We start from the raw sequence: 70,356 nt of genomic DNA on the forward strand, positions 1-70,356 counted from the left end.
CACAACCCTGAGATCATGACCTGAGCCGAAATCAAGAGTCATAGACGCCCAACTGACTGAGCCACCCAGGTGCCCCTAGCTTGACGTTAAACTGCAAAGTCCTGCATGCTGGGAGCCCTCTCAGAGGCAGGTGCACGGGAGAGCTGCTCATTGGGTGCCCACTTTAGTCTCTCTGTCTTCTCACCTGGGGACTGTGACCATGCAGAGATGTGGCACGCATGCGTTATCTGTTCTGGTAACCTGCCAGTCATCGGACCCCTCGGGGCTTCGCGCCCCAGGGAGACCACAAGCCGCAGAGGTGGAGGACTGAAAGACACTGTGTGTGAGGCGAGTCTGGCACACAGTGGGCGCTCAATAATTATTAGTTTCCTGTCCAAACTTCTCTAGCCACGGCTGTCTAGTACGCTCGAAGCCTATTATCCTCTCTCCCTGACCCCTTTCTCTTAGGTCTGGAAACTTTATTCACTAGTGATTAGATTAGTGGCCAATAGGTCTCGTCTGCAAATCAGAATGGCTTTCATTGAGGCCAAAGGCCACGTGTCACATGCTTCCTCACTCCCTGCAGTGCCCCGCTCCTTACAGGAACACACACAAAAAATCCATTGCTGTGGAAAGAAGCCTTCCAGATGACATGAGCTCTGCTGACAGAATAAGGAGAAATGAAAGACTGGCCGAGACGGCGTGGGTGGCTCCCCTGGGTTGCTGGTGGAGTTGCGCGGGGCCTCCTCCCGTCCTTTGCTGGAGGTGTTTCGGGAAGATGGCTGGTCGGCTGCTTCTCCAAACGGGAGTAGAAATCTCTCCCCAAGGCCTGGACGGGACCCCCTCCCCAGGCCGGATCTTTCTCCCACTGCCCAGGCACACGGGCGCCTCTCAAGTCCCTAAACTGAGAAACTGGGCTGAGCCCCTGTTTCATCATCTGTAAAATAGGACAACTGATGCTTATTTTTCCTGGGGTTGGAAAGTGAGGTGTGGTTATGCGTGCAAAGCTCAATGAACGGTGGCCATCATCTCGAACTTCTTTACCCTTGTTATATGTCTTTCCTTAAAAATGATTTTCACTGAAGAGCGTTGGGGGTGTGAGGTGGAGCCCGAAGGGACAGAGTGTCAGCCCTGAGGTTCCAGAGCCTGCTTTTCACATTTTCCTTACACACTCTCTGAGGTTCGATCTCTGGTCCTCTGTGTAAACAGTTTTCCCAAAGTTACATGAAGAAGAAGGATTGTCCTTACCAGTTTAGGCAACAAATGAGTTAAAATATATACTGTATATTTTATATGTAATAAATAATCTACGAAATACGTAATGGTGTATCATTACGTGTAAAAAGGCAAAATTCATACATATTTATTTTAGAGATCAGAAAATTCTGGAAAGGAGAAGAAGAAAATACAAATGCCCCACGAGCGCACACGGAGGGATAGTTACTGTTAGTATGTTGCGATGTTTTCCTTCCAGTCCTTTTCCTCTGCTGCTTTTCCACGTGAAGTTAGCTGTTCTCAGCCAGAGAATGGACACTGTCTGTCTTCCAAGGGGTTAGCTTACTTGCCTGAGACCCATTTCCTCTGGGCTGACGGGTAAATGGGTGAGATGTATCCAAAGGTTGTTTCTGCTCTGAATTCAAAGGTGGTATACATGCTTATTAACTAAGGTAACTAGTTTTGCTTCTCAGCTATTGCCCCTGGAGGTGTCCCCAGCAGGAAATCAGAAACTCCCCCCCTTTGGCTATTGGTGTGCCTTGAAAGTTGGGAAAACAATTTACAGTTAAATATTTTCTACCACGTCAATATTCCTTCTTCACTGCTGTGATATTAATAATTAACATTTCTTAGATATTTTGCTAAGCACGTTACAAATACTTTAGTCCTTGCAATACTCTCATGAAGTAGGTTTTCTTATTATCCCTGTAGTACAGATAGCAAACGGAGGCTTGGCAAAGGTCACACAGCTAATAAACAGTGTACTGGAATTAAATGACTTCTCTTGTGTTTGCTAGGGACATAAATAAATAAATAAGCATAGATATGCCTGTATATATAAAGTATGTGTATATAATAATCTCTTTCATCTATCTACCTATCTATCCTTGTTTGATCTGAGTTTTCTTTTTTTTTAAGATTTTATTTATTTGAGAGAGCGAGAGAGAGCGTGCACATGAGCAGGGGGAGGGGCAGAGGGAGAGGGAGAAGCAGACTTCCCGCTGAGCAGGGAGCCCCATGCGGGGCTTGATCCCAGGACCCCGGGATCATGACATGAGCTGAAGGCAGATGCTTAATCGACTGAGCCACCCAGGCGCCCCTGATCTGAGTTATTTCTGAAGAATTTTCATCTGTCCATAGGAAGCATTTGTCATTTTTGGCTACCCTGCATCCAGATGTCCTTATTTTGGTGGGCTCCCCCAGCGTTCTGAGTCTTGGTGGGAGAGGACCCCACCTCTCACATGGAAGCTGAAGGGGTGGGCTGTGCCCTCTCCAGCTCCGGGAGCAGCTAGGACAATGACGTGTGGCTTAGGGAAATCAATCAGATGCTCCAGCCCAGTACTTGGGATGTTCAAGCAAATGATACAGTTCAAGGGCAGTGTAGAAGTCACTTTTCCAGCAGTGGTAATGGCAGTGGCATCTATGGTCCAGTGACAAAGGACACAGTAGTTGTAGTGGAACCTGCAGAACATCTGCTGGGCAAAGCCACTGCTGAGTAGCTTGCTACCTGCATCCTTCCTGGGGTCTGATCGGGACTCACTTCTGTTTCCTGCCCATTGGAATGAGAGTTGCAGCCTATGCAGCATCCACTTCTTCCCTTGCTCCTCTCCTAAGAACCTCCCCTCTCCTTTAATTTTTCTCGGGGGGTTGCCCCAACCTCAGCTCCAAGGCAGCTCTAGTCCAGTCGGTGCACGGCATTCCCCTGGTGGGCGCTAACTCACGATGGACCAGTCAGACCGAGAGGAGGGTGTATATGGCATGGGGCGGGGAGAAGGTTTTCTCTTTCTTCTTTCTTCTCTGCTGTATGTGAACAAGAGGACATGCCACCCTGATTACCACTGTGGGGATCATGTGACCAGGAGACCCGCTTCTTAGGGTTGAAGCCAGAGCTGTGGGCAGCAGAGCAGGTGGAATGGAAAGGTCCAGGGTCCTTGACATCGTGTAGCTGCTGAATCAGAGAACCCTGGAGCACCCCCTTCTGGGACTTCCTTTATATGAGAGAAGAGGATTTCCTGTTCGTTTAAATCAGTTCAAACTGAGTTTTCTCTTTCCCATTGGAGAAAGTATCCTAACTGATTTGCTGCTGCTTTTTTTTTTTTTTCCCAGATGTGATTCTCAAACAACTTTTTAGTGTCAGAATGTTTTGGTTTCTTCGTCTTGATTTCCAATCTTAATAAAATTGAAGGACCTCAAAGAGCTTTTGTTATGTAGGTTATACTTACTGATATTTACTGTGTTAGAAATAAAAAAAAACATTGTTTTAAATTTATTTTATGTTAAGTAATCTCTACCCCACAATGTGGGGCTCGAACTCATGGCCCTGAGATCAAGAGTCATCTGCTCTACCGACTGAGCCAGGCAGGTGCTGCATTAGAACTTTAAAATGGAGAAAACTGCGGCGTCTGGGTGGCTTAGTCAGTTAAGCGTCTGACTCTTGGTTTTGGCTCAGGTCACGATCTCAGGGTCATGAGATTGAGCCCTGCACCGAGCTATGGGCTCATCAGGGAGTCAGCTTGAGATTTTCTCCCTCTCCCTCTGCCCCTCCCCCCTTAAAATAAATAAATAAGTCTTTAAAAAAATTAAATGGAGAAAACTTAAAAATACTTATTAATTCGTTTAAAAACAAAATTACAAATACATTAACATGTTAACATCAGTAATATTGTTATGAAAAATAACTATGTTTTCTCAAAAAAAATAGAAGAGTGGCATTGTTTAACTTTTTATTTGCAAATCTCTTTAATGTCTGGCTTAATAGAAGATAGCTGGATTTTCATATTTGCTTTTGCTTTCAGTCTGTTGCAATTTGTTGTTTTGGTTGAAGAATATGAAGAAAATCCAACCTCACCCAGATATGTGGACAGAAAAGGGAGGAGAATTTTAATAGCCATTTCAGACAGTATGGACATTCTTTGATACTACACCAGAACTTACAACTAGTAGTTTCTTTTTTTGGGAGACAGAGAGAAAGAGAGACAGACAGAAAGAGAGCAAGCAAGCAGGAGCAGGGGGAAGGGGGAGAGGGAGAGGGACAGAGAGAATCTTAAGCAGGCTCCATGCTGAGTGTGGAGACCAAGGTGGGGCTGATCTCATGACCCTGAGATCAGAACCTGAGCCAAAATCGAGTCAGATGTTTAACTGACTGAATCACCCAGGCGCCCCACAACTAGTTGCTTCTTAAAGATCAGTTGCAATGTGAAATCTAAAACCATGACTATGTTTCATCCAAATCCATTTGTTTACCTTGCACTTTGAATGGATCTGTTACCGCCACACGATTTTATAACATTGCACATTGGCCATTTAGAAAAATTGGTGTGTTGATTTATGCAGATCTTTTAAAGTCTGACATATTTCATTATATAATATCTAAATCAGAAACCTAATCAGAAAAGTCTTAAAGGATTGAGAAGCAGTCTAGCTCACTGCAGAAAGCATCCTAATTGACAAGTTTTCTCGAAATTCAAATTTTCACTGGAAGGTTTGAATTTTATCATTGGCTACAATACTGTCGTTTGTTATCCTTGAAGTGACAGGTTCATCTTGTTCCTTTTTGAGAAAATGCCTGCCCAAGACCAGGCCTGAAGTTTGTCAAGCCCTCTTTTGAGAGCAAATGGTATTCTGTGAAAAAAAGTGGCTTCTTCAGTTTGCAACTCTCAGAATTGCACCTGCACTTTTTCTTAAGACAATCATCATGCTTCAGTGTGCAGCAGAAGTGATTTGTTCATACTTCCCATTTCACCACATGTAATATTAAAATGTTCTGTCCTCAAGGGTCAAGATTTAATAATTTCATGGCTGTATCAAGGATATTCTAAAGTGAAACTGATTTTTTTTTTTAGCTATTGTGCAGGTTGTGAAGAATACATTACTATGAATATAGTTTGTCATGATACATGATAAGACACCATCAGTTTTCTTTTTAAGTTTTTATTTTGATTTTAGTTAGATGATACACAGTATTATAGGAGTTTCAGGTGTACAATGTAGAGATTCAACATTTCCCTACATCACCTGGTGCTCATCACGACAAGTGCCCTCCTTTATCTCTGTCATCTGTCCACCCCCCCCCACCCCTGGTCACCATCAGTTTGTTTTTTACAGTTAAGAGTCTGTTTCTTGAATTGTTTCTCTCTCTTTTTCTTGTTTCTTAATTTCCACATATGAGTGAAATCATATGGTATTTGTCTTTCTTGCCTGACTTATTTTGCTTAGTATAATACACCCTAGCTCCATCCATGTCCTTGAAAATGGCAAGATTTCATTCTTTTTTATGGCTGAATAATATTCCGTGGTGTATTATATACCACATCTTCTTTATCCATTCATCAGTCGATGGACACTTGGGCAGCTTCCATATCTTGGCTGTTGTAGATAACACTGCTATAAACATCGGGGTGCATGTATCCCTTTGAATGAGTATTTCTGTATTCTTTGGGTAAATAACCAATAGTGCTACTGCTGGATTGTAAGGCAGTTCTATTTTTAACTTTTTGAGGGACTTCCACACTGTTTTCCACAGTGGCTGTACCAGTTTGCATTCCCACCAACAGTGCCTGAGGGTTCCTTTTTCTCCACATCCTCACTGACACCTGTCATTTCTTGTGTTGTTGATTTTAGCCATTCTCACAGGTGTGAGGTGATCTCTCATTGTAGTTTTGATTTGCATTTCCCTGAAAAGTGATGATGAGCATCTTTTCATGTGTCTGTTGGCCATCTGGATGTCCTCTTTGGAGAAATAAGACACCATCAGTTTTCATCATCATTGCTTTTGCACCATTAGTGCAAATGTTCACTCAGTGAAAAAGTCAAATAACGTTTTAGTATTATAACAGCATTAGTTTTCACTTTGAAAATTCCTTGGAAGGGTCTCAGAGACCCCAGGAGTCCACAGACCATACTTTTAGAACTTCTGCTGTAGCTTACAGTTGATTCTAGAAGCAACCCAACATGCTTCCAGTAAACTCCCTTTTTCTGAAATCAGCCAGAGCTGGTTTCTGTTGATGTTACCAGTGTTCCATGTTAAAAATGTCACTGTTTATGGATGGTTGAATCTAAGTGTGTTAAAGAACTCTAGGGCAATTTATAAATAAGCCCTTTGTTATGATGATTTGCACAGCAAATAATCAGGAAGAATGAAAGATTCTAAAGTTTCACTTTACTAAAAAAACCCCTAACATTTGTGCTTTTTACATTCTTGGTGTTAAGTCAACATTAAATAATCAAATAAGTCTACATAGGTCCAGAATTGTGGCAAAAGAAAGATAAGGGTATTAATATTTTCTCTTCTGAGTGCTTCAAATGACCTAAATTGAGCTAAGTATTATTCTTATTTTAGGCATTAAAAAGAACTGGGATTTGATGGTTAAGGACCTTGGTCAAGGCCACTCAGTGGTCAGACCTCATCATCCCAGCTGAGAGACTCCAAAGCCCAGGACCTCTTTGCTCTACTACACAGGAATTTCTGATAAGGACACAAATATGAGCCTGTGACGTCTGAGGCTTATGCCTTTGAAGGCAGTGTTGCAAAGTCATGGGCATTAGAGATTGTTCTTTAAGGAACTTCTTTTATAAGTTCTATTGTGGTGATATGATAATGCTGACTTTCTACCAAAGCAACATTTCTGACATACCATAAAGTGGCATTTTAGAGTCGGAAGAGACTCTGTCCAAATTCATCACCACTGGGGCATGCCAGAATACTCAACACGCATTTCAAATAGCATTCCTTGGGTGATAACTTGATTATTATTCATCCCACTAAATCAAAATGAATCACATACAGTGGCAGGCATCTTCCTGGATGGCCGGAATCATCTCTGCTACCTGATATTCACACGCTTGTGTAATCCCTCACCCTGCCCCCCCGAGTGTGGACAAGAGCTGTAACTTGCCTCTAACCAAGAGAATATAGCAAGGGTGTTGGGATGTCACTTCTATGATAAGTTTCATAAGATAGCGACTTCTGCCCTGCTAGCAGACTCTCTATTGGCTTCCACACTTGTACATTTTAATGAAGCAAGCTGCCATATTGGAAGGGCCCATGTGGTGGGGAACTGAGGGCATCCTCTGGCCATCAGTCAGGGGGGAACTGAGGCTGTCAGTCCAATAGCCTGTGAAGAGTTGAATCTGGCCAACAACCACTGATTGAACTTGGAAGCAGGTCCTTCCCCAGTTGAACCTTCAGATAAGACCCCAGCACCTGCTAACAACTGAGTATAACCCTGTGAGAGATCCTAAAACAGCAGACTCAGCTAAGCTATGCCTGGATTCCTGACTCACACAAACTGTGAGATAATATAGGTGTGCTGTTTTAAACCTCAAAGTTTTGAGGTAATTTGTTAGGCAGCAACAGCTAACTGATAGATGGTAGTATCTTTATTTATCTGTCTCTTTCTCTAGCAGGATCAGGAGGGAGCTGTTTAAGGTCAGTGAGTTCTTGTAATGTGTCTTTACCTGTTCAGCCACCACTGGAGAGTTTCCTGCCAGGATCCATCCTCAAGGTGAAAGGTGGAAGGTCCTCAGTGTAGTTTCTAAAGCTCCAGGAAAGCCCTCTGTGCTCTTCATCAGTTCCCACCTTTGGGCCTCTCACTGGAACCCTCCACAATTGTGTTTCTCCACTTAAGCATCATTTAGTTTACAAACCAGAGGCAGCAAGCCAATTACTTCTGGAGTCTAATACTTTAGCCTGGGAGGGAGATTATTTTATTTATTTATTTATTTATTTATTTTTTATTATGTTATGTTAATCACCACACATTACATCATTAGTTTTTGATGTAGTGTTCCATGATTCATTGTTTGCGTATAACACCCAGTGCTCCACGCAGTACCTGCCCTCTTTAATACCCATCAGGAGGCTAACCCATCCTCCCAAGCCCCTCCCCTCTAGAACCCTCAGTTTGTTTCTGAGTCCATAGTCTCTCATGGTTCATCTCCCCCTCCAATTCCCCCCTTCATTTTTCCCTTCCTACTATCTTCTTTTTTTAAAACATATAATGTATTATTTGTTTCAGAGGTACAGGTCTGTGATTCAACAGTCTTACACAGTTCACAGCACTCACCATAGCACATACCCTCCCCAGTGTCTATCTGGAAATTGATGTCATGAGATAAACTCTTTTGAGAGAAAGAGGGAAATTGGGGAGATGCTAAAATATAATGCAATGCCTAGGCACCCTGGAGGCTTGTTTCCTCATCTGTAAAATGGGGGTTTACCTCCAGGTCCCATAGACTTTGGTTACATCTGGGCTGCTGTGAGCTGGCTCTCTGGGTCCTAAGTCAACGATTTAATAAGAATGAAGAAATACCTGTCTCCTAAGGGTTTTAGGATTAAATGAACTAAATAAAACGTCCACTCGGAAGCACAGAGCTTGCACAATAGTGAGCCTGACCATGACTGCCTTCCATGCAGGGGTTCCAGGCCCCGGTGGGGGGCGGGGGGTTGGGGCAGCCGGGGAGCGGGTCACAGCCTGCACCCGGGCCCGGTGGCCTGCTCCGCCCACGTGGGGCCGCGGCGCCGTCGAATGACTCGGTGCAACGTGTTGGTGGCGGCGGCGGCGGCGGCGGCGGCGGCGGCGGTTCGCGCTCTTCCGGGCTCCGCAGCTTCCTGCCGAGCACCGCGCAGCCGCCTCCGCCGCGGAAGCCCCGGGTGCAGCCTCGGCTGCACCGGTGCGGGCCCCGGGCTCAGCCGCGCGCTCCCGCGGGGCCCCGGCTGTCCGACCGCACGATGCGCGCCGCGCGGCCGCTCGCGCCGCTCCTGCCGCTGCTGCTGCTGCTCGCGCTCCTGGCCGCGCCTGCCGCCCGCGCCCGCAGAGCTGAGTCCGCCCCGGCGCGGCAGCCCGAGCCCGAGCGCCGACCGCGGCCGTTGCCCGGCCCGGGGCCCGGGAACGCCACCCGGACGGGGTCTGCGGCGCCGGTGGGCGGCGGCGGCAGCTCCAACAGCAGCGGCGACGCCCTGGTGACCCGTATCTCCAGCCTGCTCCGCGACCTGCCCACCCTGAAGGCGGCCGTGATAGTGGCGTGCGCCTTCACCGCGCTGCTAATCGCCTGCTTGCTGCTGCGCGTCTTCAGGTGGGTCCCGCCGCCCCCTGTCCTTCCCCCGCGGGCCGCCCTGCCCCGCAGCCTGCTGTCACCGCGCGCCCGCCACACCTGCGCGCACAGACGCTCGGGGCGCGCGGCTCCGCTGTGGGCGGGGTGGGGGGGCCGGCGGCGCTGGTGGGGGGCTCGGTGCGCGGCAGCCGGCCGAGCGGCCCGGGCCCTGCCCCGCAGCAGTGCGCTCCCCGTACACGTTTTAGAAATGTTCGCGTCCTTTAACGACAGCGATCACGAATACTGGCTTCCTTTGAACTCTCTGCTAATGTTTAACGCTAACAGTAGCGCTACCGATTCTGATAGTTCCGTATTTATTTTTACACAGAATTTATTTTATACCCATTTCACAGATGGGGGAAAAAAATCTCCGGAGAGGCAGGGCAGTTTATCCAAGTAGACCCAGTGGTGGCGGTAGAGTTTGAAACCAGGGCCTTCTGCCTTTAACCTTACCCACCTTGCTGTCCTTCCCTCCCTTGCCTCCGAGGCGCCTTTTTCTTTTTAATATTTTATTTATTTATTTGAGAACGAGAGAGCACAAGCGGGGGCGGGAGGAGCGGCAGAGGTAGAGGGAGAAGCAGACTTCCCGCTGAGCAGGGAGCCCGACGTTGGGCTCCATCCGAGGACCCTGAGATCATAACCTGAGCCGAAGGCAGACGCTTAACCCACTGAGCCACCCAGGCGCCCACCTCCGAGGCTTCTTAATGCCCCACCTGCCTTTTTCCTTTTTCTTCATTGTGGTAACAAAAAAATGATGTGTCTAGAGCTTGGGGATGTGCCCAGGACATGTGTTGGAGGTGTGCTTTGCACCGGGGATTGGAGCTGAACTCCAGGATGCTTGGCGACCCTTGGTGGTCTCAGGGCCTTTCTGTTGGGGGATGCAAATGGTTCTCCTGTTCCCCTGCCTGACAGAGCTTGTCCCAGTGAAGACTCCCAAGGGCATGAAGGGTCTTGGGGAGGCTTTTGTCAGTTGCTCAAATTCAGGGAGAAAGTGTCTGGGAAATGAGGAAGGAGGACCTGGGTCCCTGGAGTAGAGATGGGAAAAGCTACCTGGGATACAAGGAAGACATTTTCCCCAAATGCCTGGGAAATCCTGTTTTTGCAGAAAATGAACCAAATGTGTCCTGTTGCTCAGGCGGGCCGCTGGGAAATCTGGGTGTGTGTGTGTCCATTATTCACTGCCCACCACTGGCATTCCAAGTGTAGACAGTGTGCTTTGTTGTTTGATCAGCTGTTGGAGGTTTGGGGCCAGGGGCTGGCTCTCCACCCTGGGGAGCATTTTCAGCACAGGAGCGGAAACCAGACCTGGAAAGGCAGTGTGGAGAGTTATCTGTTGAGGTTTGTTGTTGTTGTTGTGTGACTGTGAGTCAAGGTGTTTCATTGTGAGTCTGTACGATTAAATGCCAGAGGTCCTGAGAAAATGGAGCGGGCTGGGGCCGGGGGGGGGGGGGCGTGTGTTTCCACATCCATCTCCCCCATCCCGTGTCCTGGCACAGCCCGTGTTGTTCCTCACTGCGCTGGCACCCTTGATGTGCTTTGGGCATTGAATCTCCCCCCACCCCAATCCTTTCCCCTGCCCTCCCTCCTCTGCTTACAAACTTCAGTGGCTCCCTGTGTAGCTATTACCTGCGTGTGGCATTCAAGGCTCTTACAGACTGGCCCCAGCCCTTCTGGCGGCCATTAGCCAGCCCTTCTGAGACTCCTCTCTGTCACTTGCTTATTTCCTTATGCTCCATGGTGTTGGCCTGTGCCTTCCTACCCCGGGGCCAGTTTCTGCTGCACACCTGCCATGACTGCCCCAAGACCTAGCTCCCAGGGTCCTTCCTCTGTGTGGTTTTCTGGACATCTGAGTGAGACCCTCACTTCCTTTTCTGGCCTGCCCCAGCCCTAGCCTTGTGCATCTTCTGTACAGCCCTTCTCACGCCATGCTTGGGTGGCTGGGTTTAGTGCCAAGCTCCCATACTCAGCAGACAGCCCTGGGCTGCAGGGATGTCCAGTCCCTCCCAGTGTCTAGGTGTCCCATGCCGGCCTGGCATTTAGTGGAGGCACCATGGTCCTTTACTGACTTCCTGATTGTTCTGCTGGAGTGAGCTTTGATGCCTAGAGCAGTTCTGAGCATGGAGGTTTGAAACATTTTGCTCAAAATAGGCCTCCGAGCCTACAAGGCAGTGTACTTTTTAGGAAGGCATTTGAACTATTTTGCCAGTCTGCTCCTTATTACCCAGGGGTGGGGGAGAAAAGCAAGCAGCATGTGGCCGGATGTGAGCTGCGTGTTTGGGTGGGGGGTGGGCAGAGCCGACACTCAGGCCTCATTGGAGGGTTTGCGCAGTTTGGGAGGGAGGTTCTGATTTCATAGAAGCTGGTTAGGTGTATGATCTGCCTCCTCTTCCGGGCACGTGTTCTTGCGGGGGTGAGTTTGCAGGTGCCCCACTGCCACCTTGGTTTCCGAGGCGGACAGGAGCTTAGAGCATTTTACAGCTGGGAAGGGCCTTCATGGCACACAGTCCCCATGCGCTCCTTTGCCGAGGAGAAAGTTACATTCCAGGGAGCAGACTGAGTTACCCAGCAGATTCTCGAACATGAGGCGGGGCCGGTGGCCCATCTTGCTGGTGGTCTGTACTGTGGCCTTTCCCCCCTCCGCAGTCCTCAGCAGGCTCAGCTCATCGGGCCTCCCGACCACCTGCTGCTGTGGGTGGGTGTCCCGCTTCCGTGTCGTCACTGGGTCCTGGCCATTCCACCCTTCGAGTGACCCGGAGGCTGGCTGTCCTGCCTGTGCCCGCATCCTTCCCCCATGGGAGCTCCCGCACCTGCCAGAGCTTCTGCCCGGCGTGGCTCCCTACCTTGTGTCCGAATCTTAGCAATAGCCTTCATGTCCACTGCTGTTCCTGCTTCCAGTCTCGTCCCTGCCCCTGTCCATCCTCCCTCTCTGGTCTCGTCGCTCCTCTGCCCACCAAAGCCCCCATGCACAAGCTCCTTAGTGTACAGACGAGGCTGGCCCTTCATACACAGGGCCCCGCCTCCCTCTTGAGCCCCTGTGTCGGCTCTGCCTACTGTTCCAGCCCCGCTGGGCTTCCAGAGCTTCTCCAGAGGGGTCGCGTGGCCTGGGACCAGCATTCTTTGCCCCACTCTGACCCTCGGCCTGGAGTCCCCTCTGCCATCATGGAGTCCCCTCTGCCATCATGACTACATGGCCAGGTCCTTGCTCTTTGCCCTCCTCTGTTCCCTCTGAGAAGCCTCTTCAGCCAGGGCCATCCAGAGCTCCCAGAGCACGCTGGGGTTTTGAAAGTCCCGCGTGGAGTCGAGACAGGAGACAGTCACTGAACGTGTCCCTTTGCTTTCCAGCCTGGGGGGCTCCCAAGAGCAGAGCTGGACCTTGATCCTTTGTGTCTCTCTGACCCCAGGTAGCCTCCAAGCACACACTGGCATCTAATGAAGATATTTTTAGCAAATGAGTGTGGAACGCCTAAGTATTTTATGTTACTGATGCTCCTTAGAAAGTCCTCTGTGACTAGATGCATGGCTGATGCCGGAAGCCTTTGAGGTAGGAATTCGTTTAGATGGTGACCCTCCATTTCCTTAACAACGAAGACCAGGGAGGAAGAGGGTAGTCAGGTTACTGCTTATAAAGCAGCAACCCTAGCCCATTTGTCTATTTTCCCTGAAGGAGCCACCCTGCCAGACAACAGAAAAAATGTGGATCCAAGGAAACCATTAAAACTGAAAGCACAGAATGTATATAGTAATGAAAAATACGTATACCTTTAACGAAGCAATTCCATCCCCAAGGTCCACACATTTTTCACTGTGATACGTCTTCTTTCTTCCAATTCTGTTAATTGGGAGAGGAAGCAAAGATGCGTGGGCAGTGAAGTTCAGAGCAGTTCTGTTTGGTAGTGAAAATATTTAAATAACCTAAGTATCTAACAATGGATCTTCGTTAAATAATTTATGGAAAGTATGGAATACACTTAAGCTGTTAAAAATGATGATGCTGGGGGTCCTGGGTGGCTCAGTGGGTTGAGCGTCTGACTCTTGATCTCAGCTCAGGTCTTGATCTCAGGGTTGTGGGTTCAAGCCCCGTGTTGGACTCTGCATTGGGCGTGGAGCCTACTTTAAAAAAAAATGATGATGTTGATCTAATACTGTATATCACTAAGTGGAATGGTTTATAAAATAGCACGTATAGTATGCTTTTATTTAAATAATAAATTATACATATAGCAAACATGCAAAGAAATCTACGTGTATGTGCACATTTGTGGAGGTGGGTGATAATTATTTTCAGGTTATGTTTTTACATGATCTGAACTTCCTGACAGTGGACATACGTTCACTGCTGTTCTCCCTGTCTGTACGGTCAGCTCCTTGCTCTGTCGTTGGGTGTATCTGAGGCCTGAAGACCTGTATGAGAGGGTCTAGGATGTAATTGACAAGTGGGATTTTTGGGTCCCAGAGCTACTCATACTTGATTTTCCTGAGTCTGTACCAGTTCACCCTCCCGCCTGCAGTGCCTGAGGGTTCTCGCATCATAGATGGGAGGTACTTAGTACCATCTGACTTTCTCATTGTTCCAGGTAGATGGGTGTAATTTGGTCTCTCATTGGTTTGTTTGGCATTTTCCCAGTTTCTACTGAGATTGAGCGGCAGCCCCCCCTTCCCATACTTATTAATCAAGCAGATCTCTCCATCTGCAGAATCACTGACACCTTTTTCATGTATTTGGATCATTAAGGAACGCTGTTTTAAGACTGGAGACAACATTGGAAGGAGGGAAAGGCAGTTTGCATGCCCAGCACCCTGTGTGTGTGCGCGTGTGCATGTGTGTGTGTGCGCTGCCCAGCTTCCCCCCCAGGTCTGTTACCTGATATGTTTCTGAGAGCTGGCAGGGAATCAACAGGGAGGCTGTGTCTAGGAAGTAGAAAACTGCAATTCCTCTAATTTTTTGATGTTTAGAAATATCTGGTGGGTTGCGTGGCGTCAGCAATAACACGACATAAGCCAGTGTTATGCCCCATGTGCTCTCTGAGCTCTCACTCGAGATCTGGGAGGAGTCTGACTTCACTCTCCAGGGTCCTGTGAACAGGGTGGAGACAAGGCAGGGAACCCACCACCTCCACCACGACTCTCCTTTCCCCGTGGGGATCCCTTCCCCATCTTGGCGATCTCTGAGCTCCGCTGCTCAGGGCACATTTCTCCCAGATCTCTGCTGGCTGCTTTCCCAGCCACTTCTTATTTCAAAAGCTTTGTAAAATCCTCTTCTGTGGAAGGAGGGTTTTGGTGCTTCCTGGGGGATGGGGAGGAAAATGAATTCCAGGTGGGCTGAAACTGCCCGCCTATCACCTTTGTATGAATGGCAGAGGTGCGTGCCGCCGTGTCCTGAGGATGTTGGGACCCCAGAAGCTCAGTTACTTTCCTAAGCCAGCTCTTTGAAAAGGAACGAAGACTTTCCTGCCTATCCCGGATTCCCCAAATTTCCCATCGTCTGTGTATTTACATTTATAATAAGAACAGTGTTATTTAAGAGAAAGCATAACAGCTTCCTACTTTTGGGATTTGGGGAAACTTACCGTTCTGACATGGTTTTAGTTTTTGCTCATTAGTAGAAGAATATTATTTTAATGAACCGAAGCCTTAGGCAGAGCATGGTTGGCAAGTTAAGTCTCTTTATATGAGTTTGAGAGAGACTGGGGAGCTTGTGTAGGGTTAGGTCATTTCTGATGGTTTGACCAAGGTTTTGAATTGGGGGAAAAGCTATAGAAGTGAAACATGTTTACCCTAATTTTTAATTTTTTAGTGCATTTTCTGTTTTCTTTCTTTTTCAGTTTCATTGAGATAAAGTGGACATATAGCCCTGTGCACGTTGAGAGTGTACCGCCTAATGGTTTGACTTACATTTATTGTGAAATGTTTAGTGTAAGTTTAGTTAACATCTGTCACCTCATAGAGATACCCACCAAAAAAAGGGAAAACAATTTTTTTTTCTGGATGATGAGAACTTTTGGGATCTACTGGTTTAAGCAGCTCCCAGGTACACCATCTGGCAGTGTTTACGATACACCCCCCATATGTATTTGTCTCATAACTGGAAGTTTGTACCCTTTGGCCACTTTTATCCAATCCCACCCCTTCATTTAATTTATATATGACAGTGAAGAAAGAATGTTAAATAAATCTAAGGCAGAAAAATTCAGATTTTTTATTTTTTTAAAAGAGGGTAGAGTGTACCTTTGATTCCTTTTTCTGTGAAGTTAAAAAAACAAAGTCAAAGGACATGGGAAACATAAGTTCCCTCAAGTCGTTCTCATCCAGGGAGGATTTTTGCCCCCTTGGGGTCATTTGGCAAGTGTCTGGATAGATTAGAGAGAGAGGGAGAGACTGCATGCAAAGTGGGGGTGGGGAGGGACAGAGGCAGAGGGAGAAGCAGACTCCCCACTGGGCAGGGAGCCCGACATGGGGCTCGATCCCAGGACCCCAGGATCATGATCTGAACCGATGGCAGATGTTCAACTAACTGAGCCACCCAGGCGCCCCTGGAGATATTTTTGGTTGTCGTGATTTGCGGAGAGGGATGCTGCGGGCATCTAGTATTGAGAGCCCAGGGATGCTGCAGAACATCCTACAGTGCACAGGATAGCCCCTTAACAAAGAACAGTTGAGCCCGAGATGTCAGAAGTGCCGGCACTCCCTGAGAGTCTGGGCTGCGAGGCTGTTAGTCGTCTGAAGTGAGCAGTGTACTGAGCCTTTCTGGGCATTCAGTGCCCAGCGCTAATTGCCATATACACCTCCAAGGCCTACGGGGATATTTAGAATGACATGGAGTCAACCGAGTCCCTGGCTCCCCTTTAAACAGCTAAGTCTTACTGTATTTTAAAATATGGTTCTGAAAACAGATGTAATTTATACCCAACGTTTTGGTCTTGCTTCTGCCTGTAGCTGAGGATGCAGCCATTTGGCCAAAATAATCAGGCATGTGCATCTGCCTCTGGGCCTCTTTCTTTCTTTCTTTTTTTTTTTTTAAGTATTTTATTTATTTATTCATGAGAGACAGAGAGAGAGATAGAGAGAGAAGCAGGCCCCCAAGGAGCAGGGAGCCTGATGCAGGACTCGATCCCAGGTCCCTGGGATCGTGACCTGAGCCGAAGGCAGACGCTTAACCATCTGAGCCACCCAGGCACCCTGCCTCTGGGCCTCTTTCAAATGTAATCGGTGACTTTTTAAACTGCGTGAGCCTCCCTAGACACATAGCACCCTGAGTGGAGGAGGTACCTCATGGCTGCTCTTATTAATGTGCCTGTGAGGACTCGGCACCTGCCACTGATTTCTTCTGTCAAATTGGGAAGGGAGAAAAATCCCTCTTTAATTTAACGCTGAGCCCTCTGCCTTACGTGGCTTTACCCGTAAACTCTCATGCCCACGATCACCTTAGTTTCAAGGGCTTTGCAAACTCAGATCCTTCTTGGCACATGAGGCGCATCTAGGGGTGGGGGTCCCCAGTGTTAGTGTCTACATAGCACGCTTCCGGATTTAAGCAGAGAAGGCTTCAGGGGCTGTGCTGGTATTTTAGTCTTATGGCTGATGCTTTGGTTCTAACTCTTTGCAGAGGGAATTTCTGGGACCATTAATTTAGAAGCATGTTGTCATGGTTTCACTTAAAAAAATCTGTGCTTAATCTAAGGGTGATCTGCCAGGAACCCGGACTTGGTATTTATTTTCTCAGGGGTGCAGGGGGGCGGGGAGGAAATCCACGCTCACTGGCAAGTGTGGAGCAGAGGAGAGGCCGTGGCATAGAGAGCTCCCCTGACCTCCTCCCTCCATCCCATTGTACAGATGAAGAAACTGAGGCCCATTGGGGGAAGGGTTTATTGAGGTCATCCAGTGAGTTTGTAGGAAAAGCAGGACTTAAGCACAGGTGTTTTGATGCTCAGCTTGGTCCTTTCTGGGCCCCCAAGCCGTGGTGGGCTGGGTTTTGGTCTGTTCCAGTTGGGTCTCCGCAGCAATCAGCCAAGGACCCAGGAGAAAACATGGTTGAAAGGATCGAGCTTTTTTCCCAGTGTGTTTCCTGAGACCCACTGTGAGCATAGGGGGCACTGTGCTGTGGGGAACACACCAGAAGCCACGGAGCTCCGCGTTCAATCTGGGAGACGGGATGGTGCCCTTGGATGGCAACTACTGGGCAGAGAAGAAAGATTCCAGTTCAACCGGGGAACTGATGTATCAAAAGTAACACTTGTAAACAAAAGTATAAATTGCAAAAGGCCGGCCGGCCCCGGGGGCTTTGGCTGGGGATAGAACAGTCTGGGAAGGAAAATGGGGGAGAAGGATTAGGGCTTGGTGCAGGGTAGGATGAAGAGATTCTTCCAGGACCAGATGGTGGAGCAGGATTTGCTGTGGTGGGGGTGGAAGTGATCATTTGGAAATTGTGATGATGATAATAATAGTTGCCACTGATATTTATTAAGCCCTGACTGTGTACCAGGCTCCGTACTAAACGTTTTCTATGTGTTTTGTCATTCCTGTGACAAGTCCCCATTTTACAGATGAGTAAATCAAGGCACAGAGTTGATGAAGTGTTGCTCAAGGCCAGGCAGCTGGGCAATGGCCGGAGTCTGACTTCGGAGCCAGCATTCCCCGCCCTTGCCTTGTCGCGGCCGGATTTTGGAAGACACGGGTTCTAGCTGGAGGGTACAGGGAATTGTGGTGGGTCAGAAGGATGGTTGGAGTAATCACAGTGCTGTTTAGTACCGCCGACCGAAGCCAGGGGCTTGATAAGTATTTGCTGGGTGAGTGGGTGAATCGTGATGTGGCCATCGCGGGGACTCAGGATGGCTGTGGAGACCTGTAGAAGGTGCTGGAAGGACAGGTAGGGAGGCCTGGAGGCCTGAGTGGATGAAGAGGAAGAGGGAGAGGAGAGTGTCAGGGGCCCCCTCAAAGGGCCTGGAGAAGGGGGGCAGGGTGAAGGGAGTGGCCGGGCAGGGGAGAAGGGGAGGAAGAAGATGATGTCCAGTGAAACTCGCTCACAGAAATGCCAGCCACACATCTGGACTTCTGGGCTTGGGTGGAGAGGTTGGGAGCTTCTGTGAGAAGTGACTCCTCCCTGGCAGTGAGGAGTGACATGCCCAGGCCTCCCCTACCATGTGGCAGGGACAGGTGGATGCTGAAAGGGCTATTCATGACATGTGTCCCAAAGCACGGTGACCTCAGAGTTTCTACGCTGCAGTTGGGTCTGCTGGGTCCACCAGAAGTGTCCCTGTTGGTCATCTTGCCACTGCCCTTGAACCAAGGGAGCTGCCCCTGAGGCTGCCTTCCTTGCTTTATGCTTCGCTTGCCTCACCTGGCACCTCATATAAAAACAAGGAGGACCCAGCCCTTTGCAAACATACCTGGGGCTGGAGGAACAGGTCTTGGTGTATTTGCCTTTGCCATATCGCATGTGACTCCTCGAACAGGTTAAAGCTGGGGTGTGCTTATTTTGTCTTGGAAGAATGAAAGTTGGATCTGTTCCTCAGGGATTGACAGAGGGAAGGAGAAACAAGTGTGGAGAGCAGATGGAGGCCAGAAGCTGTAGCGTTCTGAAGAAGAGCCCTAAGGCTTGTAATTGAGCTTTTTGGGGTTGTGTGGTCTGTGTTGTATGATCCATGTTTAGATGAACTGTAAGCACCCCCAGGGCACAATGTGCGTTGTGCGCTGGATGCAGGCTTTGGGCTGGGTCAGAAATGACATCATTCTGTTAACCCCAAAGCGGATGGTGCTCAAAGCGGGGGGATGCAGCTAGGTTGTATAAGTAATGGCTGGTACCCTTTAATCAAATGAGCTGCTGGTGAGCAGGTACGAGGAAGCGTATCGGTTGAACACGCATATCATTCCTTCTTTCTGGGCTCCTGATTTTTAGTTGAGTCGTTTGGTGTCACTCATGCTTGGCATTGCATCCATGACCACGCCCAGGAAACAGTTAGGGGTTGCAAACTGATCATCCCCAGATCTGTGTTTTGTTTTGTTCTGTTGTACACAGTGTTTTTAACAACCGAGAGGGGTTGAGAACACCTAAAAATTGGAAGTCTTTGCATAAAAAATCTAGGGCTGCTTTTCTGGGCGGATGGAAATACTTGGAAACACAGGGCCTGTGTTCCATGTGACAGTAAGGGGCGGGCATCCGCCTCGGCTGGGGTGGTGAGCACCACTCCTTGTGTCTCTGGCTTGAAGACAGAGCATTGGTCACCGTTTGCCATGCTGTTTGTTCTAATGTTTATGACACCCCAGACCTGCTTCACTGGTTTCCTCTGCCTGGGGGGGGCTCGGGGGCATTGGAGTTTTTGACCTGGTGCTTTGAGTCCTGGTGCTTGACCCGGAGCTGGGTCCTGGACCCGGAGGAGCCCTGGCATGGTGGGGAGGGTGCGGCATGAGGACAGGGCAGAGGTGTGGAGGGGCTTCCAGGTGCCTCTGGAAGGCTCTCGCTGTGTTCAGGAGGGCTGGACTGGAGCCGTGTTAGAGCGGGGCCCCTGGAGACCTTGAAGCTCGTGCTGCACGGGAGGAAAAGCTGTGTCTCCTGTCACCGTCGGTGTCCTGGAGCCCCTCTGGAGCGGCGTGGGATGAGGTTCATATCGCAGTGCTGTTTACCTCTTTCAGTGCCTTGTTTAAACTGCTCTAAAAGGAAGGTGTTGGGTGGAGCGCAGGTGGCCGGGCCCAAGGCAGGGCAGGAAGGAAGGTTGTCCTTGGGAATTGTATCCTGGGTGCCTGCCTTGGTGGGGGGCAGTGGTGGCCTCGCCGTCCAAGCTCAGGGCTAAGCCCGAGTCGTTGCCCATTCTCCAGGGACCGCACTGCTGTCCCGGCCTCTCCGGCCCCTGCTTCCCTACAGGGGTGCTGGGGGGTGAGTTTTGGAATTGGCTTCTTTCTGTCTTCAAGTGTACTTATTTTTCTAGGGAAGGCTCAGTTATGTCTTAGGCTTTGAAGACGCAGGTGCAGGGTCAGGGTCAGAGTGGAAAGTGCGAAAGGCCTCTGACCCCAGAGCAGAAGCCGCACCAGGCTTTAAGGCTGCGTGCATGGCATCTCAGCCAACTGCCGGCCACTGCTAGATGTAGTCTCCCCCTCATTTTGTTCTCGTTTTCTTTAGGAATTTTTCTAAATGTCAAAGGTGACACGGGCTCTTTGCGACAAGTAGTGTGGTTTTGGCAGCATGCTGGTCCTTGAGCTATGGAACTACTTTATTTTTTTATTTTTTACTTTTTTACAGATAGACATATATTTTTAATTTTAATTTTTTTTAAGACTTTATTATTTGTCAGAGAGAGAGAGAGGGAGCGCAAAAGCAGAGGGAGAGGGAGAAGCAGACTCCCCGTGGAGCAGGGAGCCCCATGCGGGGCTCCATTCCAGGACCCCGGGATCATGACCTGAGCCGAAGGCGGACACGTAACCGACTGAGCCACCCAGGCGCCCCCCCCTACGAAACTACTTTAATGGGATTAAAAATGAAATCAGCTAGGGTGGAGGGAAGGTTCGGCTGCTGGGTCTGGCTCCTGAAGTCAGCAGATGCTCTGCGAGGGGACAGTGCCGGCTCTGGGCGGAGCAGAGGGGCCCTGGGCCAGTTCCAGGAAAGAGCAGTCCTGACACGTGCCTGCTATATTTAAAAATGTTATCTTTTTTTTTTTTTTTAAGCCTTTATTTATTTACTTGACAGAGAGAGAGAGAGACACAGCGAGAGAGGGAATACAAGCAGAGGGAGTGGGAGAGGGAGAAGCAGGCTCCCTGCCGAGCAAGGAGCCCGACGTGGGACTCGATCCCAGGACCCCGGGACCACGACCTGAGCTGAAGGCAGATGCTTAACGACTGAGCCACCCAGGCGCCCCCACCCCAATTAATTTTAGAAGATTTTCATCACCTCAGAAAGAAATTCCTAAGCCCATCAGCAAAACCCCCATCTCCCTCCCAACCCCCAGGCTTGGGTAAACACTCAATTAGGCCCCATTTCCCTTCATATTCCTCTCTTCCAGAATTTTCCTGGCTATTCTTGTTAACTTTTTAAAAAATTTTTCCTTCTCCCAGCTTTGGGATCAACTTGTCTAGATTGCCCCACAAAAATCTGTCAGTATTTTATTCGATTTAATTAAACTGGTAGATTCATTTGCGAGCCCTGAGATCAGTATGGAGGTTGAAACTTTCTTGTCAGAAGCATGACGCGTCCTCTCTTCATTGACACGGTCTTCTGTTGGTTGCTTTTGGCAGTGGCAGGAGGTGGCCGGCCACCAAAAGCCCTCACAGCTGAACTTCTAGCTGCCTGAGAGTACCCACTCTGAGAGTATGGGGACACCGGGTGTCTCAGCTAAGTCTCCTGCTCTCTTGTTGGAGGTTCTGGGATGTGGTGGACCTAGATTTGAGTCCCACTTGCGGGTCAGGTCACTCAGTGCTTCCTGGCTTTTGTTTCCTTGACTCCATGATGCCTCGCTAGCTGGAGGCTCCAGTAAGACCACGCGTGTGATGCCTGGCACTGAGCGTGCCCATCATGGTGGCTGCCATCACTGTCACCCCAGGGGAGCGATGATAGAAGAGGGCCACACGGGTTTGAGAGTCACATGTAGATGGTGCCCCACAGTGGGGGCAGTGCTCATGAATGGAGATCACAGGGAGTCTGAAGAAGGCAGACACCTGACTTGTGTGGGGTGTTCTGGGAAGGCCTCGTTGGGGAAATGGGAAAGCTGTGGTCCCATGGGGTGGTTGGGGCAGGGAGGCACCCTGGGGACCCACCACCAGAACCCCAACTGAACCAGGCACGTGGTGGAAATGGATATGAAATTAAGATTCAGGTGAGCGAGTCGTCTAGAGGCACGTAATGAAGGAATTGCAGAACTGATGTCCGAACCCCATCTCTGGACGTGCAGTCTGTGGGTCTGACTGCTGCACCCCCAACCCTTAAGGGTTCGTTTGGTTGTGTTCCTCTTGGTGGGGAAGGGCCAGGACAGAGGCCTGCTGAGCTCCGAAGCTCAGCTCCCGGCTTTTGTGTTTGCACAGGCGGCGCAAACCCTCTTCTGACCAGCTGCTGAAAGGGCCTTTGAGTAAACAAATCCTCCGGCTTTAGGGTTACGTTTCAGACTACAAGAATCTTGAACTTCTCCTCTGTCTTGTTAGAAATGTGTGTTTTGGCTCCCGTGGAAGGATCCTTTGTTTCTTAGAACTTCTCCGGTCTTGCCTGTTCCTGTGAAGCACAATGCGAACGTTTACTTAAAACCACCATTTGCCATCCCTTCGTTGAGGCCACCTGCTTTAAAGGGACCTTGTTCCAGGAAGGAGAAACTGTGTCAAGGGGCACGGGCCAGCTCTATCTTTGCCTTTCTTTGATTTCCTGAATCTCCTTCTTTAGCCGGAAGCTCTGTGCCCCACGGTTTTGGCAAGCTGCTCTTCTGCCTGGTCCCCCCCAACCCTGTCCAGCCCCACATGTGTCTGGGTTATGAACTCAGGTCTGACTCTACACCTGGGCTCTAGAACCAGGTGTCTAGAGCTTTCTTCTCAGGCTGGTGAGTGAAGGGAGGGCCGTGTCCACAAGCTGACCCATGGTCCCCTGGAGAGACTCAGGGGACTTCAGAGTCTTTGTGGCCATGTGGACTTTGCCTTTTCCTTAGGCCGGTGTGCTTATAAACAGCCCTGTGGGAAGGAGTCACCAGGATGTTTGTCTTCTTGGGAAACCTGTTCCTCGGTGGCCCTAAGCAAAACTTTTTATGATATTGTCACTCAGGCACTTGGTACTTGGGGTCCTTTGTTTTTAGAGCAGGGATGTGTCCTGGGGCTTGAAAGGGTTTGATGAAATGAGAAAATTGTACTTACAGGTGGAAGTTTTACCATTAGAATGTCAGAGAATCCCAAGATGGCATGCATGGTCATAGACGTAGCTTCCACATCATGCTGTGCCTGCCTTCGGTCCTTTGAGACCCCGTGGCGGTTCGGATTCTCCACATTGTGTGTGCCAGAAACCCCGGCCCAGACTGGCTTTGGTAGCTGTCAAGGAGGGCTGGCTTTTCTTCCTCCCTCCCTCCCTCCCTTCGTTTTTTTTTTTTTTTTTTAAGACTTTATTTATTTACTTGAGAGAGAGAGCGCACAGAGGGAGAGGGAGAAGCAGACTCCCTGCTGAGCAAGGAGCCCAATGCGGGACTCGATCCCAGGACCCTGGGATCATGACCTGAGCTGAAGGCAGACACTTAACTGACCGAGCCACCCAGGTGCCCCCTATTTTCCATTTCTAGAAGGTGGCAAGATGGCTTACTTCATTTTGGTCTCAAGGCCAGTGGGTGGAACATTTATGTCCCCTCTTCCCAGCCTTGCTAGCAAAAGGCCATTGGCTCTGATTGGTCCCCACTCCTGTCCCTCTTGCCACGGCCTGGGGGTTGAAGCCAAATGGCTCAGGCTTCGGTTTCATGTCCCATGTCCACCCCTGGAGCTGGGGGTGTGGTCAGTGGCCCAGCGTCCTCAACCGCAGGGACCAGATGGAAAAGGGATTCAGCCAGGCCACTGAAGATACAGATGCCGAAAGGAGGGGGGAGGTGGGTGCTGGCCTGCCTCAAAAGCAGCTCATGTCCTAAGGGAGCCACGATTCAGAAGTGTGTACAGATCAGTCTGAAGTAGGAATGTGTGAGCTGTGTTAAGTGGCAAGTTCCAGAAAAGTCTGATGAGGGCAGAGAGTTTCTCGGTGTTAACGTTGAGTGGGTGTGGAGTCTGGTGGGGGCGCGGAGTGGGGTTGCAGTTGGGAGTGAGTGGGGAAGTAGCAAGAGCGAGCTGGCCCCTTGCCTCTTGGCAGGCATGGGTGGTTCAAGGTGACCACCAGGGAGCTCTGTTCTGGGGCAGCCTTTGGCCTTGGCCATGGGGATGTCAACCCCTCCGAGTCTCCTTTCCCTCAGTGGTGAGGCAGAGGCACCTCACAGAGTGATTTATGTTTCACATGTGATCCTGTGTGTAAATAGCTTATCTGGCACCCAGCAAGAGCTCAACTATGATGAACTAGTATTAATTTGAAAAGACGGGTTAGAGTGTCCACACTCAGAGAGGACAGAGAAGGACTAGGAGAGGTTATTTCAACTGGAGAGATGTCCATTTTCTGTTCTCCGGGGCAGGATGGCACTGTTCTCCAACCCAGGACGGTTAGAGTCTGCGGGAGAGGCTCATGGACTGTTCGAACAGTTCCCCACTGCTAACTTGTACACAGCTACAGAAGGAGGGGTCGCTTTCTATGGTGAGAAATATGTGGGGAGCCTCCCATCCTGTGCCCTCTGAGGGCAGTGCGTCATACGTCATGCAGTGGCTGCCCACCACCTGCCCGCCCATGAAGGCGCTTGTCCGTGGAGGCCTCTGCCAATGAGTCTGAGTCTCTTCAACTTCTCACAGGTCCCAGTTTCCCTGTTAACAAGTCCAACAGTGGACAGTGACGTGGCTCCTTGTTTGTGAAGGGTTTTTGTGTCTCAGGGAGTTGATTGTTTGAAATGTAATTTCTTCAGCTCATTAGGTCAAAACTGGCATTTAAAGCATGTATGGGGGCTCTTACTGATGGCCTTTTGCACTAGTCAGGGTTCTCTAGTGAAACAGGACCAAGAAGATAGGTAGGTAGATAGACACACACACACACACACACACACACACACACACACACACACACACGGAATGTATGTCAATATATAACATATGAATTATATTATTACTATATTAATCATTTGTATTAATATAATCAATAGATGGATACATATTTTCTGAGTAATTGGTTCACGAGATTATGGAGTCTGACAGGTTCCAAGATCTGCAGGGTGAATGTGCAAGCTTGAGGCCCAAGAGCTTATAATGGCAAAAGTTCCCATCCCAAGGCTGGCAGGCCTGAGACCCAAGAAAAGCTAATGTTTCAGTTTGAGTCTGAAGGTAAGGAAGAAGCAAACAAAATATAATGTCCCAACTCAAAGGCCATCAGGCAGGATGAACTCTCTTACTCGTGGGAGGATCAGTCTTTGTATTCTGGGCAGTCCTTCAACTGATTGGATGAGGCCCACAACACTGAGGAGGGCAGTTGGCTTTACTTAGTCTGCCAATTTGAATGTTAATCTCATCCAAAATTACCCTCACGGACACACCCAGAAATAACGTTTGATGAAATGTCTGGACATTTCATTTAACCATCATACCTTTGGTGATATCTTGGGGTTTCAAATTCTTTTGTGAGGTCATGTGGTTGGAATGGTTGGCATTAAAGCAAGTAGGCCATGACATTCTAGAGGCTGATGGTGGTTTCCAGCTTCCTTCCTTGGGTAAGTATTTAAGGATCTTATTTTAAATTAAATAGGTTAATTTTGTCATGACAAGACTCTATAAACAATCAGGAAGGAGGGAGGGGATTTTATGGGTGATAGGGATCCACTCCCATGAAGCAAAGCTAAAATCAGAGTCTCCAGAACCTTCTTCCAGGGTCAGTAGTCAGTCCTGCCCCAGGGCCAATGACTAAACTAGGTTTCAAGTTCCAACGGGGCACAACGAGGTTTTCAAATCAGATTTTGCATTTTCTAGGCTTCATGATACGTGAGAAAGAGTTAGAAACAGCAATGGGACTCCTTAGCCTGAAACCATCTTGGGGTGTCCGTCTCTTTGGGCATCCACATGGGGCTTTCTCAAGTCCTCAGATTCACAGGACACCTCCTTTTCTACCAGAGAACCCTGAGGAGCAGGTACTATAGATTGTGTAGGGTGAGTTATGCCGAAGATACAGATACACATACAGATAAATGTGTATTTTTCCTGTGTAAATGACTCTTTTCATATTTTTGGTAAATCATATTAGGTGAGACAAAAACCATTTGCTGTTGTAAAGAAATTACAAGAAACCTGAAAGCTTCTTACTTCATCATCGTACAAACTGACCAAAGAATTTCTATATGCCGGAGACCGAGAGATCTCGTGTGTGTCTTGAATGTGGTCCCCACCTGGGAACAGCTTACTGTCTGCAGGATCATAGGATTCTTCAGGGCCCCCTTTATGATTTTTGGGGGGGGAGGGGCTTGGCTGGTTTCTCATAGTATCAGATATACTCAGAAAGGAGGAGGGACACCATAGGCTACGGAGGCATTTGGGAAAATGTTCAAGATCGTGGAGAAATAAATGCAAAGAGCGTCGGTAGTCATGATAATAGTATTATTCCCAGTGGCATCATAAACTTTCAGCCATGCCCGGATGAATATTGCATCCTTCGTGCAGAGTGACTAACGCCAGAGACTGAAGGCCTTGTCTTAGCACTTTCCCTGTGGCCCACAGTGACCCTTTACCATCCTGGAGGTAAAAAGCTTAGCGTTATAACTCACTATCCTCATAAATCCTCACGATGGAAACAGTATTGACTTGTTTTTACAAGTGCTTGTCATCTGAGAGAGGCTGTAGCACTTCTGTTTGTTTATTATTATTACTAACAGTAATTTTTGCTGAGAGCCTCCTGTGTGCAGGCCCCTTCCGTGCACCATCTCACTTAATCCTCTCCTGCCTGTGAGGGACAAATAGTGCCCTTATCCTATTTTATTTAGTTGGAAACGGAGGCTTAGGGAGATGAATTGACTTGCCCGTGATCACACAGGTAGAGGGTACCCGAGCCCTGGCCCGGATCCCACCTGGGTGGCCCACAGGTGCTGATCTCAATGCCACTTCTGCTGGGAGCAGGGATGCACAGACACAGCGGGGCCGGGTTGAGGATGAGGAGCGAGGGGGCGAAGGACAGGTGTGTCATGCCCCTGCAGACGCGGCGCTGGAGCCTGTCTTCACTGAGCATTTTTTTAAAAAGATTTTATTTATTTGAGAGAGAGAGAGAGCATGAGAGGGGGGAGGGTCGGAGGGAGAAGCAGACTCCCCGCCGAGCAGGGAGCCCGATGCGGGACTCGATCCCGGGACTCCAGGATCATGACCTGAGCCGAAGGCAGTCGCTTAACCAACTGAGCCACCCAGGCGCCCTTCACTGAGCATTTTGATCTTCTGCTCATCGCAGATTTTCTTTGCATTAGTTTTGCCCTTTTAAAAATATTGCACTGGGGCATTATTTCTCTCGACGACTGGGCTTTGCAGTGCTCAGGGCAGGCATAATCATCTCCACTTTGTAGGTGAGGACCAGGAGGGCTGGCGAGGTCAGGAGTCCGTAGAGGGTCCCATGGCCGAAAGGGACGGAGCTGGGACGTTCGTCAGGGCTTCTGGGAGCCGGGCTGGAGGTGGCAGCGTGACTTACCTGTGGGGATCCTAGCGTTCTCAGGAACGTGTCTCTCTTCTTCCAGGTCGGGAAAGAGGTTGAAGAAGACCCGCAAGTATGACATCATCACTACTCCAGCTGAACGTGTGGAGATGGCCCCACTGAATGAGGACGACGACGATGATGAGGACTCCACGGTATTTGACATCAAATACAGGTATGGGGTGGGGACAGCAGCTCCCTCTGGGCTCTCGGGCGTTGGGGTGGTAGGATGTTCACCTTGGAAAACAACTGAGGCCAGGCGTGGTGTCCACGTGTCCTTGTTCTTTGGTTGCGTGTTTGACCTTGGGGCGTCCTGCTTACGGAGGGAACTGCTTTGATCCCTTCCTAGAACGCACAGCCCCCAGGGAGCCTGCAGAGAGATGCTTGCAGAGAAGCGGCTATTCCCGCTTTCCCCAGATGCGGATGCTGGAGAAATGCGCTCTGCGTGAAGGAAAGGGGGGCTGAGTGTCAGAGAGCGAGCTCGTCATGCCCTGCGGGGGGCGGGGGGTGGGGGGTGGGGTCCGAGCAGCCACGGAGGTCCCACGTGGTGCACACAGATGGACACTTCTCTTTCAGCTTCTCTAAAACTCGCGGCTGAGAGCATGAGGTGGGATGGAGGTTACTCCCTGGATAGAATTTACTGATGAGCTCCAAAGACAGGGGCGTGACCGAAAGGCAGCCCGTAGGAGAGTCCGAAGGACTGTGTGACTTCAGGGTTGTAGTTTGGTTTTTGGATCCTTTTGGAGTGTCCTTCGGATATGTGAGATGCTCACTGTAAGCATAGTTGAGAAAAAAGGGCTCAAAGCCTCAAAGAAGAGGAAGCTGTTTGCCCAATGTTCCGGTTATTACCAACAGAGGGGAGACACAGATCGGGGCTGGACCCCATCCTGAGCTTTCCCTGCCAGAGTTCTCCAGAGAAGCAGAACCAATAGAAAGATTTATTTTAAAGGTCCAAGTCTGAAGGTCTGAGAACCAGGAGAGTCAGTGGTGTGAGTCCCAGTCCAAGTGTAGGAAAAGACCAGTGTCCCAGTTTGAAAACAGTCAGCAAGGAGAGTGAATTCTCTCTTACCCACCTTTTGTACTATTCAGGCCTCCAGCTGATTGGATGAGGCCCACCCCCAGCAGAGAGGGTCATCTGCTTCACTCAGTCTACTGAAAAAATTGTTAATCTCCCCCAAAAATACCTTCACAGACACACTCAGAACAGTGTTTGACCAAATACCTGGGCACACTATGGCTCAGTCAAGGTGACGCGTGAGATTAACCAGCACACACAGCTTCTCCATACTTGAGAAGGCACGTCTTCCACACCTCTCCTGACTTGTTCTTGATCAGCACAGCCTTGGCTGTTCTTGGCCCTTCTATGTAAATCAGTTGTCAGAATCGGCAAAACGAAGTTTGGGATTTTGACTCCATGTATCAGTTTAAGGGGAATCAGCAGAACCCTTCCAATCTATGAATATGGGTTGACTTTCCATTTATTTAGGTCTTTTAAAAAAATGTCTTTCAGTACTTCCAAAAATTTCTCTGTAAATGTTTTATAGGTTTTTGTTAGCTATATTCCCAGATATATTAGATATATCCCCAAATATATATATTTGTTATATATCTCCAAGTGTAAATACATATATGTGTGTGTATGTGTATATTTTTAACCTAAAAATACTATTTTGTCATCATGTCTGAAAATGTCTGCATGATCATGTTATATCCATACCAATATTAGAAACAGTTTGTTAATGAATCACACCTAAATCTTGTTAAGAACAGGTAAACATTAAACCCTGGATTGCTTATCGTAGATAGCAGAACAAACTATTAGCTGTAATTTGCATGTTAGGTAAATAGCCCTCTTCGAGTAGAATCAAAACAATCAGTGATACTCATCCGCTTGACAACATAATATACACATAAGAAAGTTAGTGATTGTACTGGTTTTGTTGCTTAGCCATTTTATCTGTCTCACATTGAATGCACAGAAACAAAACATAATGTGAAGAAAACTATGTCTTCATTATTAGTCACAGTGAAAAGGGTCTGCTGCATCCTGCAGGCCTGGGTGTTATACACTGGGGAGCACTCGAGGGCTTACGTGGATCAATGTACTGTTTTGATTCTGAGACACCGAGTAGAATCCCATCCATATTTAGTGACTGAACCAATGGTGGAAGCCTCAGATCTCACGAAACAGGAAAAGACCCTAACAGAGAAATAGAACAGTCCATCTGTCCAGATGTTCTATCTTTAGACTCGTGCTTTGGTGTAAGGTGGAAAAGGGGGCCATTTCTTGAGTACCTGGATACACGTTTATTGTGGTCTGAAGACTGCTGGGGTGATACTGTGTCTGGGATCATGAGAAGAAGGTACATATTGAAACCACTGTCAGATTAAGAAAATTCCACAGCTCGTCTTAGTTCTTCAAATAATGAAGCAAGTGCCTTTGCTAGGCTGACAATTTGTGCTGTATCGATGCTGGTGCTTTGTTAGCAATTTTCAGATATGCATTATGTCTCCAGTACTTATTTATCTCTTAACTGGAAGTCTGTACCTTCTGGCCATCTTCACCCAAGTCCCCTACCCCCAGCCCTCTTCCTCGGATAATTACCAATGTGACCTTTTTCTACGAGTTTGGTTTTTTGAGATTCCACATATGAGTAAGATCATGTGGTATTAGTCTTTCACTGTGTGGCTTATTTCACATAGCATAATGGCCTCAAGGTCCGTCTGTGTTATTGCAAATGGCAAGATTTTCTTCTTTTGATGCCCAGTAATATTCCATTGTGTATGTGTACCATCTGTATACCATGTTTTCTTGCTCTGTTCATCTGTCGATGGACACTTTGGCTGTTTCCATGTCTTGGCTATCGACAAGCCATAATGCTGCCATGAAGGCAGGGAGGCAGAGATCTCTTCAACATAGTGATTTTGTTTCTAAAAGCAAATGATTAAATGAACCACGTGGTGGATGTTAGGGTAACAGATTCATACTTTTGTTTTTTTGGAAGTCTGAGTCTGCTCCCTGGTGTGTTGTAAGGGCAAGAGCAGGTAAGAAACCAGGTCTCTGAAGCATGCTGTGGAGCATCGTCCTTGGCCATTTAATAATGGGCGCTCCATCTCTCTCTGACACAGAAATAGCATGGAGCCCCTCAACGCATGGTATTTCTTATTTACATTTATACTTATATTTATTTTAAAGATCTTATTTATCCATTTGAGAGAGAGTGTGAGAGAGAGCATGAGCAGGGGGAGGGGCAGAGGGAGAAGCAGACGCCCTGCGGAGCTCGATCCCAGGACCCCGGGATCATGACCTGAGCTGGAGTCAGACACTTAACCCACTGAGCCACCCAGGTGCCCTGCATGGTAATTTTTAAGACAGGAATTACCTGAAGTCCCTCAGGCACCTCGATGTCTCCGGAGGTTTTAGCAGCCCTGCAGACAGTGATCGGCTCACCAGCTGAGAGGTGCTCCTGACCAAGAAGGGGCTGGAGACGAACTTTGCCCAGGTGTCCATTTTCAGGGGCTGAGGGATGGTAGGGGAGCTGCTCCAGGTGCAGAGAAGGCAGAGGGGGCCAGGGGCGCTGCCTCCCTTCCTTAGGCTTCCTTTGGGTGTGTTTCCAATGTCTTCCATTGAGTATTTAGAAAATCGAGTATTTGACTCTTATTTTTAGTTATTTTCCTGGTGTCAGCATTTTGGCTGCCTTCCACAGGCTTTCCTATCACCAGGCGCTCCCCTGCCTCCCTGTTGAACTTCAAGTAGCTCCTGGTGGAAGTTTGCATTGTTCGCGGGTTGAAATGATATCAGGATGCAAGTGAACTTGGAGCTGGGTCATGAGATACAAGACTGCTCCAGTCCTTGGGCCCAAAGGCGACTGACCATTTAGGAAGACTGAACAACAGCTTTCCTGAGTACAGGTGTAAAGTATGCTGTAGACATTACAGACAAGAGAAAGGAAAAATAAAAATTACCTGTAATCTCACCGCTTAACGGTAACCACTAGAGTGTGTATGAGTGTGTATCTGTGAATTTTCTTTTCTTTCTTTCTTTTTTTTTTTTTTATAGAAGTAGGACTGTGTTACACATGCTGTTTTGGAATCGTTTCCCACCTGAATGACACATTACAAACAACTTTATAGGTCAATAAGTTTGAAAGAACAAGAATTTTAAGACCTGTTTTATGTTCGGTTGAGTGTTTTTGAGAACTTCCTTGTCTGTACCTGATAATCTGCTCACGGGTACGTGTCTTTCCTGTTTAGACATAGCTCAACTAACTATTGGGGTTCCTCTGGGAAACAGACTACATTTCAATCAATGCAGCTGAATTGGGACCTTGGGTTAGTTTATGAGTGAGTGCAAAGAGGAAAATCGTGTTCTTGGAGCCGGGGCAGCGAGGCAGTAACTCGGTTCAGACTGTTGCACGTGCATTTCTTTGATAACACTTTGTGACTTAGAGCCTGGACACATTGGCCAGGCAGGAAATGGGGAGAAGGTGGCCAGGGCAAGGCTTCTGTGCAGAGCCCTCTTTTTGGGCTCCGATGCAACTGGGATGCTCTAATCCGTGAGGTGAGACCTCCGATGCTTAGGGCCGGATGTGGTGGGGGCCCGAGGGGGGAGGGCAACAGAATCTGCAGAAATGAATTTCCAGCTCTGTACTTAAAAAGGCTAATTAGAGGAAAGAAATGATGGCTAAACAGATTACAGAGAACCCTGGGGTTTTGAAATGATTCCATATTTCACAAGGCGTTTGAGTCCTGGCCATTCGTGCTTTGAGCTCGGTTGGCCCAGCGTGCAGCTGTGGCTGATGTTTTGGGTCTCTGTGCACCCCCGCGTTATTACTTCTGTGATCCCCTCTAGGCGTTTCCCCAACAGGAGGCAGATGCTGCCCTTCCTCCCGTTTGTCCGTGGGTGGTACCGGCGGCTGTGCCATGTGCAGCCCGAATGTAGGCTGCTGGGAGCCTGGGAGGCACACCGCTCCTACCCACCGTGCGTCTGGGCCCCGTTCCTGTGTCTCTTCGGTTTGCAAAAGATGTGGACTGTGGGAATCCAGTCATGCATTCTAGAAATGCCTGCCTCCCACCCTCTCTGGGGTAGAACTTCCTGTGGGAATCTCATTAGAAACCGATGAGATTTTTGCTGTGACGCCAGGCACTGTGCCTGGCATCTTGTCTTTGGAACAACGGGCATCGGGTGGCTGTTTACAGCAAATGGCTCCTGGAGGTAAGGCTGGGAGCAGGAGAAAACAGATTGACTCACTTGTTCTAGACTGAGGCCCAGGGCTCAGAGTCCCCAGGGACACCCTGTGGTGGATGCTAAGTTCGCTCAGCACAGTGACTTCTGGAAGGTTGGGCTCAGAAGGCCTTTTGCATATCCCGTGCTTCCTCATCTTCCGGAACGAAGGTTCTAGAGTGAGGAATGAAGCTGTTAGGAGCATCAGCCTGTGGACAGCTGTGGAGGCGATGGGTATCCTGAGCTTCTGAGGCCTGGAACGAATTGTTGACCCACAGGCCCCTCCCCGGGGATGCCCGAGTATCCTACCTGGACCTGAAACAGAAGCAGAGTCATCCCCAGAGCACTCGGAATGAAGCTCAGCCTGCCCTCTTCCTTACAGGATGCTGAGCTTGTGTGTGTAAAACGGGCATGTCATGAGACCTTTTGGTTTCCCTGAAAAGGAATATTGGCAATCTGGGTTCAGTTCTCGGTAAGGTACCATGCACCTTAAAACTCTTTTGAGTTTCATGTCTGTGAGGGGAGAACCTATGCGAACAGGAATTTGTGTGGGAATGAAAATTTACCACTAAGTGAATGTGACTTACTCAGTTTCCTGCGCGCACACACACACACACACACACACACACATACACACACACAGAGTTTATAGAGCTACGTAAGAATCAGGCAAAAACAAAAAAAAGGAAAAAAGAAACCCAGCACAAATAATCCTCACTAGCAATGCTTTTGTAAAAGCTAGCCACGTTATCCAGTGGTTTCTTTCTATGTTTGCTGTCCTGGGATGAAAGCCACAGGCCTGCTGATGGGCGGTGGTGATCCTCACATCTGTCAGCCTCACGCACGCTCCCAGATGGGGCCTTGCTACCTCCCTCGGCTTGTCCTTTATTCCTGGGGCCCCTGTGCCCTGTTCCTGAGGAGTCCTTCACCACTGCACAAAGGGGTCAACTGCCAGGGCTCCGGACAGGTGCAGAGGCAGGTGCTTTTGCGGGGAGGACTCTTTCTGCTGACAGACAAAGCATGGGACATGGACAGGTTGGGACACGTCCCTCTCCTTCTCTGCGATGGTTGTGACCCAGTGTCGTTGGACAGGACACTTGGAAATTTGAAAGGAATAAGCAGGGAGCATGACACCTAAACGCGTCTTCATGTCTCAGGGAACTTCCAAGGGGGGTTGGGGGGTGGGCTCAGCATGGAGACTCTTTCGGGTTTATCTTACTGATGAAGCAGGAATGTCATTAGCGCTTTGGCTCTTCTGGGGGGAGACAGAGAGGCTGAGAGCGTCCATTTAGAAATCTCTGCTCATGCCCCGCTCCGTGTGGCCAGCTTGTGAGCCTGCTTGTTGCAGTCACTGTGAGGATGGGTGAGCCTGGCCTGCCCTCCGGGAGCTTGTGCTGAGACGGGGACACAGCCAGGAACACTGACACAGGACAGCCCGAGAACCACAGGGGAGGAAAGAATGGGGTACTGTGGAGAGCCGGGAGGGGTGCCCCTCCTGGGCAGGAAGCTCTTCCCAAAGGAGGTGCAGCTTATGGTGGGTTTGAAAGGAAGCACCCCGGAGCAGGTGGACGGGCAGGGAGGCGTGAGGGCGTTGCAGGAAGAGTGGATAGCATGTGCGAGTTTGGGTGTGCAGAGGGAGAGCCAGGTGAGCTGCAGCTGTGAGCCTCAGCCCTCCACCCCCCAGAGCCCTCCAGAGGAGAGCCCCAAAGCTGCATGAGCTTGCGGAGGCAGCAAGATGAAGTGAGGAGACCTAGGGTCCATGTCCATGGTGCCCTGGGGCTTCCTGAGTCAGTGTCACCGGCATCTGAAGCCAGCCCCACTGCTCAGACGTGCCATGGAGCTCCCTCTTTTGGGAGAGGCTGAAGGAGCTGGTGACCCGCAAGGGTGATTGCATGTGCCCAGAGCGACTGCTCCCCCTTGGAGGTGTGTGGAAGCTCTGTTGTCTTCTCTTTTCGGGCAGTTGCCCTGCAGGTTTAGCTCTGCTGTGGAGGAACTGAGGAATTGTATCCAGTGTGGTGATTTGTGGGGGACCCCCTATGTCTGCCCTGTTCCACTCCACCCTTCATGTGCGCTTATACTATATAAGCACAGGGGTGGACACAGCTGCCTGGGGGGATGGGCGCCCATAGGGGTCCCGGCTGAGGACCTTGGGGTATGCTCTCGTAGCATCGCCAAGATGTGCCATCACTAGATCAGCAATATCGGCATGCCTGTTCTTGGTTTGGTCTTTGAGAGCTTTGAAAGCCTCAGGCCCCTGGTGCCCCCCGCCGCCATCCTCAACATTGAACCTGCAGTGGATGCAGCTTGACCGTGGGGGGCAGGCCTGGTGGGGGGATTCTGAACACTTGAGGTCCAGCAGTCTGCATCTGTAGAGTGGCGGGGGAGTGCCTGGGCTCGTGGATGTTAGTCTGGGAGGTTCGCCCCCCACTCCTCAGCCCAGGGGAGGGGGCATGTGGGCGCTGGAAGAAAGCCACCCCACGCAGGACACGGCTGTGGCGATTTGTCTTTTTCGTCTGTCGAGGAGGGTACCCTAGTGGCCAATAGGAGGATGCCCCTATCTATTTGGGTTTTTTTCTTGAAGTTTTTATTTGGATGTCATTTCCAACTTAAAAAAAGTTGCAAAAGCAAAAATAGTATACTCTTTACCCAGATTTTCCTGGTTTAACATTTTGCCTCATTTGCCTGATGATGGCTGTGTGTGTGTGCATATGGATTTTTTTTTTTTCTGAACTATTTGAGGGTAAGTTACATATATCATGTCCCTTTCCAGGAAATACTTAAGTGTTTATTTCCTACAAATAGGATGTCTGTGTCTTTTAGAAAGTAGTTACCCGATAATGATTATATTTGGGAATCATGTAACATTTTGAAAAGACGTTCATAATTTTATAACTTCTGTTAAATCCCCACTGTTTTTACATGTGTGATTTTTGTGTTGCCCGTGATCAAACATGAACAGAGGATGGTGATGGCTCTGACTTCGCAGATTTTCCCTCCTTTTCTGAGTCTCTTTGGATGATGTCTTGAATGGATTTAGTTTTCCAGCTTTCTTTCATTCACTGCACAAATGTTCCTTGTACCCACTATGTTGCCTGGTACCATGCTTGGTGCTGCGGGTTTGAAGGTGAGTGAGCTCAGACAAGGGTCTTGCCTGAAAGGAGCTCCCAGCCTAAGCAAGAGCCAGGAATGAATCAGATAATGACACAAACCAGGGATTCACAGACTTTGGCCCGTGGGTCCAATCTGGCTGTCGGCCTGTTTTTGTATGGCTCATGAGCCAAGAATGATTTACATTTTTAATGGTTGAAAAAGAATGAAGAGAAAACTAACATTTCATGATGTGGAAAAAGTGTTAGCAGATCAAATTTCGGGGTCCACAAATAAAGTTTTATTGGAACACCACCATGCTCAAGCATTTTCGTACTGTCCGTGGCTGATTTTGCTCCACAGGGACAGAGTTGAGTAGTTGCCATGGAGAATGTAGGACCCACAAAATGAAAAAAATATTTACTCTCTGGACTTTTACAGAGAAATTTTGCCAAGGCCTGGTGCAAACACTGGTAGACGTGCTAGGAAGGAGGGTTACAAGGACAAAAGAAGTTGTGTACTAGGGCGTCTGCATGGGGAGCTAGGATCTGAAGGAAAGGAAGGAGTTGCCTTCCAGACAGCATGTTCAAAGGTCCTGTGGTTGGCGAGTGTGGCCTGCAGGTTGGAGACCATTAGGGTCAGGATGGATGCAGGGTTCTGCTGAGGGCACTGACTGGTTCTTCCTTTTCTTTCAGGTAAAATCTATTTCCAGCGTGTTGGCATCCTCTGGAACATTGGTCAGCTGCAGCCTGGGGTGTGAAGGATCTGGAAGCTGTCTCGTCTGAGGTGTTGAAACCAAAACAAACATTGTTGATGAAACTTTGACACCCTTGCGTGTGTCGAACGATGGCTCCGAATGTTACTGCAGGAGAGTCGCCTCTACCACCCTTTGGATGCCCCTTTAAAATGTCACCCTTTTCTCCTCAAGAGGGCTTTTGCCTTGCTAAGGGGCAGGGGTAGAAACATTTTGACTTAAAAAAACATAATTTTAAGGTAACTGTTGATAAAAGTAAAGAGTAAAGTTCAGAAGTTAACAGGAACCTAAAAAACGCAAAAGCCTGAAGGATATTCAACTTAGAATCTCTGACATTCTGCTCTCCTGGATCTATGACATTCTAGACATCTGACCTTTTGGTGGTCTTTTGGGCTTGGTCAGATTTTGGCCTGCTTCTGGTGATGGCTGTGCGAAAGTTCAAAGTGGAAATGTTGAGAGAGCTGGCCAGCCCTAGCGAAGCGTAACTGGTGTTTCTGGCTCCTTTTCTTTCCTTTTTCAAAAAAGGGTTCAGCAGAATCAGGCATAGCTAGTTCACAAAGAATTCTGAGCATCAGGGAAAAACCTATACGTGCTCATATACAGGTGTGTACGTGTGTGTGTGTACGTACACATAGAATCATTTCTCCTTTTCTCGGGGGAAGAAGCAGTACAAGGCAGCCTTTGGTTAGGAACATCCTCCTTGTTTCTCTGCCCTGTTCTACACTGTTGCTCTTGGAAATGTAATTTTAAAAAATCACCGTGGTGATTCAGATGAATGGGGATTGGGTTGGCTGGAAAAGGCACAGTGTCAGGGACTGGGTTTGAAGTTGGGTCTAGGCCAGACTGGACTGGGAACCCTGCGGGACCCAGGAGGTTACCGCAGCAAGGCCCCTCCCACAGGGGTGGGTTGGGGGTCGTGGCTTGTTTCAGAGCTTGCATTGCCCAGACGTCTGCCAGCTTCCAGAAGCAGGGCTGACTTCTCGGGGTTGATGGAGACCTCGCATTTTGCTCTTTCCTGGGGGTTGAGATTATCTGCTACAACCAAGCTGCTTCTGCTAAAGCTGTTAGCAGTGCCTTTGGGGCCCCGGGACTCTGTTCTTTCTGGAGCGGGGTTTTGCTTTTCTTTTTCTTCTTTTTCTTTTTTTTAATCCCCTCTCTTCTTTTCTGGCATTCTGCAAGGTTTGTGCATTTGCCTGTGGATGCCTGCACCGTTGGCTTTGGATGAAAGCTCTGTAGCCTTTGCTGACTCACCTGTTCTCAGATTCTTGTTTCCTGAGAAGCGCAGTCGGTGCGGCGGGGTCTGGGCGGGGGGGTCCCCGGGTTCCCGAGGCCCCGGCTGTCGGGAAGGCACACTGGCCTCTGCAGGACGGAGGGGTGCCCAGGGAGATGGCTCGGGGAGGAGCACACCTGCACAGGCGGTTGTCCCTCCACTCCCTCCAGCTCATGGGTGGTTTCTCTTTCCCTTCTCTCCTCCGCCCTGTTTGCTCCAGGTGCGGGCCTGCTTTACCTCTCCCCTCCACCGGGGACTCATGGGCCAGAGTGGTGACTCAGTGGGACCGGCCGCCTGGTACCTGGGCGCCCTCCAAACCCTTGGAACTGGAATCCTGTGTGTGGGGGGAAAGCTCAGTGCTCCCGCCTTTCACATCAATACCGGGGCCACCTGCCGGGTGCTTTCTGCTGGGCCTGGCAGACACGGCCCGCCGCCAAGAGTGACCTTCTAAATCCCAGAGCTTCAGCACGCGGGCTCCTAAATAAAACCCTTTCGGCGTGACCCACGTGTGCCTCGGTTTGGATGTGTTCCGAGGAGGCACCAGTGAGGCGCCTTTTGGTGGTCAGGGGTGCAGGCACATGGCTGGGAGGAGGGCAGGGGTGGGGGCCCTGGGGGAGAGGCTCGGCCCTGGTGGTCTAGAGGACAGTTTAGGGCTGCGGTGGGGCCGGTGGGGAGGAGGGCATGGGAGGGATGTTTCTGCACGCAGGTGTAGGCGCACCTGCTCGTTTCCTGGAGGCTGCCGCTTTGGCGAGGAAGTCCTGAGCCTTCATCGTGTTTGGAGAATCCTGGGGTATCTCCAGAGAAGACACAACCAGTTGTGTCAGAAAGTGCTGGCTTCTTACTGCCTCCTTCCTCCCTGGCTTGGCTTCAGCTGGTGAGGAGCAGGACTCCAGGAAGGAAAGCGCGCTTTCTTCCATCCTAACGGGGTGTCCTTGGAAGTTATGGAGGTGCTGGTGGGCGTGCTCAGCCTTCCTCTTCCCAGAGAAGCGGCTCCTGCTCACTTCTCTCACAGCTGGAATTGGCAGGGTGGCTCTTTCTCCCAGCAGGGCTGGGGGTGCGGTGGGGAAGCCAGCCCCCCCGGGAAGGTCCCGTCAGCTGGGGTCTCCTGTGGGGTCGGGTCCTTCAGACACCCAGGGAGGGGCCAGGCTGCTGGGGGAGAAGAAGCTTGTCCCAGAGTCGGTGGGGGTCCCCCAGGGTTGGCCCATACTGCACCTTGCCTTTTATCGGGGGGGGTTCCGTTGGGGATCCACCCCCACCATGCCCCCCTGCGACACAAGGGATGCCTGTCTTGCCTGGTGTAGGACCATGTAGGACCTAGGAGAGCCTGAAGGGAAAGGTGATTCATAGTATCAAAGAAAGCCCTTCCCTCTACTGCCTGCACGTTATTCAGGAGATGGTTGTTCCATATGGTGTGGGGCTGGGGGACAGACTGGGCGGCTGATGCGAAGGGACTTCTTATAAGGAATTGGCACCCTGTCGCTGAAAGTTTTGTCAGTCTCCCCTCCGTGCCCCGTTCGGTGGGAGTCTTGTGTTTAAGTGAATCAGAGGGAGATGGCCAGAAGAGCAAGATCCGAGGGATGGGATACAGCAGTGCCCCAGGCCTGCCAGTGAGACTGAGGCAACCATTTCAGCGGATCGGACAGCTGCCCCTTCCTGAAGAGGGGAGCGGAGGGAGGGGTGAAGGGGAGGGAAGAGGACTCCGCACAGGAGACGCTAGTGCAGGGCTGGGAGAGGACGCCATGCTGCCTCACCGATGCAGCCCCCTGCAGCCCCTGCATCCCCTGCCCGCTGCGCACCTCTTCCCAGATCAGAGTCACGAATTTGCAGGACCCGATAGTGCTGACAGTTCTCACCATTCATGGTCTCCTGGGCTGAGGGTATTGGCATCAGGTCCTGTCTTCGGCAGTTAAGTGGTTTCGTCCTTCGAGGGCGAGGGGCGAGTAGGCTCCAGGGCCCGGGCCGTGTCTGCTGCAACCCGCCAGCGTGGGGGAAGGGTCTGCCCCAGCAAGCCCCCCAGATGGCTTCCTGAGGAGACTGGTGGGGGCCGGGGCTGGCCTTGGGCCTGGCAGTGCTGGTGTCTTGCAACATTCTTGTGGTTTGTTTTTATGAATGGACCCCAGAGCATGTGGACTCAAGCGCACATGGCACACAGCTTGTGAAAACGGTTTATTTTGCATTAATTTAATTTTTTTATTATTTTTTGAGGGGGGGAGGGGCAGAGGGAGAGAGAGAATCTTCAGCCCAGTAGACAGTCTGACGCGCAGCTCATCTCACGACCCTGAGATCATGACCTGAGCTGATTATCAAGATTCAGACGCTTAACCGACTGAGCCACCCAGGCGCCCCTATTTTGCATTGTTTTGGAGAACCAGGCAGACTCCCACGTTCCTGAGGTGGCTGTGAGCCACATCCTAGATTGCTACCCGAGTCTTTGGTCGGTCAAGTACCTGGGTGTGCATCTCCTTGGAAAATGTACTCAGAACGTGCTGAGGTGTGAGATTGTGTGTGCGGTTGGTTGGCTTATCAGCAAGCTTGGTTCTCCCAGGGATGGGTTTTCCACGAGCTACGCAGACATGATGGGAACACAGAGAGCTCTCGTGTGTTGGCAAAGCAGGGGCCGCGGGGCCTGGGCTGGAATGTCTAACCACTGACCTGTTGTGGGAGCTGCAGGCAGGTAGGAGTGTGGTGACTTTTCCTCCTCGTCTGCGGGAAAACCAGCCGGGCTGCCGAGCCCTGCGGGAAGGAGAATCGGGAGGCGGCCAGACCCGCGTGGGATTCCTGGTCTGGCTGCCAACAAGCCGACAAGCCAACGGCCATAGGGCAGGAGCAAGCCTACTTTGATGATTGCGATCATTAAAAGGAATGATCCAGCAAAGCACGAGCTGCATGTGCCTGGCACAGAGTCACTTGGGAAATTGTCACCGCTGCCCCCCGTCACCGGTAAGGTTTGAGTCCCTCCTGTGGGCCAGGTGTGTTTTCATCCAGGCTCTTGTTCAGCTCCTTGGGAGAGTCCTTTCTGTAGGCGTCCATCCTGGAGCCAACGCGGGGTGCTGCTCTCATTTCCACGGGTCCTGGGCTGTGCCCATCCAGAGCCGCACCTCCTCCCTGACTCCCCGTAAGAAAACACATCTCCTGTGGGCCCAGCACTTTCACGGCCTGGGAGTCCAGCCAACCACGTGGGGAGGCTGGTGATGGTCTTTGTTTTCTCCTTGGAGGCACGGGACCGGGATGGTTTTGCCGCTGTGCAGGGTTAGCTGGTTAAAAGGGACAGGTCTTGGGCCTCAAGTCTCCTGCCCTCTCCAGCACTTTCCCCTAAAGGAAGGAGGGAGGGGGGCGTCTCTTCAGAGACCATATAGCAGCTGACGCGCGGGATGGCATAAAACCTCTGAGCTCTGGGTCAAGGACCCTGAAGGTCATGTGTCCTGCCTGGCACCCCACCCTCTAGAGGGCCGCATTCTGGCTGTGGCCTTCTCCAGATCTCATGCTAGAATTCTCTGCCTCAGTGTACCTGGCTTCCGGGGACATCCTGTCTAGGGCCGCTTGCACCGTGCCTGCACCATGGCTGAAGAGTGGCCAGGTGTGCCTGGGACGGGGGTGTGCAGGCTGGCTGGGGTGTCCACGGACAGGTGCAGGGCCCCTCGCAGTGCAGACCAGGTGGGGATGGCAGGTGCAGGGTGCCAGGCTGCCGGCAGAGGCCTCTGCTGGAATCCTGGCCTGGGCGCTGCAAACTGGGGCAGTGGCTCTGCTCAATCCACGGGACCCGACTTGGGCTGTGCGCCAGGGAAGAGAGGGTGTTTGGCTTCATTCTAGGTCTGATCGCCTCAGCGTCATTGTACAACTTTAGAACCAGTGGCGGCGGGGAGACGACCAGACACACACATGGGATGACAAGCCCGCCCCGGAGACCTGCGGAGTGAGGACACACTGTTTGCCAGACTGGAGTCTGGTTCACGGGGATCTTCCATGTCTCCTTTTTTAAATTTTTTTTTTCCCCAATCAAAGATTTAGTAGGGACGTGTTTGAGATTGCGTTGTTTTCCTTTGTAATGATTCTCTCACATTACACGATGTGAGGCCCCTCGCGTTACATGGTCTCTCTCACATTACACGACCGCCACCCCCAGGTTCCTGCCTATTCCTTAGATGTGGGGGTCTTGCCCAGATTTGTTGGGCATCCTGATTCCAACTACTCAGTTCCATTTCTCTTATGAGCATTTGGGAACTTGTGAGATCCTGTGTCCCAGCATTGGCTCTGGAAGATGTGACCGCCGTATAAGACATCACCTAGTTCCGTCTCTTCTAGATTCACCTAAAATAGGACTTGGAAGTTATGAAAAAACATTTCAGACTGATTTAAATAGAATTTTGATAAATAGTGGATTTATTATAAAGATGATTTTTTTTAATTGGTGAAATTTTGGAAGACTGGTAACTATAAAGAAGATAAAATAAGTTACTCAGAGAATAACCACCCTCAACATTTTGGCGTGTTTCCCTCTGAACTCACCCCTACCTGCCCCTCAACTAGCCTTGACATCACCCCGCATTTTCCGATGTTCTCGCTCTCCTCCCAGTTCCCTTGAGATCCTCGTGAGCATTAGTGTACTTTTCTCTCATTTTACTTGGAGCCACTATCCATGGAAATAATTGCTGGAATTGTTCTGGAATAGAAAGTGAAGAACAACTGAGTTGTATAAGCACCACATAAAGTAACGAAGGAAATGGGATCATCTCCTTTTCATTTGAAAGCTACCCCAGGGGCATGTTGCTCACGTGCGCGTGTGCGTGTGTGCGTGTGTGAGACAGAGAGGGAGGGAGGGAGGATTGAATGAGAGAAGGTGTCCATGGTGGGTGCCTGATAAATAGGATGCCATTGTATTCCACATTCAGCAGGTGTTCAGGGAGCCACAAGGCATGATGCAGCGTCTGCTGGGTCACAGAGGTGAGCGGGACAGGCGTGCTTCTGTCTTGTAGGGCTGGTGAGGTGGAAGGAAGAGGAGGTTTGCACGCAGAGCCCCATCAGGGCCAACCTCTGCTTTGCTAAGATGTCTGTAATAGTAGAGTGCCAGCTACAGTTTGTTGTGCTTTAAACGGCTTCCAGACACCGTATTAAGAGCTTCAACTCTGAAGCCAGACTCGAGGCCTGCTTCTAGTATTTACCATGCATGGGACCTTGGGCACGGCTCTTACCCACCTGTGAGCCCCTCTGCTCACCTGTAGAAGGTGAGCGCCCTGTAAGGAGAGCGCCCACCTCATGCGGGCATTGCGGGGTGGGTATGCTGTTGTAAGCACAGGCACGTGGCTCTCACGTGTTAGTGCATGTGGCACCACTCTAGGGGAGCTTCTGTCACCATTTCTGCTCTACAAGCTAGGAAACCAGGGTACGGGAATGGACTTGCCCAGGGCCGAAGCCCTGGGTGCTGCATCGCTGCCCGGTGCTGGGTCTTGGTGCGAGCTTAGGGGCCTCAGTCTCGCTGCTGAGAGCTACACAGTGTCAGAGGCACAGACAGGGTGCCGTCCGTGGAGGGCTTTCCTGAGGTGGCTCTCTTTCCCTTCGGCAAGGCGTCTGTGGCAACAGGTGCTTGGTGCTTGGGAGAGTGGGGTCCCCAGACGTAGCCCCTGGGCAGAGAGGAGAAGGGAGGGTGGGGTGGGGACGGGAGGCTGCAGAAGGGCCTTTCTTTACCTGGACAATCCAGCTCCTTCTCTGGGATAAGGTTTATTTCCCAAAAGCAGGATGAGTTCAGCGTTGGGGAAGCTAAGTCAGGTTGGAAGAAGATCAGACCTGGGTAGGGCGTCTTTCTCCTTTAAGTCTCCCTCTTCCCATCTTTGCTGTGGGCCTTCCAGAGGGGCCAACCTCGGGGTGAAACAGGCCCGCTGTCCCAAGGGACCCCCACCCCCAGGTTCCTGCCTATTCCTTAGATGTGGGGGTCTTGCCCAGATTTGTTGGGCATCCTGATTCCAACTACTCAGTTCCATTTCTTTTATGAGCATTTGGGAACTTGTGAGATCCTGTGTCCCAGCATTGGCTCTGGAAGATGTGACCGCCATATAAGACATCACCTAGTTCCGTCTCTTCTAGATTCACCTAAAATGGGACTTGGAAGTTATGAAAAAACATTTCAGACTGACTTAAATAGAATTTTGATAGTGGATTTATTATAAAGGTGATTTTTTTATATTGGTGAAATTTTGGAAGACTGGTAACTATAAAGAAGATAAAATAAGTTACTCAGAGAATAACAACCCTCAACATTTTGGCGTGTTTCCCTCTGAACTCACCCCTACCTGCCCCTCCCCCTTTCCTCCCTCCCTCCCTCCCTCCCTCCCTTCTATCCATCCATCATTTATCCACTCATTATTTGCAGACATTTATTGAGTGCCCCCTTATGCCAGGCTCTGTGTTAGTTGAAAAGTTCGAGAAGTTGAGTCTGGGGATAGACCAGACACACGACCTCCAGGGATGACAGAGAAGAAGGGGCCGTGACAGGCACTGTAGGGTGGGGTGGGGGCTCAGAAGCCCTGACCAAGGAGGGACCAGCTCTGCTTGGATGACCAGTGATTTCTGGACTTCTATGTGGGTGACTTTCATAGTCTTCTCTACAAAATTGGGTCAATAGCTGATTTTTTCGCTGAATACTATGAGCGTTTCTGGTGTTACTATTATGAGCCTTTTTTTTTTTTTAAGATTTTATTTATTTATTTGACAGAGAGAGACAGCGAGACAGAAAGTATGGGGAGTGGGAGAGGGAGAAGCAGGCTTCCGCCGAGTGTGGAGCCCAATGCGGGGCTCGATGCGGGGCTCGATCCCATGACCTGAGCCGAAGGCAGCCACTTAACCGACTGAGCCACCCAGGCGCCCCACTATTATGAGCATTTCTGACATCCATAAATATTTAAAGCAATTCTTTAAATGAGGGGCTTAGAATTGTATTTTCTAGGACTGCCACCGAGTGACCCGGTCTCTAACCTATATTGGCAGAAGCTATGGAGGCCAGGGGCCCCGTGGCCAAGTCCAAGGAGCGAGGCCTCTGGGGTCTCACCTGGCCCCCGAGGAGAGCTCAGATAATGGTTAGTTGCCTTTCCTCCTCCTCTTTCCTCTCCTTTGTGCCCCTTTCAGTATTTCAGTGTGGAGCCTAGAGGAAGATGAAGCCTGTGTGAGCGCTTTTGGCCCATCATTACCTCCACGTGACCAGGGAGCTTTGGCTCGCGGCCAGGCCCGGGGGTCACCGCCGGGCTGTGTGCTGTCCTGACCCTCTGCTGTCCTTCCCCTGGCACAAAGCCGCTCAGTGACCCTCAGTGTGGCACAGACTGGAGCCTGTAAAGGGCCGCGGCTGCCCGGGGAGGGCTCAGTGGGCAGACTGAGCTGGAGCTCCACACCTGTCAGGGCCCCGCCATTTCTGTCCACTCCCCATAGGGGTGGCCCCCCTGAGAGCCCCCAGCGGTTCTGATGTGCAGACGGGGTTCAGAACCACTGAGCCCTCTGCCTGGCCCTGAAACAGCCATTGTATAAGGTTTGGACTCAATCTTACTGGTTCTCCTGTTGTCTCTGCACCACGGACTTGGGACACCACCTCTGTGATATGCTAGTTCTGCAGCCAAGTTTTATGTTTAAAGCTCTTGCATCTCAGCTCTGTATCTTTGGGACTCGGTCCTAGGGCCTGGGAATGTCCAGCCTGAAGTCTGTCCCGGCAGATTGAGCACTGCCCCGCAGGACGTCACGGGGGGATTTGTCGCGTGGGTATTTGGGCTGGAGGGACACTGGTGGGGGGGTCACGGAGTCCAGTGTCCTCGTGCTACACTTTAGGAAACAGGCTTACAGAATTTATGGGAATTCCCACTGTTTCCTCCACAGGGGGTAAGCTCCCTCTGGGGCCGGACCATCAGCACCCAGAGCCGAAGCAAGACTCAGCAGGTGGCTGCCGGCCTCCTCTCCCTCCAGGTCTTCCTTCTACACCTGTGCCCGTGGTTTTCCCGCCCAGTCCAGGGGAGGGTGCCGGCAGGGGGGTCGGTCGGATGGGCACGGTCCAGACTGGGGAGAGTGTGGCCACTGCACTCGGGGCAGAGAGTGGATTTGGACCCATCTATAAAAAACCCCAGATTCACAATGTGGAGCTCCCGAAGGAAAAGTACTATAAGGTGTTTCCTAAAAGCAGCTCAGCGACCAAGGGACTTAGAAGTCTGAAAGCCTGGAACTTCACCCTGAGGGGGACCAGGGAGCACTGTGGAGAGTAGCGCCCCCTGCCTCACAGGCTGTCGCCAGTGCCGGGGTGGGGGGGGGTCGGCTGCTGGGGCTTGGCTATCTATCTGTTTTCCCGTCTGGAGGCCCCACCAGCGCATGTCCAGCTGGGAGGAGGCAGTGCCAGGGCGGGGTGTTCTGTCCGGGGTGGCCAGAGCCCCCAGGGCCGGGAGATGGCAGCCAGGCCCTGGACTGCCAACAGCCAGCCTTGTAGGCCCCACAGGAGGCCCACTTGGGGACCACGGTGGGGTCCATGGAGGCCAAGGTCACACAGCATTGAAGATGCATTGAAAATGCAGGAGCCCAGGTAGGCTCAGCAGGCCTGGGGCCTGAGATTCTGCATTTCCAGCAAGCTCCCTGGAGAGGCCAGTGATGCGGGTCCAGGGAAACATGCCACGGTTTCGGTTGCATTTTTCCTCTACCCTGCCTCATGGTCCCTCCTCGGCGTGACCCGCCCCCCCACTTCTTCAACAGTCCCCAGATACCATGAAGCCTGCTGTATTAGAGTCACATGGAGGTCCTGACCAGACGGCCCCATGTGCCGACTCCACAGACCGTCCCTGAGACCCCAGGCCAGAAGGCTAGCTGGGAGGGAGCTATCCCCGGTGCCCTGGAGGGGAGCAGGGACATGAGTGGGGTGACGGTTTCCTTCCCGTGCCCAGGAGGGCCACCTTGTTTGGAGGAACAGATTTCCTGGAATGGCCGGTGAAAAGAAAAGGCTTCAAAAAACAAAATATTTGTTTCCTTTTCTATTCAGCAACCTACAAGTGAAGAAACCTCTCCCATTCAGGAGGTGAGGGTCCAGCCCTTGAGGGCCCACTAGACACTGCAGGCGGGATTGTCAAAGAGGTGATCCCGCCGTGGCGTCTCAGCACGGGGCCTGGTGCCTTCCACGTGTGCCACGGGCAGGTCTCAGGCAAAATGGGCCATGGCTGGGACCTGACGTTGTCACTGCGGCATGGACAGATCACCTTTTCCAAAAAGGTGATTGCGGGACGCTAGCATATGCGGTGCGAGAGTTCGCTTTGGGGAGAGAGAGATGGGATGCGGTGCCATTTCCCACCGCCCAGGGAAATGGTGAGCATGGAGAGGAAGAACAGAGCAAAGTATTTGGACGCCAGCCAAGCAGCGACACAAAGTGGCGCGAGGAAGACATAGATGCAGAGGAGAGAAAGAGAAAGTGCCCCCAAAAACTTCAGTTGCAATGGATAAAAAGTTACGAGTTCGAACTTTGCAAGTAGAGGTAAAGAATCATGAACCTGGCACCAGAGGATGATAACTGCGTAGTTGGGGAGATTTTCAACATTTTCAGCTTGGCAGGGAATTTCAGATGTTTGCCCCCCCCCCGGGGGTACCCCAATTACGGGCAGGGCTTCCTTTGCACGTGGGCATAAGGGAAAAGACAAAGGGGCAGCTGGGTGGCTGCAGGGCCTGTGAGTGGGGTCGGAAGGACAGCAGGGTGGTGGGCCCCTGGCCTGACCCCCAGGAGAAGGGAGCGACTGGACGGGGCAGGTGAGGCTGCCTCGCTCACCTGTTAGTGCTGTGGGCTGGGGTGTGTGCGTGGCACCCAGTAGGCATCTTGGGGTGGCACATGTCTCCATCCAGTGAGATGTGGATGCCTTTCCTAGGGCAAGGCCAGATGGCATGAAGCCTCTGTGCACTCGAGAAGATGGAGGATGAGAATGAGAGGGAGGTCGCACTTGAGAAAGGCAATGTGAGTCAGGAAGCTCTCCCCGCCTCCCTCCCTCCCCTCCGGTGTGCTCACCGGGCGCATTTCCCTGCTGGCCCTCCCCAAGCCCCACCTGCCTCTCTCCAGGATCCCCTGAGCTTCCAGACCTCTTCCAGGCATCAAGGTCGTCCACATCATCTTTGATTCAACGTCCGCCCTCCTCCCCATCTTCCCTCCCTGCCTCCAACCAGCTGGTCACCGTGGGTTCTTGCCACTTCCTTGCCTCCCCTGCGGTTGTAAGCCTCAGTCCCCCTCCTCCCCTCCAGGCCCTTCTTCCCCCAGTCTGAGCTCCTGCAGAGTGTCCTAACTGCCCTCTGGGCTCCCGCCTACCCCGGCTCCGCCCTTAGGGTCTCTCTAACACTGCCCTTGGGGTGGTCTCAAGCACTCTCTGACCAGGCGCTTCTGTGGTCAATAAACCTTCACTGGCTCCCCATTGCCAACAGATTAAAAGTCCAAACTCTTTAACTTAGCTTAGGAGGCGATCCGCAGCCTGCTCTGCCTTCTACTGTTTCCCCCCCGCCTCCAGTCTTCACACAGCCCTTGTCCCCAACGGTTCCTGGACACCCACGTGCCCTGCCCCCTTCCGGTCAAGGTCCAGTCCAGCCCCACTTTTACGTGGTGCCATGGACCACTGACACGTGGCCCTATCTCCTGAGAGCTTTACTCTCCGAGGTGGCCAGGTCCTGGTGACACTTAAGATCTAGGGAGCTCAGACACAGTGCTACCGCTATGGGCTTTCTTTGGCGGCCCGGGGGGCTTATGACTGTGGGGTCATCTTTGCCTCCTGCTTTCTGCCTTCTGTACATCTGAACTCTCTTTACCAGATCATCCTGGTGTCAGGTGCAGTCAAAACTCAATCACATAAAACACATGGGGGCAGAGTTTCGATGTTCTGGAGGACCTGGGGACGTTCCTGCACTGCAAACACATGCACACACTTTTACAAGGGTGCCTTGGACATTCCTGCCCATAAGCATTCTTTCTGCCCCCCTGCCACTGGAAGCCATGGACTCACCCTCTTCCCTGCACCTCAGGCTCTGGGGCCCTCCCCTGCTGCCACAAGCGCTGATCAAACCCTCTGCCACCCCTGCCCCCAGCAAATAGCACGCTTTCTCGAGGAAGGGCCCTTGTCGAGGCATCCGCAACATCATCAGAGTGCTCGCTGGCCCCGCCTTCCCCGTGATGCTCCAGCTTCCGGGTGCACCTGTCAGTTCTCTTTGTGGTCAGTCCGGGGTCTTGCATGTGGACAGCGAGGCTGTGACCATTTTTGATAGTGACAGTGACGGTAATATGAGGACATTGCTGGTAAATGGATTTGGGAGTGTTTTTAAAACGGAAACGAGTCGACCGGCACCTTAAGTTCTCCAAAAGCCCCTGGTGAGCCAGGCACCTGAAAAGTCTCGTACAAAAGGAGGAGACAAAAGAAGAGGAAAATGAAGGGAGGTAAGGAGAAGGACCCCCAGTATTCCTGAAGGAGGAGGAAGTCCATCACTGAAGCAAAGGCAGGGGTGGAAGCCCTGTAGCTGGCTGCCCGGGGTCTCTGGGCGTCATAGGAAATGCTGTGATTTCATTCATTCACTCAGAAAAAAAAAAAAAAGCGGCTGAGCCCTACTCTGTGCCAGGCACTGTTCTAGGAACTGGGAAGACCCTCATGGACAAAACAGAGCTGGCTTGGGTGTCCTTGGGATTTGGACTAAGCAAAAGGCAGGCATCAAGCAAATACAAGTCTCTCGTGGTGGTGAGAGCCCTAAGGGATGAAGGCGGTGGTCAGCCCTGAATCGGATCAGAAGGGAGAGGAAGGGACGGGACAAGGGAGGAGGCCCAGGAGTGAGGCTCAGGAGGAATGGCCCAGAGGTGAGATGGGTCCCAAGCCCATCATAGGGATACTTTCCTATCAAAGAGCCTGGAGCCCATTTCCCGGAGTCAGACACCCTCCCCGGGCAGGGCCACCTGATTCCCAAGCGAGCCTCACGACTCCTTGCAAAGAAAACTGTGGGAGAAGACAGTCATGGGTTTTAGTGGTTCTCATTTTTTTAAGTTTTAAAATTTCTCTCTTTGAGAAGAGGCCTCCAGCGTGGACACAGCTGATTTCACAGAGAACCTGCATCTGGGTCCAGCTTCATCCCAGAAAAGGGCACAGTGAGGGCTCATTGTAGGGTGGGGAGGGGTCAGGTTTGTTTCCTCCCCATGGGACAAGATGCTCCAGTGTCCTCGTGAGGTGACCTCCACGTCCTTTTAGAGAGCTAGCCTGCCGGGAGTGTTTGGTGAGGAGAGACTTCAGGGATGGCGGGCTCTTTCTTTATAGGAAAAATTTGAGGCCTAGGATGATGTTACTTTCTTCCAGAGAAGACTTTTCTCGGCTTCTGCCAAACGCCTGCTGGCAGGACAGGAGCAGGGCCCGCTGTCCTGCCAGGTTGCGGCCTGAGGCCTCCTGGTCAGCCAGAGGACGTGGAGCCAAGCTGCTTGCCCATGGAGATCTGGCTCAATTCTGGTTTTCCTTTGCTCTGGGGGCATAACACTTTGGGATCAGTGTAAAGGTAGTGGTGGTGAGGGGGGGCTCATTAGGGCCCCAGGCTTTGTGGTGGGTCCCCGGATGTGACTTTTGTCCCTGAGCCCGTTGGAAGCACAGCTCAGTTTCTAAGCAGATTCATCTGGACCCACTAGCGCCCTCAAGGCAAAAGCAGCTTCGAGGGCTGGGTTTACTGTTCTGGGTTCTCTTCTCTGCGACTCTGCTCAATCATCCCTCACTATCTTGTCATCTCTTTGATGCCTTTAAAAAGAGTCTTTCTTTTATGATATCCCATCTTTTTTTTTTTTTTTTAAATAATTGTTTCCTGGGGATAATTTCAATGGCCTAGTGGGCCATTTCCAGAAGCTGAGGTCTTAGTTACTTCTCTAGGCTACTCCTGGCCATGGGCTTCTCATCAGTTTCAGAGATTCCCCCCACCCCTGGGAAAATGGAGCCCAGCAGAGCTTGGGGAGGGAGTGGGGAGGGCAGAAGAGGGCTGGCTGGGCTCTGGGTTGGGGGCTGAGCCTGGCACATCTGGGCCTTCAGAGCAGGAAGAGCTCAGAGGTACAGCCTCAAGTCCAAACCTCCCAGGAAGGCTTGGAGGGTCTGGCATCTGGGCCCCCTGAGGGAGCGCCCAGAACCAGCCTCCTCGCTCACCAGCTGGCAAGTCCGTCCATGTTTCTCTAAGGGGGTTTGGGAACAGAGACAGCCCACACAGAGAGAGGAGTAGTAAGGAGTGCTGGAGGGGCAGACCTTAGAGGATCAGAGAGGAGGGATCAAATTGCCTGCAGGTATAAAGAGCTGGCATATTTCTGGGAGGCCTTTAGGTGGGGTATTCTGTGTTTTTCTGAACTTAGGCATTCGTATAGAAAAAGAGGCCCAGATAGAGCAAGATGGCGGAGGAGTAGGAGACCTGGATTTCGTCTGGTCTTAGGAATTCAGCTGGACAGGAAGTTAAACCATTCCGAACACCAACGAACTCAACAGGAGACCGAAAAAGAGAGTAGCAACAACTCTCTGAACAGAGAAGCCACCACTTTCTGGAAGGTAGGACGTGCGGAGAAGTGAATCCGAGGCGATATTCGGGAGGATAGACGGCAGGGGAGGAGGCCTCCGTCGGCCGCTTCTGGCAAGTGCTAGAGCCACGGAGCACAAAATCGGAACTGTTAGAAGTCGGCTCCGCTGAGGGACGTCACTCCAGTGGCTAAGCAGGGGGTGGAACCCTCACGGGACAGTGTGGTCTTAGGACCTTCGGGGTCACAGAAAGACCGGGGGAGCCTGAGTGCGGCAGAGCTCCCAGGTATCGGAGCGGGGAAGCCGGCTGCAGAGACGGAGCCGAGGCGCGGGCTCTCAGCTCGGGGTGGCCATAAACCGTGATCTGCGGCCCAGTCGGGCCACTGCTCCTCCAGCAGGGACCCAACAAGCGGCAGAGCCGGGGAGACTCCTCTTCCTCCCCTGGGAGGAGCGGCGCGGGAGCGCACCGCAGGGATCTGCTGGGTTTGGAGACTCCACACGGGGTTGGGTGCCAGAGATGGAAACACTCGGTCACAGGCCGGGTGAGCACGGAGTGCGGCCGGAGACTGGGGAGACCGGAGTGACTGCTTTTCTCTGGGGGCGCACTGAGGAGCAGGGCCCTGAGTTCTCAGCTCCTCCGGGTGGAGATTGGGAGGCCACCATTTTCACTCTCGTCCTCCAAAGCTGTACCGAGAGCCTGCAGGGAACAAAAGCTCCCGAGAGCAAACCCGAGCTGATTGCTTAGCCCAGACTGACAAGGGCGGGGCAATTCTGCCTCCCGCAAAGACATTTGGGAACCACGGCAACAGGCCCCTCCCCCAGAAGATCAGCATGAACAGCCAGCAAGCCAAGACCAAGTTTACCGATCAAGGAGAACGGGAGAACTCCAGCGCTAGGGGAATACTGCACATAGAATTCATGGCTTTTTTACCATGATTCATGAGTCTTTCAAAGTTAATTTTTTTTAACTGCCTTTTTCCCTTTTTCAACCAACTGGCATCAATCCCTTTTTAAAAAAAATTTTATTTTTCATTTTTAGAGTCATATTCTATTCCTTCATAGTAGTTACCCTTATTTTTGGCATATATATATAAGTTGTTCTAACTTTAAAATTTTGAGATACAGTTTCTTCTAACATAGCAAAATATACCCTAAATCTCTAGTGTATGGCTTTGTTCTAGTCTCCTGCCTGATCACATTCTCTCCCCTTTTTTTCTTTCTTTCTTTCTTTTTTTAAATCCTCTTCTTTCTTTTTTCAAACACCTTCTTATCAGTTCCTTTTTTAAAATTTTTTATAATTTCATCTTTATAGTCATATTCCATCCCTTCATCATATCAACCCTTATTTTGTACATATTTAAGTCTTTCTTTCTTTAAAATTTTAGGAGGCACTTTCTTCTCACAGATCAAAATACACCCAAAATCTAGTGTGTGGCACTGATCTATGCACTAGCCTGATCATATTTGATCATATTCTGTTTTTTTTTTTGTTTTGTTTGTTTTTATCTTTTTCTTTTTCTTTTTTCTTTCTTTCTTTCCCTTTCTTTTCCCCTGGTTTCAGGTCCTTTCTGATTTGTTTAGAGTATATTTTCTGGGCACGTTGTTAACCTGTTAGCATTTTGTTCTCTCATTCATCTATTCTCCTCTGGACAAAATGACAAGATGAAAAATACCACCTCAGCAAAAAGAACAAGAGGTAGTAGCATCTGCCAGGGACCTACTCAATACGGACATTAGTACGATGTCGGGCCTAGAGTTCAGAATCACGATTTTAAAGATACTAGCTGGGCTTGAAAAAAGCATGGAAGTTATTAGAGAAACCCTTTCTGGAGAAATAAAAGAACTAAAATCTAACCAAGTCGAAATCAAAAAGGCTATTATGAGGTGCAGTCAAAAATGGGGGCACTAACTGCTAGGATAAATGAGGCAGAAGAGAGAATTAGTGATATAGAAGACCGAATGATGGAAAATAAAGAAGCTGAGAAAAAGAGAGATAAACAGCTACTGGATCACGAGGGCAGAATTCGAGAGATAAACGATACGATAAGACAAAACAACATTAGAATAACTGGGATCCCAGAAGAAGAAGAAAGAGAGAGAGGGGCAGAAGGTACATTGGAGCAAATTATAGCAGAGAACTTCCCTAATGTGGGGAAGGAACAGGCATCAAAATCCAGGAGGCACAGAGAACCCCTCTCAAAATCAATAAAAATAGGTCAACACCCCGACATCTAATAGTAAAACTTACGAGTCTCAGAGACAAAGAGAAAATCCTGAAAGCAGCTCGGGAGAAGAGATATGTAACCTATAATGGTAGAAACATCAGATTGGCAACAGACCTATCCACAGAGACCTGGCAGGCCAGAAAGGACTGGCATGATATCTTCAGAGCACTAAACAAGAAAAATATGCAGCCAAGAATACTATATCCAGCTAGGCTGTCATTGAAAATAGAAGAACAGATAAAAAGCTTCCAGGACAAACAAAAACTAAAGGAATTTGCAAACACGAAACCAGCCCTCCAAGAAATCTTGAAAGGGGTCCTCTAAGCAAAGAGAGAGCCTAAAAGCAGCATAGATCAGAAAGGAACACAGACAATATACAGTAACAGTCACTTTACAGGCAATACAATGGCACTAAATTCATATCTTTCAGTAGTTACCCTGAATGGAAATGGGCTAAATGCCCCAATCAAAAGACACAGGCTATCAGATTGGATTAAAAAACAAGACCCATCGATATGCTGTCTGCAAGAGACTCATTTTAGACCCAAAGACACCCCCAGATTGAAAGTGAGGGGGTGGAAAACCATTTACCATGCTAATGGACACCAAAAGAAAGCCGGGGTGGCAATCCTTATATCAGACAAATTAGATTTTAAAACAAAGACTGTAATAAGAGATGAGGAAGGACACTATATCCTAATTAGAGGGTCTATCCAAGAAGAAGATCTAACAATTGTAAATATCTATGCCCCTAACATGGAAGCAGCCAACTATATAAGGCAATTAATAACAAAAGCAAAGAAACACATTGACAACAATACAACAATAGTGGGGGACTTTAACACCCCCCTGACTGAAATGGACAGATCATCTAAGCAAAATATCAACAAGGAAATAAGGACTTTAAATGACACACTGGACCAAATGGACTTCACAGACATATTAAGAACATTCCATCCCAAAGCAATGGAATACACATTCTTCTCTAGTGCCCATGGGACATTCTCCAGAATAGATCCCATCCTAGGTCACAAATCAGGTCTCAACCAGTACCAAAAGATTGGGATTATTCCCTGCATATTTTCAGACCACAATGCTTTGAAACTAGAACTCAATCACAAGAGAAAAGTCGGAAAGAACTCAAATACATGGAGGCGAAAGAGCATCCTACTAAAGAATGAATGGGTCAACCAGGAAATTAAAGAAGAATTTAAAAAAGTCATGGAAACCAATGAAAATGAAAACACAACAATTCAAAATCTTTGGCATACAGCAAAGGAAGTCCTAAGAGGAAAGTATATAGCAATACAAGCCTTTCTCAAGAAACAAGAAAGGTCTCAAATACACAACCTAACCCTACACCTAAAGGAGCTAGAGAAAAAACAGCAAATAAAGCCTAAACCCAGCAGGAGAAGAGAAATAATAAAGATCAGAGCAGAAATCAATGAAACCTTATGTGTTGACTGGACAGAGCTGCACGGACCTGCTGTAAAACAGCACGTGGCCAGTACAGTTTCCCATATTTTGCTTTCTAATCGTCCCAGTGAAATAATCTCAAGAGTTCAAAGAAGCATGAGAAAGGCAAGCCCAAGGTGATGCAATCTATGGTGCTGGCCCCTGAGGAGAAACAGGTTAGTTTTTGTTTTTCAGATGTATACAATGTACTGCATTGACCACCATCCATGCTATTTATGAGTAAGGGGGATTTTCTGCTTAGATTAATAATCTGTTTCTAGAAGAACAGCCCATGGGAAAGTATCCTCTTTTCCAACTCTAAACGGGGAAGGCCATTGCCTATGCTAAAAAAAAAAAAGTCTTAAGATTTAGGTACTGATACTTAACTCTTTAGTGGAATGCACAGAATCAAAGATCATTAGAGACTATTTCCCCTGAGCACACAGAATGGAGCAGAAGGAGTGTAAATGCAGCTGGCTTCAATTTTCTTTTTTAATTGCGAGATGCTAATCCCTCCCCTTTTAAAAACCCACTTGAAAGTCCCTCTTAGTTATGGAGAAGCAGTGAAAGCAAGCAGTTGGGGTTTTTTTTTTTTTTTTTTTTTTTAATGGATTTAGACTGTTAAAAGAATCTTCCTTGACTTGCCCTGAATCTCCTGAAGACAAAGCTAATTAGGTGAGGAGGTGAACCTACTTGCACAGGAGCTAGGACCTTCTAGGAAAGATCTGACACCTAATTCCAGATATTCAAAGCCCTGAAGTCTTTTGGGATGGATAAAGGTGGACCAAACTAAGGCATCAAATACAACCTTGAGAAAAGACTGCTGGCCCAGGCTCAATATAAGTAAGGCTCAAGGAGGAGGTGAGTTGGGGGAGAGGATGGGATTCTAGCACCGTGTGTGGGGGGCAGAGGCGACCCTTGACCCAGCCACTCAGGCCCCCTGGACATGCTTTGGAAACAGCAACCGAGTGGCGTATGGATGCACGGGCTCATGCGCATGCTCCAAAGTGGGGACACCGTAGATTGAATTTAACACCCAGGAGGTGGGGCCCCCTTTTCTTGCAGAAGTCTGCAGCCTGCTCAGGGACTGACCAGGGGCATTGTCACTGCTGGACCACCTCAAGCCTGGGGACCCTCCTCAGGGTCAGTGTTCAGTGGTGACCTCCTGCGACGGTCAGACCCAACAGTGAAAGAGAGCGGGTCACACTCCACTTTTCCTTCCCCGTGACATTTGAGAGTCACACAGTCCTCAGATAGGATCCTCTTAGGCCAGAGAAGGGTAAGCCAGAGCAGCACCTGTTGACCCCACTTCTGGAAGTCAAACTTCCTGGCCTCCTCCTTTTCTGTCCGATGAGGTGCTTTTCCAGGACTCTCTCTGGAGAAAGGGTGTTGAGCAGGAAGTGAAGACTAATATTAAGCTTTGCACATTCTGGGAGGTGAGCCGGCTGGGGTCCAGGCAGGCTGCGCAACAGATTTCGCTGAGGGTTATTTGGGGGCAAACGCCCATTTAGATCCGCCCCAGGGAACTTCACCTTCATGCTGTAAATTCACACGTGATTAGGTGTGCAGCCGCGGGTAGTTGGTACAGGCTGTAAATTGGGACACCACGATGGAACTTAAGTCTCTGGAGGGATTTCTGCGCACCCTCTACTTGGAGACAAAAGACCCAGATGTGTTGCGGGAAGAGACCCAAGCCAGCAGGGCCTCTTCCAGGGGGAAGGCACCAGGGGTGGGCACAAAGGGAGGTCAGCTTCCATTTCTGGCATCAGGCTCAAAACCGTCCTGGCCTTTTAGGAAACAAATGGGTGGAGATGTGGAACAGAGAAGGGCCACAAATAAGCTAGCGTAACAGTCAAGTTACTCAGCCTTCGATGTGCCAGGTTGTCAGTTGTTCTTTGTCACATGATTGCCGTGTCTGTCTGTCTAGCCTGGGGCCCATGGACACAGGCCTCTGGAAGCCCCAGTAACCTTTCAGATCCTAAGGGCTGCTTCCGGCCTGAGTCAACATGGTAGGTCTTGGCAGGAGAGGAGCTCTTTTGGCTCACGTTTTGGAAGGAAGTTGGGAAGAAACCATCAGCATCAGACTAGTAAAGTGTTGGGAAGTCCAGTTCAGCTGGGACAAGAGGGAACTAGAAGTTTCTAGAGGCCTGTTCTCCACTTTATCCTTCGCTATGCTCACTGTGCCTGGGCATTTCCTCCCAGCTCTTAGCGTTGTAAGTACCAACTTGGGTTCTTATTTGATTAAGATCTGTCTCTAGATTACTGCTTTCCTGTGGGCAGAGATCCTGTCTGTCTGCTGGTCACTTTTTATCTTTATGAAGGCACAGGAGGTTCAAGTGTCCATATCAACTTTTGGGAGATGTAACCACCTGTCGGTATCCAGGCACAGGGTGGGGAAGTGGTGTCTGGGCTATTGGTGGCCACTTTGTTTTTGGGTTGAGGGGCTGCTTAGAGTTGGGGGACATGTGCTCAACAGCAGCTTCAAAGCTACCTATGGAAGGGACCCCCCCCCTCAGTTTCAGACTGTCATACTTCTAGGCCTTCCTGGTCACCACTGATAGGAGCAGGTAGATAGAGAGAAAGGTAGGGCCTTCCAGGCCCCGGAGATGTAGGACCAGCACGGGGAGCAGTTGTCATGGCTTAGAAATGTCACCTGAAAAGATGTTTGGCCTGCTTGGCATCCGGTGGAGAGGGAAGCTGGCTGAAGAGAAGAGCAAAGAATAAAGGTGAAATGGTGATCCCTTGGGAGGTCCCGGGGTGAAGTCTGGTGACAGTTTCTGCCACCATCTCTCGGCCATCCCTCAGTTTTCCTGGTGCCGAGGGCCCCATGGCCCATACCCCAAGGCCTCCCATCTCGTCTGGAGCCGGGGGTCCCAGGTGTCCGAGCCCATCAGGACATGGGCCTGGGGACTAGGTGCCAGGAAGGAAGAATCTGTGTACATCAGCCCAATTTATAACAGTTTCTTAATATCAAAGATCCTAATCACCTGCGAACCAAAAAAAGCAAGGTGCCAAAGCATCAAGTAGAAGCTAAAAAGGTGTTGGGGCTGAACTGCTCCCCATAGCTGGACTCAGAAGGCCATCATCCCACACTCACGGGCTCAAGGCAGGGCCTTGGGCCTGGCTCGGACCCACCAGGAGAGACTACATCTTTAGATTGTTGTTTGTGTCTCCTACCGAGCCGCGAGCATCTGGAGGAGGGCTCCGCCCTTTGGTCCTTTGGCTTCCCCACGGCCTGCACCTTGTACCCACCAAATGCATCTGACCAGTGCGTCGGGGATGAGACTGCCTTCAGAGAGGGAGTCCTTCTAGTGCTGTCACCTGGTTTCTTCTATTCAGGCAAATGTTAAATACAATCACGATATAACCCCTGGGCCATGGTGCGTGGACTCCTGCCTCTGTCCTCGATGTGTAGGAGGCAGGGAAAATTGAGTCGTGGGGTGAAAAAAAAGCTGATGGGTTTCAGAAAACCATGGACTGCTGGTGCTCGAGGGCCACTTCCAGTCCCCCAAGTTCAAAGACCTCATTTTATATCAGAAGCAACAGTGGCCTGGGGTGGGGGGTGGGGCCCTGTGTATTTCCTTGGCTCTGCACAGGCCATTCTGAGGCTGGGCCCAGGGTGCATCCACAGCTGGTGTAGCCTACAGGGGCAGATCCCTGTGACCAGTTTGTCACAGTCTACAATGGCTTCCATGGCTTGGGGCCAAAGAAGTTTCACCTCTGAGGGCCCAGGCGTAAGAGACCTTGAGACCCAGAGTCAGCTGGGGCAGCTCATTTTTGGTAGCATGAGGGCTGCCATTAAGACCAAAGTATAGAGGGGAAGACACAGGAGAGCTTGTTCCAGAACACTTTACCTTCCAAAGAAGAAGCCCTGGACTAGGGAGAAAAAGCCCCCAGAGGTCAGGTTGGCCTTTACGCAAGATTGTCTCCTGGAGCAACCCCTACCTGCTTCGACCCTTGCTGACTTCTGCAAAGTCAGCCTCCCCACCCACCCCTCAGGGCACCAGGGATGCTATTCCAGAGGCAGAGGCTGAGGGCCTTGGGAAGACTGGACGGTATCAAAGAGGAGAGAGAAGCAGGGGCCTCCTGTAGCCATCGGGTGTGATTAGAAATGGCACTTCAGGGAAAACAGCCAGACTTGGGCATCGAGAGAAGTGGCCCTGATGTCTGGGCAAAGGCAGACTTGGCCGCGTGCATTATGAGGAGCAGGAGTAGATGGACGATCAGACCGTGGGGAAATAGGATCGGCCTTGTTCCCGGCTGTAGCACCCTTCCCTGCAGAGATCCCCTTCGCTCTCCGCAACCTACTGGTCAAGAATGAAGGCCTGAATCACAAGAAGCGGAAGCGGCCGGGCTCTTGGCCACTCCATTGAGCCATCGGAGAGAGAAGTGGCACGACTGTTCCCCAAGGACAAGTCTGTTCAGGGGCCCTGGGGTCTCCAGGCAGTGCACCTGCTGTCCTCTGTGCACTGCTGGGCCCTGCGATGTGGGAGGCATGGCCACACCCCTGCTTGGGTCAGCTGGTGGGTGGGGCAGCTGGTCGCAGATCTGTCAACTCAGAAACACCAGTATTGCTTAGGGCAGAATGGCCCAGGTCCTAGGAAAACATTCTTCGATGCCTGAAGAGATGTGGGTGAGGGATGGAGGAAGATTCAAGAGACCGAGGAAGTAAGGACACGATCTGACTCTTCCCCCTGCTGGGATTTCTGTAGTGCATCAAAGATGTAGCGTCTCCACATAACCCTACTGCAAATGAACTCTTTCAACTATGCTCCCCAGTAATGGCCGATCCCCCATTGTGTCATGGCACCCAGTTCTTCCAAACCAGAAACCTCGAGGTCATCGTGGACCCCAGCACAGTCAACAAAATCATGTCAGTTGCCACTCCCCGGCGCTTTCACAGTGTGGTTCACTAACTCAGGTAGGCCCGCAGCCTCCAGCTAAGTCCCAATCCCAGCTGCCAAGCACGGGAGCTTGCGTGCAGGCTCCCCACTGGCCTCCCAGTCTCCGGGCTCAACCCTTCCGGTCCTTTCCATGCACCACTGACAAGCGATTCTCCCCTGCCGCCACTCAGCACCCTCCCTGCTAGGCTCGCAAAACCTTCAACAGCGTCCCATTGCCCACAGATTAAAGTCCAAACTCTCTAACTTGGTGTGAGCGACCAGACCCTCTGGTGCCCCCCTCCCCACCCCTCCCCACCACCCCTGGCCTCCCTCTCTTGCTTTGTCCTCCTTCTTCTGCACACACCCTCCATCCCTGTCCAAGTGTTGCCTCGGTTTTTTCTGAGAACTTTGTGCGTGTCCCCCTTCTGCCTCCTCTCCCCTAAGCATCAAATTTCACTCAGATTTCAGCTGAACCCCGCCTCTGCAGTCACCCTGACTTCTTTAGGGATCTCAGGAACGGATTCGTTCCCTCCTGCTGCCTTCTCCGGTGGCCTCGGCTCATCCATCTCTCTCCCTAAAGACACTGTAAATTCCTTGAGGGCATGGATGGGCTGTCATGGTTGTGAGGCCTCAGCCTTGATGTAAGACGCCGGGGCTGAGGGCCGTGCCGGCTGGCTGTCCTGGCTCGTGGGGCTCAGAGCCCCAGGACTGGGGCTGGGGGTGTCGCAACATGCGTTTAGAGCGGTGTGTGCGTTGGCTTCCCAACCAAGGTCCCGTGCTGACTGGAAGAAGCCCAGGCTGAGATGAAAGGAGCAGGGAGAAAGGAAAAGGGGAAAGAAGAGCCTGGAGGTGGCTCCTTGTCTTCTTAGGGGAAAAGGGGAACCTCTCTATACCCATCCACAGGGAATACCAACACTGCCCCAGCCCCAGAGGGGCCGGAGCAGAAATCGCTGTTGGAGGAGCAGAGTGGTGGCGGGCGGGGGGGGGAGGGGCTGGAAATGCTATCGTGGACACAGCAGATACTATCACTTTCAGGGGACCGGACGCTTCAGACTGACAGAGTGACCCCCACTGTCCAGGGAGGAATGGGGGAAAGCCAGTTGGGGGTGCCGATGTGGGTCAGTGGTGGGGGCTCCCACTCTGCCCACCCAGGGACCAGTGGTCATGTGGGGAGGGGCCAGAAGATGGCAAGTTTCTTCTGTCAAAATGAAAAGACTCTATTGAGCAATTCCCAAGGTCTCACCCTCTTCAAGCTGGAACCGAACGCCATTCAGAGAGGTCCGCAAACCCCAGCCATTCGGGGTGTGGGTGACAAGCCACCCTCCTCTGGACTCTCAGGGTCAGGGGTGGCCTCTGTGAGGGAAGGGCTTGTCTGGGTGCAGAAAAGGGGCTGGGATCTGAAAGATGGGGGTCTTCTGCCTGGTGGGAGGACAGGGGTCCTGGGGAATAGGGTGGCGCCCTCCCTTCCTCCCTCCACCTTGTGCCCACCTCTCCCTGCCCATTCCCCTTCCCCCAGAGCTGCGGGCACGCTGCTAAGTCATAAACATCAGGAAGAGAGGCCGGTGGAGAGGCCCAGGGAAGACGGCATGGAGAGGGATGCGGGCCGAGCGCTCCCACGCCCAGCCTGGCTTCCCTGAGACTTTGCTGGGAGTCCAGCTCCCTACACTACAGAGCAGCCAGATGCCTCCCAGCCTCCCTGGGGGCGGCGGGGGGTGGGGTCGGGTGGGGTGGGTGATGGTGGCTCTAGGATCAGTTCAGATCTGGAACTTTCCTTGGTATCCCTTGAGAATAAAAGGTTGTCAGGGTGCAAGCTGAATAGGACACATCACCTCTTACACAGTAGTGTTTTTCATACTGCGGGTTGCAGACCATTAGTGGGTTGTGAAATCAATTTAGTGGCTTACAACCAGCACTTTAAAACAAGAGATTAAACACAAAAGCCTCAGCGTATCGCTTACAGAAGAGGTTAAGTGGGTTTTTTTTTTTTTTTCCAGGTGTAGGTACATCTCTGCATACCTAGGATCTATTCTATACTGTATCTAAATATCTGTACTGGGTGGAGCTGAAAAATGAATTTATTTCCATGGTTTTGGGGTCAAAAAAATGGAAGAACATTGGCCTAGCCTAGGACGTCACTGATGGGCCCAGTAGTAGATCCTGATACAGTGCAGAGAGAGACCAAGCCCAAGGCTCAGGGCCCATTTTGGCCTCATGGACCCGGCAGCCTGGGATTAGGCGACCACCTTATGGGGGCCCCGTCTCTCCTTGGAGTGAGGACATGTGGGGGCCACTGAATGAGCAGGATTGAGACGGGGAGCCTCCTTTAGAGGCCTCGGAGTGTATCTCTAGTTGTCCACATGCCGCGACTCCATCACTGCGGCATTCACGGTAGCTTCCGAGATGTACAGACTGGAAAAAGAGAGCCTGGAAGGACTGGGAAGAACTCGGTAGTGGTGAGGCAGAATGGGAAAACAGGAGTTTGTGGGCAAGTGTCCGTTTAGCCCTCTGGGTCCTGCTGCTATTTGAATTAAGGGGATGGGCAGGGACAAGCACATGTCTGAGCTAAAAGCACGAAATCCAAGATCTGCCCCAAGAGTTGGAGGTGCCAGGACTGGAGACCTTTGTCCTGGCAGATCAGTCTCAAAGGGCCCCGCTGCCGGGAGACCATTCGCCAAAGCACGAGGGTCTGGGGAGGGAGCAGGCCTTGCCTGCCTCCTCACTGAATGCTGTCCCCTCCACTAACAGCAAGCTGCATTGCAGAAAGAGAAGAGTGTGTAAGACTTTGATCATCCAGTGCAGGAATGCTTCACAAATTAACTAAGGATCAGAGACTGGCAACCAGGATACTGAGAGAGAGGAGAAAGAATTTGAATGTGTGTGTGTGTGTGTGTGTGTGTGTGTGTGTGCACGCACGTGCGCGTGTGCCCGTGCACGGGGACACGCGTGGTTCTCCTGTGTGGTTGCTGGGGTGGTGACGGTGCGTGGGCTAGGGGGATGCCCTGGGTGGGGCATTCCTGAATCAGGATGGTGGGGAAGCTACACAAAGAGCACGTTTTACTAAGGGAAAAATAATACAGTACGTAGTACACTGCCCTGAATATATACTACATGCTTGATTTAGTTGGGATGATTTTACCAACGACTGCAAGAATGACTTGGGCTTGTGAATCGATGTGGAGACGAGAAAGAGGGTGAATCAAAGGTGTCAGTCCCCAGGGTGTGGGCAGCATGCAAGAATGACTAAAATTGGGATTCTAGTGTGAAACGAAGAGCTTTTGAAGTTTAGATATAGTGTGTGCTGCTCTTTGCTTCCTTCAAAATTCTTTATGTTTCCCCAGAGAGAGAGTACCTTCCCTCATTTCCCCCTCCTCCCTTGTTCCCTCCTGTGCCCCTCCCTGCTTCCCAGGGCTACCCATGTCCCGGGCTTTCAGGGCACCTCGAAGAGGGTAGAGTAATTCTCTGCATTACAAGGGGGTGTGGGTTTAGGTGTCCGGTCTGTTCTGGGCTACTTCCCCGGCTGGGGCCTGAACCGGGGGCGATTTCTGTTTTCTCCTATTTGGGAGTAACAAGGAAGGATCCCCCTGCCCTGGATTCATTCCTGAGCTCATGAGAGGCAGCAGAAGCTGTCTGTAAGGCGTTTGGCTCATTAATGTCATTTCCATCGTTCCCGAGGGTGGCAGTCCCTGCTCAGGAGCGACCGTGTCCCACAACTATTTCCACAAGCACTTCGGGGCACCTGTGTCAGCTAGCGCTGTGCCCAGGGTAGGGGGACCCGAGGACGACGGAGGCCAGAACCTCCACCCTCTAGACGGCTCCAAGCTTGGCCTGGGGAAGCTTGGAAACAGAGTCATGGAATGGAAGGGCAATGCCAGCTGGGGTGAGGTTAGGAGTCCAGTGGTCTGCAATGGGGTTTCACGGCTGGTGTTGCTTTAACATGGGGTGCGCTTTGCAGCTTGAACTTCTGTGTGAGTGGGAAACCCTTTCTGAGACCCCTTGGGAACATCCTTCAGCTGCTTCAACGTTCACCGTGTAGACTTGAGTCAACAAAACTATTCCTTGCAGGTGAAGGATCCCGTAGGAGGTGGTTGGAGAAAGGAAACTCACTCCGAAACCACGTGGGTAACACAGTGGCCTTTTACCAAATAGATTTTATAAAAATCGGAGACGGAACGTGCCTGCCGTCTCTCCCTCTGGTAGTAGGTAGAGGGCCCTGAAGGACTCAGCCGGGATTTTTCATCAGTGCTTTGCATCCCTGGCTCCCCAATTCTGTGTTGAGGTGCCCCAGGGCACTGCTGCAAGCTCACGAGCGTGTCACAGGATATTTTAAAGCTTGCAAAGTGAACACAGGGACATTTGCCAGATGCCACGCTGTGGGGTTGTTTGGACCTAACTACCTATTAATGGAACCGTCAGCTGTATCTTTAAGCCTGGGGGCACTGCAGAGGATCACTGAGACACTGAGAGCATCTTGGACCAAGAACGTTCGGCCGCCCTTAGTGTGGCTTCAGCATGGACCCAATCTGATGGGACACGTGACAACCTGCCCGCTCACAGACAACCTCTTCTGCGTATCCCCTGCTCTGTTTTATCATTGGCCAGCTCCTTTGAACTTGCGGCTGCTGATTTGTTTCTGTCAAATGGTGGCGTGTTTGGCATGAGCTGGATCCTCATTCAGAGAGCCCACCAATGGCTCTGCACCATGGGCAGCTGGGACTGCTGCCTTTCGGGTCTGAGAAAGAGCCAGTTAGCGCAGTGGCTGTGTCAAACCGACACGACAGAGGTTGGCAGGGTTTGCCTTTAAGCCATCTGATGGCAGGGTCCGTGCCTCCTCCTTCTGGACCTCGTCACGTGCTTCCCTGCGGCAGGTGCCCCCTGGATCTCTCTGCTCACTCTTCCCTCCCATCTGCGCTCCCCTGCAGGCCCCGAAGTGGCCTGTCCCCCTTTGCACCCTTCCTGGGACTGTGCATTCTGCCTTCCTGAGGCTTCACTGGACCGTTGCCTTCAACTGCCTTCGGAACTCTCCCTCGCTAAAATTCTCAGCAGTTGGTGCCCTGGTTCTGCAGCCAGGTGGACTGGACTCTCAGGTCTGAAGGAGGCGGTCCAGACCTTCGCGTGGAGACCTAGCAGCGAGCAGGCTGGAAATGCCCTGTGGAGTTGTGATGAGTTAGTTACGAACTTGATTGCAAGCTTGGGGTCTGGGCCGGTGGAAGCTGCACACAGCACCGTCTCCTCACGGCCTGCTCGTTTTCCGGGGGCTCTCGCTGCTGTAGCTGAAGAAAAACTTGATGTAGCAGGCCCAGCAGAGGCCAGCAGAGGAGATTCGTGGCCTGGGGGACTTTGGCCCTCTTGTATGGCCCCTCTCCTGCCTCCGCCCCTCTCCCCGCAGGCTCTTGCACCTTTCTAGGCAGGCGACCTTTCGAAGGTATCCAGCGCAGTGATGGGGCAGGGCTGTACGGGGATTTATGTGCTGATTTAATAACCTTTCCCCTTCTCAGGACGGCAGAGGAACCAATACCTCCGGGTGGAAGTGTCTCCTTCTCCCCATCCTCCCAACCTTGGGGCCCTGCTTCCCTGGTTGGTTGTCTGGTTGTCACTGTGACTCACCAAGTGTGTGCAGGGACTGGGGGCGGGGGGCTGGGAAGGGGCAGGTCTTGGCTTGGACACTTGGACTCCTCAGAGTTGCCATCCACCCTGTGTGTCAGCCCCAAGAGGGCATTTTGGAGATGGACAGGGGCTTGGTCTTTTCCATTTTTTTTTTGAGTACCTTGAATATTTGAAAAAAGAAGAAATAAAATGCCAAAAACTGGTACAAAAAATTGTAGGTGGTATATTCTATTAAAGAATGCTTCTGAAACACTCATAAAAACACAATGGTTAGGTAGACCCTCATTTTTGGAGAGAAGGTTCACCGTCTATGGTTTGAGGTCCTTTGTGATTGAGATTCAGAACACGTGGACCTCTAAGAGCACTGCTCCTTTTCACCTCCATGTCAGGTATGGGTGCCTTTGGTGGGGGGGCAGTAATCTCCTGCTGGACGGCCTAGGGCCCCACTCTCCTGGGGGACAAAGACCTTCAGACCAAGGCTGTGCCCCTAGGCAGGGGAGTGGAGCCCTCAGGCTGGCCTGGCCTGTGCAGGGAGGGTCTCCTTGCTGGGCTGGGATGAACATCAGGCGAAGGGACACACCTGAGTGGTGCCTGGAACATGGTGCCCCCTTCGCTGGGGATCCTCCGGTTGGGGACTCATCACTGGGGTTCTGGGTAACCTCTGTTATCACACGGGCAAAGGAACTTCTAACAAATGGTTCCTCCTCGGGCCTGCGGTGCTTTCAGAGCTGAGAAATAGCTCCACCATTGGCACCAGCTTTCTGCTGGTTTCCTTCTGTGATGATAGCAGCCGTCTGTTTGTCCCATGCCAGGCCCACGTTGGCCAGGCATTGTGCTAAGAGCTGAAAACACAGTGATTATTCACACTGGCCTGTCCCGGACGGGCTGACCATTGATTTGTGAGAAAAGCACCAGTGTGTGAGTCACGTCCACGTAACGAAAGGAGCGCTTTGCTCCAATAGTGACAAAGCCACAGAGGAGGGGCGCCCAGCCAGGGCCGGGGGTTCCTGAGAAGGTTCTGGAACAGAGGGAACCTGAGTTGAGTCCTGATGAAGAAAGGACACGTAGCCAGGCCAGGAGTGGGTTGTGAGCGAATCCACGGGATGGCGGGGCACCCAGCTCGGGCCAAGGCACAGAGGTGTGCCAGAGCAAGGGTGGAGAAGTCGGGGACCTGAGTATCGAGGGAACAAGGGGGAGGTGGGTGTGGAGGAGGCATGAGGGGGCGGGGGCCTTGTTCCGTAGAGACTGATGAGCAGCCGCAGAGCGAGGGGGTCTGGCAGGTGTTTTGGATGAAACTCTTTGGCTGCAGTCTGCAGGGACAGATCTCAGGGCAGGAGTGCAGGCCTTGGCAGTGGACAGGGCTTCAGATGAAGCCCTGAGTGAGGGGCAGGGGTTGGGGGAGGGCTTGGCAGGAGGAGACTGGTGACTGTATGTGTAGGGGTGGCCCCGGGGAGAAGACTAAGAAGGAACAGAGTTGGGAGGTGGGGTGACTGGTGACAAGGTGTCTTGTGGCCTCGGGGGGATGGAAGGGAATATCACGGGGTCACACTGATATTGGGCATCAGCACTCCAGAGGTGACTGGGTAATAAGCCGAGGAGGGAGGCAGCCGGGGTGGGGGGAGAGGAGCAGGGGAGAGGCCATGGAGGTGGGGCATTTGCCCGAGTGTTTGTGGGGGAGAGCTGGGAGCAGAAGCCAGGTTTCAGCAGGGCAAGGGAGGGATGAAGGAGGCCATTTTTTGGGTGGAGTTGGGGTCAGGTGAGGGGTGAGGACATAGAACACAGCAAGTCTCTCTATTCTTTCTAGCCGTTTGGCCATGACAGGAAGGAGAAGAGAGTGCAAGACTCATGGTTGAAGCATTCCTCAAAAATGAAAAATAACTTCGTTGCTTCCGCTGTCCCCCCTCCAAACAGTGCATGTTCCTTATAGAAAAGCTATGAAACCCATATAAGGAAGCAAAAAAAAAAAAAAAGAAAAAAGAAAAAAGAAAAACCACCTGTAATTCTATCCACTGGCAACGTATACTGTTAAACCTTGGAGTCATGTCCAGACTTTTTTGTTGTCATTTTTTAGTAGAAATGGTTTCATGCAGCACATTCTTCTTTTGCAACACACCCTCTTACTATTTCTCGAATACTTCCTCTTTCCGAGCTACTTTTCTTCCAAAACATCCTTTAAAATTTTATCTACCTATCTGCCTAATGGTCCTAATGGCTCAAAACACAACAGGTACAAAAGAGCACTCTGTAAAAAGCTGCCTTTATTGCCTGCTCCTGAACTACTCAGTTTGCCGTGAAGGCAAGTGGTATAACCTTAGTACATCCAGTTTGGTGATTAGACACTATTCCAATGCATGCATGTTCCAAAATTTATTTAAACAGCTTCTCGTCTTAGATATTTAGACGTTACTTAGTTTTATTTTTGGTATCGTGCACAAAGCTATGATGAATATTCTTCTAGCTAACTCTTTGCACACATACCTTATTTTCTTTTTTTTAAATTTTTTACTGTTATGTTAATCACCGTACATTACATCATTAGTTTTGGATGTAGTGTTCCATGATTCATTGTTTGTGCATAACACCCAGTGCTCCACGCAGAACGTGCCCTCCTTAATACCCATCACCAGGCTAACCCATCCCCTCACCCCCCTCCCCTCTAGAAACCTGTTTATTTTTCAGAGTCCATCGTCTCTCATGGTTCGTCTCCCCCTCTGATTTCCCCCCTTCATTTTTCCCCTCCTGCTATCTTCTTCTTTTTTTTCTTGACATATAATGTAGTATTTGTTTCAGAAGTACAGATCTGTGATTCAACAGTCTTGCACAATTCACAGCGCTCACCGTAGCACATACCCTCCCCAATGTCTATCACCCAGCCACCCCGTCCCTCCCACCCCCCACCACTCCAGCAACCCTCAGTTTGTTTCCTGAGATTAAGAATTCCTCATATCAGTGAGGGCATATGATACCTGTCTTTCTCTGATTGACTTATTTCGCTCAGCATAACACCCTCCAGTTCCATCCACGTCGTTGCAAATGGCAAGATCTCATTCCTTTTGATGGCTGCATAATATTCCATTGTGTATATATACCACTTCTTCTTTATCCATTCATCTGTCGATGGACATCTTGGCTCTTTCCACACTTTGGCTATCGTGGACATTGCTGCTAAAAACATTGGGGTGCACGTACCCCTTCAGATCCATACATTTGTAACTTTGAGGTAAATACCCAGTAGTGCAATTGCTGGATCGTATGGTAGCTCTATTTTCAACTGTTTGAGGAACCTCCATACTGTTTTCCAGAGTGGCTGCACCAGCTTGCATTCCCACCAATAGTGTAAGAGGGTTTCCCCTTTCTCCGCATCCCCGCCAACATCTGTCGTTTCCTGACTTGTTAATTTTAGCCATTCTGACTGGTGTGAGGTCATACCTTATTTTCTTAGACTACGTTTCCAAAAGTGGAATTTCTGGGTCAGAAGGTAGAATGGCAACAGAAAACTTCTGCAATAGCAGGTTTTACCTCCAAGGAAATGGATGTCCATTGGCAGAGCATGAGAGCACTTCTCTCTCTACCCACGTTAACAACACTCACTTCCTCCACCTGTGCCAACTCGGTGGGGGGGAAGGTACACGCGAGAGCCCCCAACCATCACTGGGAGCTGCATCTTAGGAGAAACGAAGGGCATCTTGTGGGACAATCGGGGGCCAGGTGTCTTGAGAGGGCAGTCCCGAGCTTGGGAAGGGCTGACCTGGCTGGAGGATAGAGAGGACTGAGTCAAGGCGCCAGGTGGCTGCATCGTCCGTGAGCACCAAGCCCAGGGATGAGGTCATTTTCAGAAACCCCCTGACCACAAGGAGCAGGAGGGCCTTGAAAGAATTGGAAGCACCTGTAGGCGAGGTCCAGGGACATCTGGTGCATGGGCTGGGCTTCTGTTTGGTTGTTCTCCTTCTTTTAAGAGGCAATACCATGGGTTCCTTACTGACAGCATCTGGGTACACTGGGAGGCGTTCCAGGAATAGCATGGGTTGGAGGGGGGTGAATGCTCGTGAGTGAGCAAAATCCACCTCTCTCTAGACTTTGCCCCTGACCTAGGCCTTGGGGTGAGAGGGTGTGTCCTTGTGTCCTCAGATGCAGGGCTGCATGATTCCTGATTGGGCAAGGGAGGCGAAGAGCTGCTTGCAACATGCACGCAGCTAGAGTGAACACCGAGGAAGCCTGCCACGCCCTCGTTCACCCATTGCCAGCCTTGCAAAGCCAGCACTGGAGGGGAAGCCTGGATGTCACCGGGGCTGGATTTCCTTCTGCATTCACCCTTCCTTAGAGACTCTCTGGAAAGCCTCTGCTTTGACCATGCCGCCCCCGAGGGGAGCTCCTTCTCTTTGGCTTTTTCCTTTTCTTTTCTTTTTTTTTTTTTTTTGCACACTGAAGATGCCAAGCCATTCTCCAGACCATTTAGTGTTTTCTTTTCCCCCAAAAGAGAAACAAAGAAATAAGATAATTTGGTTTACAGTATGTAGTTACTTGTCTCCAGGTTAGGATTGCTAGCGGTTGCCCTGCCTGGCGTCCAGCTGGGCTCCCAAGTTTCTGAGGCCACATTTAACTCTGGGCCCCCCAGAGCACGTTCAAGGACTATGAGTTGCCTTGAAATTCACACCCCAGAGAGCTGGCAGAGGCTGAATGGGAGTCCTCACGCCCTGTGAATTGGGAGTTGTATCTTGCTGCGGCAGCTCGCTCCTTCCCCGGTTATTCCCATGGATGATTCTTTTCAAATACTGCCTTTTATTTTGGTCTTAGACCATTTCCAGAGCCTGCACTCGAGCTAGATTCTATACTGGTCTCCACGTCGAGGGCTCCAGGCCTGCTGT

The 70,356-nt window shown here is 50.7% G+C and overlaps 1 protein-coding gene across 5 annotated transcripts; it reads left to right on the forward strand.

The window, feature by feature from the left end:
- The first annotated feature begins 8,820 nt into the window (after positions 1-8,820).
- On the forward strand, positions 8,821-38,338 carry FAM174B (family with sequence similarity 174 member B). Of its 5 annotated transcripts, none has more exons than XR_003515891.2 (4): positions 8,821-9,267; positions 27,546-27,677; positions 36,509-37,170; positions 38,058-38,191. XR_003515891.2 is itself a non-coding variant. In XM_027571849.2 (3 exons), exons 1-3 carry the CDS (start codon positions 8,924-8,926, stop codon positions 38,278-38,280), a joined length of 699 nt encoding a protein of 232 aa, XP_027427650.2. In that variant the 5' UTR covers positions 8,821-8,923; the 3' UTR covers positions 38,281-38,338. The 5 variants fall into 5 exon arrangements, 2 of the variants coding, with proteins under 2 accessions (XP_027427650.2, XP_027427651.1); XR_003515893.2 differs by having other exon boundaries at positions 36,509-36,599; positions 38,058-38,188; XR_003515892.2 differs by having other exon boundaries at positions 36,509-36,806; positions 38,058-38,178.
- The last annotated feature ends 32,018 nt before the right edge of the window (positions 38,339-70,356 follow it).

Source organism: Zalophus californianus, chromosome 6, assembly GCF_009762305.2.
Source record: "Zalophus californianus isolate mZalCal1 chromosome 6, mZalCal1.pri.v2, whole genome shotgun sequence".
NCBI lineage: Eukaryota > Metazoa > Chordata > Mammalia > Carnivora > Otariidae > Zalophus > Zalophus californianus.

Coding starts and splice junctions, on each gene's coding strand:
- FAM174B (XM_027571849.2), top strand. CDS start 8,924: ATGCGCGCCGCGCGGCCGCTCGCGCCGCTCCTGCCGCTGCTGCTGCTG. Junction 9,268..27,545: donor TTGCTGCTGCGCGTCTTCAG/GTGGGTCCCGCC, acceptor CTCTTCTTCCAG/GTCGGGAAAGAGGTTGAAGA. Junction 27,678..38,057: donor GTATTTGACATCAAATACAG/GTATGGGGTGGG, acceptor TGTTTGCTCCAG/GTGCGGGCCTGCTTTACCTC.